Raw genomic sequence first — 72089 nt, 5'->3', positions numbered from 1 at the left:
TCCAGGCTCAGATCACTCCACTCTACTAGGCCCAAAACACTCACTCCAGGCTCAGATCACTCCCCTCCACCAGGCCCAAAACACTCACTCCAGGCTCAGGTCACTCCCCTCTACCAGGCCCAAAACACTCCAGGCTCAGATCACTCCTCTCCACCAGGCCCAAAACACTCACTCCAGGCTCAGGTCACTCCCCTCTACTAGGCCCAAAACACTCACTCCAGGCTCAGGTCACTCCCCTCTACCAGGCCCAAAACACTCACTCCAGGCTCAGATCACTCCCCTCTACCAGGCCCAAAACACTCCAGGCTCAGATCACTCCCCTCTACCAGGCCCAAAACACTCACTCCGGGCTCAGATCACTCCCCTCCACCAGGCCCAAAACACTCCAGGCTCAGATCACTCCCCTCTACCAGGCCCAAAACACTCACTCCGGGCTCAGATCACTCCCCTCCACCAGGCCCAAAACACTCACTCCGGGCTCAGATCACTCCCCTCCACCAGGCCCAAAACACTCAAGGCTCAGATCACTCCCCTCTACCAGGCCCAAAACACTCACTCCGGGCTCAGGTCACTCCCCTCTACCAGGCCCAAAACACTCACTCCAGGCTCAGATCACTCCACTCTACCAGGCCCAAAACACTCACTCCAGGCTCAGATCACTCCCCTCTACCAGGCCCAAAACACTCACCCCAGTCTCAGATCACTCCCCTCTACCAGGCCCAAAACACTCACTCCAGGCTCAGGTCACTCCCCTCTACCAGGCCCAAAACACTCACTCCAGGCTCAGATCACTCCACTCTACCAGGCCCAAAACACTCACTCCAGGCTCAGATCACTCCACTCTACCAGGCCCAAAACACTCACTCCAGGCTCAGATCACTCCACTCTACCAGGCCCAAAACACTCACTCCAGGCTCAGGTCACTCCCCTCTACTAGGCCCAAAACACTCACTCCAGGCTCAGGTCACTCCCCTCTACCAGGCCCAAAACACTCACTCCAGGCTCAGATCACTCCACTCTACCAGGCCCAAAACACTCACTCCAGGCTCAGGTCACTCCCCTCTACTAGGCCCAAAACACTCACTCCAGGCTCAGATCACTCCCCTCTACCAGGCCCAAAACACTCACTCCAGGCTCAGATCACTCCCCTCTACCAGGCCCCAAACACTCACTCCAGGCTCAGATCACTCCACTCTACTAGGCCCAAAACACTCACTCCAGGCTCAGATCACTCCACTCTACCAGGCCCCAAACACTCACTCCAGGCTCAGGTCACTCCCCTCTACCAGGCCCAAAACACTCCAGGCTCAGATCACTCCCCTCTACCAGGCCCAAAACACTCACTCCGGGCTCAGATCACTCCCCTCCACCAGGCCCAAAACACTCCAGGCTCAGATCACTCCCCTCTACCAGGCCCAAAACACTCACTCCGGGCTCAGATCACTCCCCTCTACCAGGCCCAAAACACTCACTCCGGGCTCAGATCACTCCCCTCCACCAGGCCCAAAACACTCAAGGCTCAGATCACTCCACTCTACCAGGCCCAAAACACTCAAGGCTCAGATCACTCCCCTCTACCAGGCCCAAAACACTCACTCCGGGCTCAGATCACTCCCCTCTACCTGGCCCAAAACACTCACTCCGGGCTCAGATCACTCCCCTCCACCAGGCCCAAAACACTCAAGGCTCAGATCACTCCCCTCTACCTGGCCCAAAACACTCACTCCGGGCTCAGATCTCTCCCCTCTAACAGGCCCAAAACACTCACTCCGGGCTCAGATCACTCCCCTCTACCAGGCCCAAAACACTCACTCCGGGCTCAGATCACTCCCCTCTACCAGGCCCAAAACACTTACTCCAGGCTCAGATCACTCCCCTATACCAGGCCCAAAACACCCACTCCAGGCTCAGATCACTCCCCTCTACCAGGCCCAAAACACTCACTCACGGCTCAGATCACTCCACTCTACCAGGCCCAAAACACCCACTCCAGGCTCAGATCACTCCCCTCTACCAGGCCTAAAACACTCACTCCAGGCTCAGATCACTCCCCTATACCAGGCCCAAAACACCCACTCCAGGCTCAGATCACTCCCCTCTACCAGGCCCAAAACACTCACTCCAGGCTCAGATCACTCCCCTATACCAGGCCCAAAACACCCACTCCAGGCTCAGATCACTCCCCTCTACCAGGCCCAAAACACTCACTCACGGCTCAGATCACTCCCCTATACCAGGCCCAAAACACCCACTCCAGGCTCAGATCACTCCCGGTTTGGCTCAAATCAACCCTCTACATTCTCACAGCATTCTACTTCTACTGTTCTGTATTGACATACAGTTCTGAAGCTTTAAGATGTTCATGTGACCTTCTTCTCACCTGAAAAGGCAGTAGGTGTACATCGACGTACATTATTATTGTAGACAGTCGGCAGTTGTGTGTAATGATCTGTAGAATGAACTTGTGACATCGCGCTTTACAAATCTGAAAGCATGTTTAATTTTACCCTAAAAAGTGTCAGAGGTCTCAAACACATACGTTAAAAGTCACTTTAGTTCCACTTTTTTTTTTGCTAATAATAATAATCATATCTTGTTTATGTCAAACATCGAGGCATGAAAAAATAAGATGCATCTATACAATTGTGTATACCCATTTCAAATACAGTAAACTATGTTTATAACGAACACGCTTATAACGAACTGACGGATATAACGAACTTATTTTTAATCCCGACCATTTGTTGTATATATGCTGTATGTATGCACATAACGAACTACGGTTATAACGAACTAAAATTAGTGGTCCCTTTGAGTTCGTTATAACCGTAGTTTACTGTAATAATATTTCTCCTGGAACTTCTTTTCCATGATATGTTGTTTGATTTGGATTTCATAATAACTAGAAATCAGAGGATATTTTAATTAAAAAATGCATGTGTAAAATCAACACAGGTTTGTCGTGTTAACCTGGTACTGTCTGAAGTTTCCATGTTCTGCTATTTTCCGTTTCACTAAAGGTATGCGTACATGTAAAAGCTATATTTTGAACTGTTTGAATGGCATTCCTGAAGTTATCTGTGTGTTCTTACTATAAACTTACCTGGCTTCATGAAATTATCTGTTTACTCCTTATTATCGTGTACCTGTTGTTGTTATTTTTAATCTGCTGCGGATCACAACATGCCATGTATATACACCTCTCATTACTTCAGGGGCGGTCGGGTAGCCTAGTGGTTAAAGCGTTCGCTCGTTACGCCGAAGACCCGGGTTCGATTCCCGACATGGGTACAATGTGTGAAGCCCATTTCTGGTGTCCCCCGCCACGATATTGCTGGAATATTGCTAAAAGCGGCGTAAAACCATACTCACTCACTCACTCACTCATTACTTCATGGACGGGGCAGGCCCAGTCGTCTAAGGCGCTACAATTCGCTGTACAAAGTTACGTCCCTTGGGCACGCCAGAAACCTATGATTTCGCTTGCAAGATTGAGATGTATCTCACTCGAACTCTTTATGGAGACGGGAAGATATATGGGGATTTTAAAAGAACACAGAATCTATCAGTTTTGGGGATTTAAACACTGTAGAAAATGAATTTTATTTGTTATTTACATGATCGTTGGATGCTGAACTCGGAAAACAGTTCAATTATTAAATTACATCCGTTATCTTAGTTTACAAACGTTTACAGATGTCATGTAACAGTGTAGGTAACAAGAAGAAACTTTCAATGTACATGTTGCATGCTTTGACCTTAAGAAGTCTCTACTGTGTTACCTTATTATTATTGTCTATACTTCATAACTATATAACACATACTATGGCCTGGCAGTGTTATGGATAAACACTTCTGGACGTTGGACAAATCGTCTTATAACGGATGTTGCCGTATGATACGACAAGTGTGCAAAATTCCAACAAATAGAAACACGTTTGTTTGTTTGTTTGTTTGTTTGTTTGTTTGTTTGTTGTTAAGGTTTGTAATTAATAGAGTCTAGACAAAACATTCCAGTGATTGACTTCATGAGCATCGATCCAAGCAATTGGGATACGATGACATGCATCAACCAAATCGCCCAGCCTGACAACCCGATCCCGTTAGTCGCCTCACACGACAAGCATAGTCGCCTTTTACGGTAAACCGGATTTTCACGGGTCTAGGAACGCGTCAATGTATTTCAGCAAAAAAGTAATTTTGAAGCAATGCTTTTCACATTAGTATTTCATATATAGCACGACAAAAAAGTCTAATGATACTCAGTGTATATTATGTTTTAATGAAAAAGCAATAGCCATAATTAATACAATCAACAATGGACATTTGAAATAGCACAGGGTGTGGGCTTTTGAGGGTGGTGTGTTCTGAGACTAGGTGTGTGTGTGTGTGTGTGTGTGTGTGTGTGTGTGTGTGTGTGTGTGTGTGTGTGTGTTTTTTGGGTGATCTAGGGGAGACTTGGCCTAAATCACTCCAGAGAGATTTAAGCCGGGGTTTGAGTTGACCCTTCTACACCGCCAGTTTATATTGGAAGTTGCGTTGGACAAAATTGACCAAAAACCCCAGAAAATTACAGTAAGGTAAGACACATTGCCACTGGAAGCACGTCATATCGACTGCCAAGCAATACCGCCATCATACAATTACCCTACGTCTCTTTAAACTCGTTTCAACTGAGATACTTATTGACATACCGAGAGGAACTAAAAAATCATGTAAGACTCTATTTTGTCTGATGCTGCAAACATAAAATAAATACGTCAATATTAGACGTTTTTTTAGAAATAGAACTCATTTCATTGATGTCAAAGGTGTGTTATATCGTTTTATTCAAGGTGGGAGAAGATCTAACCAGCTGCAAGGCCGTATTATCCACAAATATTCAGAAGCAAGGACATTTGAATAAAGGTTTACCGCAAAGCCGATCGCCAGCAAAATTCGTCAAACAACCTTCAACTATCAGACGTTGGTTGGGCGTTGTCCGTCACCTCCCGCATGTTCCTTGTATGGACCAGCATACCTCCAAAGGTGTCAAGGTCGCTCTTTACGTCATAGCGGGGGTGAATCATTGCAGAGAACGATGAAACTACGTCTGTGTCAACATACGGCGTAAACACGGCGTACATCCAACATGGCTGCACTGCGAGGAATGCCACACACAGCCAAATTTAGCTCACTTGCTTTTTCTTCTTGGGTTGTGTACATTGCTGGTACTGACAATTCACCTGGGAGTGCGCTGTGTCTTCCATTCATGGCCCAGAACAAGCATTCGTGCTTAAGCCTATCAGGAAGAGAATTACAGTGGCGCTTGTCCGCGGATCGAATCCGGTTTAAGTTCAGAATTAGCTGGCCTCTCTTTCTCCGAAAACTGCGAAAGACGTTCAAAGGATTTCCTTTCTTTTTCAGAATCATGTCGTTCGTATGAGTGTAATGCGGCTGGAATGTCTCTTCCTGTCTCGTTTGGTAATGTTTGTTTGCTACCCACTGGCCCTGTTTTCTTCTACAGGCATTTGTTTGTTTGTTTGTTGTTTACCGCCGCACTCAGCAATAGTCCAGCTACATGACGGCGGGCTGTAAATAATCGTGTCTGGACCAGACAATCCAACCATTTACATCATGAGCATCGTTCACGCAATTGGGATCGATGACATGCATCAACCAAGTCAGCGAGCCTGACCACCCGATCCCGTTAGTCGCCTTTTACGACAAGCATAGTCGCCTTTTGCGGCAAGCATGGGTTGCTGAAGACCTATTCTACCCCGGATCTTTATGGGTCTACATGCATTAAACTAATGAACAAGTCTCAAAGTACAATGTTTCTGCTTGACTGTCTGTTAGTCTGTCTGAATGAGGAGGTGTCTTTATATTGTTGGGCAAAAGAAAGAATCAATTTGAAAACTGGATTTGACCTAAATGTTACAAACGTTATCAAAACGTTACTAGGCTGAAATTATAAACACTGCAAACATAAGATCAAAAACACAACTGTGATACCCTTATCAAATACATCACCATCAAATAACTATTTCTTGTTGTTTCATTTCAAGCCACCACAAAACAGAGCTGTATACTTTCTTTCACCCGGCTGTCGGAGCAGGATGTATATAACCTAACCAATGCCAGGCAAACAAGGGGTTGATAGCAAAAGTTATGATCCACCTTGTCGTTTTATAACACAATTACCCCATTATTACACAAAACAATAACAAACCACCCGTTCCTCGGAGCCACTCCTGCGCCCTGTCAGTGAGTATCTCCGGTATTTCTTTTCAAAAGGTACATGTGTATCCTATCGAACTCAATGTATCGTTCAATACAGCCCCCCCCCCAAGATATTTGTTTCAGATTCAGATGCAAAACCAGATATTTTTTAATGAAGTCTATGAGCCTAAAACATTTTTTATAACACATAGCAACAATGTATTTTTATGTCAGACATTTCAATACTTATTTTTTAAAGTTTTTTTATTGTTTGGACAATTTATTTATTTTCGACGAAATCCCAAGCCACCATCAGAAAATGATTTGTCGTTTATGGAATAACACGACAGTTACTGACAAAAAAACTTCTTAAAAATACGTTTCATTAGCCATATTTCAAAGTCGATTTGGCAGGATATTCAAAACTCAAATTAGGTCATGCTGCTTTGTTGAAATAAACCGTCCTTCGTTTCCTTGAAAACAGGGAGAAAAAATGCTATAACGAGGCACGAGCTAAAAGCTCTTTCTGCAAATCTGAAGAGACTGTTTGACTTCCGCATTGCCCAGGGTCAATCAATATTTAACCATTGGTGTTCCGCACTTAAACCACGTTCAAAACAAAACAAATTGCATGCACAGGGATTACCATCACCGAGGCCGTTTATTCTCCGTTGAAAAAGTCCTCGTGCAGTTTCATAGATCGTGGGATTGTTGAAGGTGACAGAGGATGTACGGTGTCACTGAGGGCAGCATTAACAGGGAGTTACATGTGATGGCCTGGGGTGATGTTAACTCTCCATGTTCAAAGGTTCAGGACAATAAGTAAAAAATGAAAGCAAATTTTATCTGCACTTACATTAAAAGCTTGACGTTCTCATTAATAACAGTGGGACACGGGTGGCCCAGTCGTCTAAGGCGCCGCGGTTCGCTGTGCAGAGTTGCGTCCCTTGGGCAGGCCAGAAACCTATGATTGTGGGTTCGAATCCCGGTTCGCCCCGATTATGTTTCTAGGTTTGTCAGCACCATACCCGTGCTCTTGGGTTTCACCGAAGAGGTATACGTCTGAGACCTGCATCACTTCGGGATTTGCTCCCTCATTAAGCTGACACGCCGTGATATAAATGGAATAATGTTAAAAGCGGTGTTAAACCCAACTCACTCACTCATTGATAACATCTATATAAAATGTGGGGGTGATACTTTTAGGCATCCCCATGGGCACCAATCTGTCACCTTCTGCGATTGGAGGTGATGGGAGGGGATGACAAGTGATGTAGAGGATGGCGGGGATGAGAGGGGATGACAAGTGATGAAATGGATGGCAGGTGATGTAGAAGACGGCAGGTGATGAGAGGGAATGACACGTGATTATGAGGATTGGGCAGGGATGAGAGGGGATGACAAGTGATGAAATGGATGGCAGGTGATGTAGAAGACGGCAGGTGATGAGAGGGAATGACACGTGATTATGAGGATTGGGCAGGGATGAGAGGGGATGACAAGTGATGAAATGGATGGCAGGTGATGTAGAAGACGGCAGGTGATGAGAGGGAATGACACGTCATGTAGAGGATGAGAGGGGATGACAAGTGATGAAATGGATGGCAGGTGATGTAGAGGATGACAGGGCTGACAAGTGATGTAGAGGACGGCAGGTGATGAGAAGGAATGACAATCGATGTAGAGGATGGCAGAGGCTGTACAGCAACTTCTTTATTTTCTTTTGTACATCCTTATTTATTTTTTACTGTAAGAATTTTCTTAGTCTGCCTAAAGTTCTTAATGATCGGCATTTAAAGTTTCCCCTTCAGATTTGTTTTTCTCTCCCGTCAATTTCTCTTACTTCACCAACACTCCAATTCCATTATAAACCTTAAGAAGTGAAGCTTATTGTCTCTTCGTTTCCCCAAGCAACAAGTTTTATCAGTAGCGGTCGCAACAAATATCAGTTTATTTATTTTCTCAAGGGAGGGAAACAAGCGTGTGTCGTGAGGTCGGGTAACATCAAAAGTGTAACTTCGGAATGGAAAAAATCTCGGAAAATGTGGAACCGGACCGGAATGTACCATGCAAAAGAAATAACACACTGGGTTGGGTGCTAACCTGAATATCTTCCTATTGAGGTGAAAATCGTGACTCTTCGCTCCCTCGTGATCTTAATATACCTCATGCTTGGAGATGTTTCATAAGATACACACACCTTAATGGCTGTTGCACGTTTTATACACGATTTGGTTGCACAAATCCGTGCTCCATAAAGAGTTGTGAAGAGGACACATGTACTGCTGCTGCAGATAGTTTATTCATGATGTAAAGGATCATTGTTCGTGCATCTGTGATCCATTTTGCAAAAATAATTATAGCTTAAGCTGTATAAGCTTGACTCGTATTCTCGTGACTGTTATATAATCAAAGCCATACTGAAAATAGATGTCGTCCACATTAGCATTACATTATTATGATTATGATGATGATGATGATTATCATCATCATCATCATCATCATCATCATCATCATTATTATTATTATTATTATTATTATTATTATTATTATTATTAATGTTGTTGTTATTGTTGTTGCTGCGCTGTTATTATCATCATCGTCGTCATGAGATTAAATTAAATAAATGCAGCAAAGGGGGTCTGGATTATTATTATTATTATTATCATCATCATCATCATCGTCGTCGTCGTCGTTGTTGTTGTTGTTGCTGTTGCACAACAATATTATTATTGGTACTGTTGTAACTGTTGCAACTGTTGATTATTTACAGACTGCCGTCATAAAGCTGGAATATTGCTGCGTGCGGCGTATAACAACAAACAAACATTGACACGTCGTTAAATCACACTCCATAACTTCGATGTATATCGTGTACGGCTATTCAACTCTCTGATGAGGGCAGACTATTCAATTAACGCCATTGAATTTCGATGGCACCAAGTTGCAGAGTGAGTGAGTATGTTTTTACGCCGCTTTTAGCACTGTTCCAACAATATCACAGCGGGGGACACAAGAAATGGGATTCACGTGTGGGGAATCGAACCCGGGCCTTCGGCGCGACGAGCGAGCGCTTTTACCAGTAGACTCTCCCAACTGGCCCACCAAGTAGAAAAACAGTAGCGGTAGAAAGTATAGCACAATTGTCGTTGTCGCAGCAGAAGTGGTTCACTAACGTCTATTTAGCGTTCATCTAACTGTCGAATCCCCCACCCCCGTGGGGATACCGTTAGAAAAGGCCCCTGCAACCTATGCTTGTTGTACGAGGCGACTAAATTGATCGAGGGGTCGGGTATGGTGACGTGACCGACGTCGTGGGATGGTGCTCATGACATCAACCACTAGTTCGTATTACCCAGACTCCTTAATGATTGACCGACCGCCGACATGTAGCTGAAACATTGACCTGAAACAACCATACTTCGTTGGCGTTAAACACCTTTAGAAATTGTGTTTCACGTCAGTGTTGTCTACTCAGAAACTCCGGTTAAGCATTAACATGCCCGCTCACACAAAATCAAGTCAACAATCGATTAAGAAACGGAGGCCAGAAAAACTGAAGTCTATAAATATCCAAAAGAATGACCTATAAATAAAATATATACATTCAAATCATCCTATGTTAGATTGGTTCCAATCCCGGTTCGCCCCGATTATGTTTCTAGGTTTGTCAGCACCATACCCGTGCTCGTGGGTTTCACCAAAGTGGTAAACGTCTGAGACCTGCATCACTTCGGGCTTTCCTCCCACATTAAGCTGACACGCCGTGATATAACTGGAATACTGTTAAAAGCGGCGTTAAACCCAAATAACTCACTCAAATGTTAGAGTAACTTTCAAGCTTTTCAAAACCCAGACAGTATGACATATTTTTGTTATAAATACTTAAATTTATACAATCATTTTTCTGCTGTCAACCGAAACCAATTTATTTTATAATGTTCCTATATCAAAGTCCAGTTATTATGTACAGATTTTGCATGACCCCATTGACCCGGATGAAACGTGTACTTAGTGCACCATCGAAGTAGATGATCAACCCCATCACGTGATGTATGTATATATATGTCGCAACAATATGTGCGCATGCAAATTGGAGGCGAGACCTTGGTTGACGCCCTTGAACGAAATTCTAAATATATTCCGACGGAAAATGTATACAAATAAGGCCACGGCCGCTAACCAATGGGAGAGCGAGCACTGTTGAATACGTCTCCCTTCGGTATTATCTGGGTGTGCCATAAGGAATTTCCTGATTTGCGTCACCAACGCACACGCGCCATCTGCGTTGCTATGGCGACCGTTGCCAAAACAATGACGTTCATCACAGGGACCATGGTGACCACGTCTGCCAGGAGCACGTAAATCGCATGAGGTTGGATGGACGAAAAAAAACCTTATGAGTCAGAGTTAGGCAAGGTGAATGACTGGAATAAAACGACGGGACCTCGGTAGACGTGTTGTGTGAATCTAAAATTAGCCAATAGTCAAGACATGCATGACAAGAATGTACCGTCCACTTGGCCTGTATGGGCGGCAAAAACGATTGAAAGTGGTTCGTGGGAACGGTGTTGTAATTGTTACTCGGAAGTTAGGGAAGTTGGGAAAGATTGTAAACTGTTTAACTTTGACATGATATTGGGATATGCTGTCCACATCTTGAAGGTGTGTGTTGAACGATCGGCTATCAGTCCATCGTGTTTGTTTGTTTGTTTGTTTGTTGTTTAACGCCACACACAGCAATAGTCCAGCTATATGACGGCAGTCTGTAAATAATCGAGTCTGGACCAGACAATCCAGTGATTGACATCATGAGCATCGATCTACGCTATTGGGATACGATGACATGCATCAACCAAGTCAGCGAGCCTGACAACCATGAAACAGGCCGTGTGTACTTTGGTGTTTTTTTAATTTCAATTGTTTATCGTTTGAGTTAGATTTTATAAGTAATAGTTTAATCTAATATCGTAATAGGAAGGAAAAGACAAGGGGTCACAGCGGCCAATTGAACTAACGCGACGCCATTTGTCAGGCAGAGTTAGACCTAGACCAGAGTCTCCTAGACCTACAGGATCCGAAAATCTTAAGTTCGAATCCACCAATCGCCCCGTTTGGGATATCCTGCCGGTGGTAATTATTCCTTAAGCGTCTATAAGATCTGCATCACTTCGGGCTTTCCTTCCACAGTCAGTATGGGTTTGAGCCTCTTTTATCAATATTCCAGCGATATCACTTCGAGGGACACCACTAATTGGCTTTACACACTGTACCCATGTAGGGAATCGAACCCGGCCCTTAGGCGTGACTAGTTAACGCTTTAGCTACTAGACTACCACAACCCTACTTTACAGAACACCCGTGAAGATCCGAGATAGGTCTTCAGCAACCCATGCTTGCAGTAAAAGGCGACTATGCTTGTCGTAAGGGGCGACTAACGGGATCGGGTGGTCAGACTCGCTGACTTGGATGTGCATGTCATCGTTTCCAAATTGCGTGGATCGATGCTTATGAAGTCAATCACTGGATTGTCTGGTCCAGACTATTATTTACAGACCGCCGTCATATAGCTGGAATATTTTTCTGAGTCCGGCGTTAAACAAACAAACAACCAAATTTTACAGAAAAGAAGAACACATGTAACCCTGAGCCTTTTCTGAAGGGCGAGTGAATATTGTTTGTATAGGAAGAGCGTGTGAGACGTATTAAACTACTTCCAGCACTATTCAACATAATCTGTCCTGAAATCCTCAAGGAGTACAAGAAAGGCAGTCTGGTGGTTAATGCGCTCGCTCGTCACGCCGAAGACCAAAGTTCGATTCCCAGCATGGGAACAATGTGTGAAGCCAATTTCTAGTGTCCCCGCCGTGATATTGCTGGCATATTGCTTAACACGGCATTAAACCAGCTCACTAACTCCAGGAGAACAAGTATTGAGTACACTGAAACCTTTTGAATCCGGACACCGTTAATCCGAAAACCCTGTCTTTTGACGATTAAGGCTGGAAACTATTATTTAAAATCAAGGTAATTGGTACATGTCATTGTGTGGTATTTTCACCTTTTCCTAGTTTACTTTGGGCCATTGATAAATTTGCGTTTGGTTTTGTTAAATTCCGTGAAAAATCATTAACGAAGAACCCTAAGCATAGTTTCCTTCGCATTTTCTCTAAAACTTTTTTTCCATCCCCTTTGTTTAAGGTTAGTTTGTTTGACAGAAACTTTCTTTGTAACATCTTCACGGCTGTGTCTAGTTAGAGGAAGCTTATCAAAGTGAAAGTCCAATCTTCATAAAACAGCTTCCGGTATCTTAAAATAACGACCTCAAAGAGAACAGAAATTCCCTTCAATTTCTCACCTAAATCTTCTGACGAGATCTCGTCGTTGTTCTCGTGACTTGTGGCGCCCGAAATAGGACGGCCATTTTTAAACTTCCTGAGCAGCCAGCGTTAAGACTCTCAATTCCTTTGAGGACAAATGTAAAGCCGACGTCATTGGAACGAAGGTCGCAGTCAACGCTTGCGTATTTCACTATCACCTTTGGGCGAGCTCGGTCGATACTGCTACTAATCTATGTTAAAAATACGCAGCTTTCCGTCAGTGGATCAATACCATGTCCTTCACGTTATAAATGTCATTCCTTGCCGCGGGTCTTATCGTGGCAGAATCATGAGCTTCAAACGATAGACGTAGCTTTGACAGAATGCCCAATCCTTCGGTCGAAATTGGATTTAATCACGAATATTTATAGCAAGTTGTGGGAGGGTTGGTCGATGCAACCGCTAATGGATTCATTTTAAACGACAGTTTAACTAAGGTATAATGGTTTATGAATAGATGGTTTGATTAAATAGATTGTCCAAGTTGTCCATGAAATAATTATTGTTGTAAAGATTTCAGGACACAGAGTAAGTATATATTTTAGGCTCGAGGTAGACGTGTAATATTACTGTGTCAAGTCTCCGGTGACTTTTAATCTTAACGCCTTATATAAGCATCTTATTTAATGCAGTTGAACTTTAACCCGTTTCTTCGCCTCATTATTATATTTCTAGTGTTCTTTAAGTGAGTGAGTGAGTGAGTGAGTGAGTTGGGTTTGACGCCGCTTTTAACAGTATTCCAGTTATATCACGGCGTGTCAGATTAATGTGGGAGGAACGCCCGAAGTGAAGCAGGTCTCAGACGTTTACCTCTTCGGTGAAACCCACGAGCACGGGTATGGTGCTGACAAACCTAGAAACATAATCGGGGTGAACCGGGATTCGAACCCACAATCATAGGTTTCTGGCGTGTCCAGGGGACGCAATTCTGCACAGGGAATCGCGGCGCCTTATACGACTGGGCCACCCGTGCCCCCTGTTCTTTAAGAGCGAGAGAGTCAATCAACATATTAACTTAATTTCGGATTTCAAAATAAGATATTTTTAATTAACTCTTTGAATTATTAATCAGCTCCTGCATAAGTTTACATGGACCAGTGTTTGGTACAGCGTCCACCTTGACCTGACCTTCACGAAGTAGTCCAAGGTCAAGATAATTAAATATATATTAAAATATGAAAACTGCCGTGGAATAAAAGAGGTGGCGCTGAAACCGAATCACTGTTTATAAAGCGTTGCTGGGATGGTATCACGCTTTAGGAAGAAATTTGCATCTTTGGCGGACCTATAATTTGATATTCTAGGGGAGCAGGGATGTCTTGGGGGAATCCAGACGAAACTGGAAACAAATATTTGTCCTCGGGTTTCTACAAATAAACAACTGTGTTATGATGTTATGAAACAAAATTAAGTTTATTCGGCTTCTTTGTGATGACGCAATGACCTATCTCTTGCCGAAGACCTATTCTAACCCGGATCTTGACACACACACTAACACAGTTATTGCACCACGAGAATAATAAATATCCTAGTTTTATGTAGATCTGTCAAGAGTATTATCAGTAACACTGCTTTTATAAAATTCATCATATTCTCAAACTAGATTTGCATACAGATTTGTGATACATTATGTAACCTGTTCCTTTACTGTGCCCTCTCTCTCTCTCTCCCCCCCCCCCCCTCTCTCTCTCTCTCTCTCTCTCTCTCTCGGTCCCCTCTCTCTCTATCTACCTCTGTGCGCCAAAATATGCCTTAATCTTTCTATCTTACTGACGCCGACGTCTGTCCAGGTAAAGTTCGAGAAATATTATTTCCGTCCTCCGACACGATGACGTCATATCCTGCAGCCTAAGTCCCATATTGTCGAGATAAATAGACTGTTTTTCAACCCCATTTCTTACTCGACGGATAATACAAACATAAAATATGCCACCTGTACAAACAAATACTCGTATATGACGTCACAACTGTTTCCGAAATAACACAATTATACATATACATGTTTATTTCAGTACACGAACGCCAGTAACTCGGGAAACATTTGACGTCATATCTGACGTCTTCATGTCAATATTTTTCACATAACTCCCGATTAAACATTAGCATGCAATCGTGATATAAACAATATGTCAATCTATTCACAAAAACACATAAAGTATCGTTTGCTCGTATATTCTCTCGCGGTTAAAACGTAAAGTATTTGTCAAGGTCAACGCTGTCCAGACATGTCCACCGCGGACAATGCAACGCTTTAAACGACACCCTGACGTGTCATTCAAACGCAGAAACATACGTACAAGACCTTGAGTCGAAAACCGTGGAAAACAAATAATGCCAATTTAACGAAACATGATCTTGCTGGTCGACCATATCAACCGCGGCCTTGACCTTACTGGAAATAACTATACGGAGATAAAGCTAGCTTCTGTGTGAAGGTGTTGGGTTTCGTATTCAAGGTTACGGTAAGACTATCGCCCTTCGAATCTTCTGCCTATCCAATCAAGGCCAATCACAATCTCAAGGATAGAAATGCTATTCAATAACCTGGGCGTTCATATTTGTGGGGAACAATGGTTTCAACGAATACCGATTTGACAGAACGTCACATCACAATCGGTCAATATTGATGTGGTATGAAGTTTGTGAAGATACGTCACCATAGATACGTTATTGTCAATCTCTGAAGTGATGATAATTCGTCTTCTAATGTGGAGAAAATAAACTTAGATTATACAACATTAACTGACAAACCCGTATTGCGAATATATGCATGATACAATATTGTTGGATGTTATGAAATGTGTAAAAGAAATAAATTTTTATTAATGTTTTAAACTTTTATGAAATTTATCAAAATGAAATATTTATGATGCAACATAATCGGAAGTAATTAAACTTGTAAAAGAAATACATTTTTATTTATGTTTTAATTATTTTATCAATTTTTTCAAACAAACTTCAAACGATATAAACGGATAAATGCAGGGGGCTGAATAAACAATGCAACATACATACGATGATGATGTATAGTATTAATACTACGTATAGTATTACGGATGTATAGTATTAATATCTATAGTCCCACAGTCCCTGAACCATAGTATTGTCCTTCCACCCAGCCCTTTCTGTAATGCACGACCCTAAATGAAGAATGTCTAGATTTTCCTCGGGTTCTGAATGTCCCATCTCGCTGTGGCTTCTGTTCAATAAAAATGACATTTGTTTCCATCGGAATTATATATTTTCAGAGAGTAAGGTGAGGTGAGGTGAAATTGGGTTTAACGTCGCGTCCAAGATTATTTCACTTATATAGCGACGTGCATGCACGTGTGTTTGTGTGTGTGTGTGTGTGTGTGTGTGTGTGTGTGGCTGCTTGTACTAGTCCGGACTGATGCCGATTTATAGTGCCAGCTCACTGAGATACCATGCCGAAGTTTAACATGAATACCCACTCAGACACAGTATACTGACTCCGAGCCGACCAGTCCTTGTATTTGTCCCTTAATGCCGAGCGCCAGACAGGGTAACAACAAGTACCACCGTTTAACGTCTTTTGGTATGACGAGGCCGGGGATCGAACCTCGGACCTTCCGCTCCCCGGGCGGACGCTCTACCACTAGACCACGGAGGCGGTCTCAGTGAGTACGTGTTAGTCCAAGGTACACAGAACAGCCATACCACGGAACCCCGTGCATCAGGGAACGCCATCTGGCGCTACTTGTCAACAAAAACACCGGTGGATGTATTTCACAGTGGCCTTGTCACACGCCGACATAGACCCGCCCATGGTTCAGGGTCAGTGCTTAATATCAATTTAAAGGAGATGGAACACACTGATCATGACGTGGTATGTCAATGCTGATGCGCAGATATGCATACTCTAAGGCTCGTGTGAATACAATGCATGTACATGTATTCGTAAAAAGGTTTCAAATATTACCTGAACAATGTGATTACAAATTTCGGTATGTTGATGTGAGATTTTCGTTCGAAAAGAACTTGTGACATGTACGCAAAATGTTTGAGTCATAACGCAAACAAAACGTTAATTAAATGCATTGTACAGTAAACTACGGTTATAACGAACCCGCTTATAACGAACTGACGGACATAACGAACTTACATTTGTGGTCCCCACTATTTGCTGTAGTTATGCTGTATATATGCTTATAACGAACTACGGTTATAACGAACTAAAATTAGTAGTCCCTTTGAGTTCGTTATAACCGTACTTTACTGTATATTAACTCCCAGAACACCATTGGCAGTCGGGAAACCGAGTCTCCTTTTAAAATAGACATGAAATTACATACATGTATTGTGTACGTCTGTACCAAATGTGTCTCAACGTGTCCCTTTGGTGTTTGAGTTACTGATGCTCAACACGGTTCTATGACAAGAAACATCAACTTAAAAACCTCGAGTATCGATATCTGATCGACTCGTGGTCGTTCGCAGATCAAACGATCACGCTAGTTTCTTTGAACGTTCTTGTTAAATGGCTTTTTCATATTCTCTCAGAGGTTTAAAATGTCAAAGATTCGGCGTTCTAGCGTGTCCAGTCAAGACCTCTGGTAATTATTAACGCTGTATAGATATATCGACAGCTAGGCCTGGCTACATTACCCAAGGACGATCAGTATGGTTCAAATCGACTTCCATTCACACCCAAGGCCAATTAGACACTGTATTTAATTATAAAGACAAGGTCTCGCCACCGACCTTGACCTATTGGTAATGTATCCCCGACCGCCATATTCCAATCAATGAGTTTTGTTCTTGTTGATATTTGTGATAGGTGAGTTGGAGAGCAGCACGGTGTGGGTTAAAAGGCGTAGGCGTAGTGAGTATACATGTGCATGGTTAATGACTGGGCTGGTTACGGGTGGGCGGGGGAGGGGGGCGGGGGGGTGGGCGTTTGTTTAGGACAACCAGTGAACAATTGCTGTTTTTGTTATACCTGAGGCAATATTTATAATCTTATCTAGTGTTACTTGAACACATTATATTTTTCAAACAATTCCACAACATACAACCCACCAACACCCCCACCCACCCTCCCACCTCCACCCCAACACACACACGCGCGCGCGCGCACATACACACACACACACACACGAACAAACACAACCATTCCCCCACCACTTCCCCCCCCCCACCCCAACACACATTAACACACATGCGCGCACACACACACGCACGCACGCACGCACGCACACATACACACACGCACGCACGCACGCACGCACGCACGCACACACACACACGAACAAACAACCATTCCACCAACTACCCCACCGACTCCGTCCAATATCCTTACTTAGTATGATGGGCGCCAATTGTGCCCCCCTTCTTGATGATCAGTTTCTTTATGCATATAAATCGGATTTTCTGCTCGGATTGGCAAAATAAAAACAATGCAATTTGGCAAAGAGGTTTAACTTAAGGCTTCCTTGTCAAAGCTTTACCCACGTGAAGTAGACACAAAGGAGACCGGTGAAACTGCCTCATCATTTTCATGTTTAGATCTATGCATAAGAATTCAGAATGACAAAAAATATCCTCAAGACTAAATGACAAGAGGAATGACTTCAACTGTCCAAAACCCAGCCTTTCCTTTATGTGGAACAATATTCCAGCAGCTCGAGCCACTGGTGTCCAAATTTCACAGTTTTGAATGTTCAACTGAGCATGTGCTATTCACTTCAAAGAGCGCCATCAACTCTTGCTCGAAAGTCGTATGATTAGGGTTACAACATCCAAGGCCTTAGTAAATATAAATATATAAGGTCAACGCCAGAAAGCACCAGTCTCGATTATCCATTGGGTTAAAATTATATGAATGGATCACTGAAAGAGAGTGATAACACCTGGTGTCCGGGAAATAGGAAACGATGTCCTGTCCTGACGGTAACAATAAAAAAAACTTTCAAAATGTTTTATCGTAGACATGTGGTGGATTTTTCCAATATTGACGCATCAGTGACAAAAATACCTTATTTTGCTTTTACCATATACTTCCGTGCTTTTTCAGGTAAACACTTGACTTGCCTTTGCATGTGTTTGTGACGGGTGCCACCGGCGGTGCAGGATATGCTCACCTTTTTGTGAACACTTGGTATCCTCACTATGTGATAGTGGTTTATATACACATGATCATGATACAGTCGGAATCGTCAATGGACGCTGCTTTTAGCTGAGCTCTCTTATGAATATTGAACCGGTTTGGTCGCTTTTAGTTATTATTTTGACGGGTCCCTCCAGTGGGACAGGATACACTCACCTTTTCGCGAACACCTGGTGTCATATCTATTTGATAGTGGACCCGTGAAGACCCGGGGTAGAATAGGTCTTCAGCATCCCATGCTTGTCGTAAAAGGCGACTAACGGGATCGAGTGGTCTGGCTCGCTGTCTTGGTTGATGCATGTCATCGTATCCCAATTGCGTGGATCGATGTTCCAGACTCGATTATTTACAGACCGCCGTCATATAGCTGGAATATTGCTGAGTGCGGCGTTAAACAACAAACAAACTATCTGATAGTGATTCAAATGATAGAGTTCGAAGCATACAGTGGATTCTGACAGCAGATATGTCTAGTGAATATGGAAAGGGTTTCATAGTCACTTTTAAACTTTTAATGTAGCATGGCCCATGGCAGGCAACACATGGGAACTGAAGTAATTCGTAAACACATGTTGGAATCATACAATGGAGATTTTTTTTGTGGTTTTGGAAATTGTTTTGTCGCAACAGTGCGGACGTGTTTGAGTCATCGTTGTAGCAAGAAACAACCAACATTCTTCAATAAAACGTTGGAGTTAGATTTACAACAACAGTAACAGCTTTAGTGCCTGCAATTTATTGAACCGATATTGATTATTCCCCATCACGTAAATGTCCCACATAAAGGCTAACTGTATACAGCAGCACTATAATCCGGGTACACCTTGAGTCCTTGCAGTTCAAACTACGCCCCGAGAATACATCCTGTTTATGTGTCTAACCTATTCACATCTACCACCATAACCACACCTGTGTAGCGATCACGTTTCTGTCGCCACGGTAGTCGCCACTCCTTACCAACACCTTGTTAGGCCAGGGAATGAAGTGTTACGCGGCCTTCTGATTTGACGTCATTCCGTGGCAACGTTGCAGTAAAGTCAACAAAATCATTAATGTCCTTCGAGACGGGTAGTCATTCGAAACGCCCAATTGTCAAGGTCATATATATGCGCAGCTGAGCACACTGCACGTAGATCGTGTCATATAGCCTACACAAGATTTTATTGCGCAAACGTCCCATGTAGAAACAGTGACGATATGTTATAAACTATATAAACAGATACATAAATATTCGTTTAATCTCATTACGAATATATTATAAATAATTATAAAAAAAATTATGTTACGAAAAACGTATTCATGTTATAAGGAATTAACAAATCGATATGTCTGTTCCCTTACCATTTAACCATCACGCACAAACAATAAAAAAATTGACTATCCTGTTAAAAACTTTAAGATAACTGTGTCATGTTTGAATCTCCACCATGCAATGCAAAGCATATATTTATATATATAGAGAGGGGTTCCTAGTCGTACATGGTGGAAATTAGTGCATTAATAAATTACCTCCTCTGGGTATGTTCCACGAAACTTCAAAGAGGATAACGAATATAAACTTGGCGATAAATGTGTTAATGTCGTCCCGTTAAATCCAATCTGACCTTTGTTCCTTTGTCCTCTCTCGGGCGAGGTCGACAGATGATAAGGGTGTAAAGCCATGTGGCTACCGCCTACCAGATGTTGGGGAAGGGGGTAAGACACCACAGCTGCATCTATGGTGATGTCAACGTGTCACCTGCGCAGATGCCACTTAGTACAAAGGGTTGGTTGAGAGTGCTCATCATTTGACGATGGTTTGATTCGGTTAAAATATAAGTCAATGTTTGACTTTATTAATTCAAAACTTATTTTTATTACTGTTGCGTTGGGGGTGTTTTTTATTTCGCAAATGCGATAATTATGAGTGATATGCTTGCGTGTTTATGAAATAGAGTATAAATTGAATAGAGATGTCTAATTGATGAAAGCTAGTAGATACACAGACGACAGAATACATGTGCTATACTAATGATGATGATGACGACGACGGTGATGATGATGATGATGATGATGACGACGACGACGACGATGATGATGATGATGACGACGACAACGACGGTGATGATGATAATGATGACGACGACGACGACGATGATGATGATAATGATGACGACAACGACGGTGACGATGATGTTGACGACGACGACGACGATGATGATGATGACGACGACGACGACGACGACGATGATGATGCTGATGCTGATGATGATGATGACGGCGATTGCATTGACGGTGGTGGAGGTGATGTGGTGATAGCCATTGCGATGTTGATAAAATAAACAGTACACAACGACTGATATAGGCACAGAAAATTGGACGAAAACGGAATAATACAGAGACGTATATGAAGCGTCTCAAGTGAGTTAAAAATAAATCAAATGAAAAACAAGTGGCACTCTGCGCATGTACAATCACGCTCAGGGCGTAATTTCTTGTAAAGCAAGTTGAAAGAAATGGCGTATCCAGTTCCCCAGGTTCTGTGCACTCGCGGTCATTAACCCGGTAAAGTTTCCGAGTAAGGTAACCTTGGATGACACGCTTCAGTGACCCCGCAATGACACGAGCACAAGACTTGATGTCACACTTATCGGGCACATGCCCAAACAAGGCTCCCCCAGATAGGTGAGACACCTGTCTCTGTTTATAGAGGAGTTTCTTCTTGTTATCCCCCCTGCTGCGTTAGGGAAGTATAAGAATAATAGTTTTAATAAATGCGAATAGCTAATTTGCATACACGTGCACATTCCGAACAATGGTGTCGAAAATATCCCAAACAGACAATCGTTTTGTACTCTCCGTGGTTCTAAAGCCATTATTTAAATCGCTAAATACAATCACATCTAAAAATACCATTAAATCCACCAGAGCCCTTTGCAAAGATTATATCTAATTTCATTCACAAAATGTTCAGGCAAAGAAAATCTGCATCTCCCCCCTAACAATATAATCATAGCAATATGTGTATTCTGTTTTGTATGTCAATGATTTAATTAGTCATGTTCATGTTTTGTACCCTGCCCCCTGTGGGTGTTTTGTACAATAAATATTCTTCTTCTTCTTCTTCTTCTTCTTCTTCTTCTTCTTCTTCTTCTTCATCACAATTGTTTAACATAGTGCTACCTACATAGTAGATCACATATCGACAGCAAAATTTTGTTTTTTTTCTTGTTTCTTGTTTAACGCAGCACTAAGCAATATTGCACCTACTTGACTGCGGTCGATAAATAATAGAAGTCTGGACCAGACAATCCAGTGATTGACATCATGAGTATCGATCTACGCAATTGGGATACGATAACATGCATCAACCAAGTCAGCGAGCCTGATCACCCGATCCCGTTAGTCGCGTCTTCAGGGTTGCTGAAGACCTATTCTCTACCCGGATCTTCACAGTGGCGACAGCAAAATAGACCCACTTATAGACCCAACTATACATTCTAATCTATTAGATTTCCCCGGGAGTTCGAACTAAATATAGACGTGACAGTTAAATTTGAAATGCCAATATCCGAAGGGCATTCGTGCTCCTGAGAAGCGACGGCCGGTGTTCACACAAAATAACTATCAAGATAAACTTTGATCTTGGTAAGCTGAAATGGGTTTGAACGCCACGTTCACGATTATTGCACGTTATAAGCGATGTGCATGTCCGCGTGTGTGGCTGCTTGTACAAGTCCGGGCTAACGCCGGTTTTATAGCGCAAGCTAAACCATCACCGTCATTATTGAGGAAGGTATATATACCGTTTAGCATATATACATGCAAATATATTCCGTGAACAGCCTTGGACGCATCAGTTTCATTTAATCAGCTGTTTTGTCAGCTGTCGTATTTATGAAATATATCTGGGGGATTATATGAAGAGTTCAGGGCCCTACATTGGGCGCGCAGTATGCTAGGATGAAGGACTCTCTATTCTGTTCTATTGTCTGTTTGTTAATAGACGCCAATCATTTGGGAATAAGGATTCCAGTTTTTATTATAGCTATTTAACAGACATAGGTTGGGTTATAGTAGACTATAGGGCAACCGGAACAGAATGGCCAAATAGCATGTATTTGTTGCATTGGGTGTGTGCCGCCCGCTCCCATCAATAGTCCTGCCTTCAGGGCATGGACCCAGAGGGATGGAGGGATGGGGGGATGGAGGGATGGGGGGATGGAGGGTGAAAAGGGGTTTAGCGTCGCGTGTACAGGTCTCAGACGTTTACCACTTTGGTTAAACCCACGAGCACGGGTATGGTGCTGACAAACCTAGAAACATAATCGGGGCGAACCGGGATTCGAACCCACTATCTCAGGTTTCTGGAACGTCTAGGGGACGCAACTCTGCACAACGACTGAGCCACCTATGGCCCCGCGGAAATGCGTTTAACGCCCAGGACAGTATTTGTTTTCAACGTTCTTTGTTGATCCAACGTTGCGTCTATAGGTTACATTGCTTGCACGGTAAAAATGAGGCAATCCCACCCTAACAAAACTCACCAACGGCAAGCCGTTTTGACATTCATTGGATAATTATCGAATTATTGGTGAATTTTAATGATATCAGTATGTAGTCAATGATATCAATAATGTTTTCTCGGTACCATTAATTCTACCATGTCATAAACAGAATTACTGATATCAATAACTATACGGTGATATTATTTAAAGAATTCATGATAACATTTAATGAATTTATGAAGTGATATATTTTTACCACACTTACAATGAATAATAGAATTGGGAATTCAGACAGACAGTTTATTCAGTAATTTAGGCATCAGGGCACATAGTAGAATGCAGATTGGATATTAACATTCAATTGTGAATTCAAACATTATCGTTACCAGTAAAGGAGCTAGCCATATTAGAATTTTAAATTCGGACAAAATGAAATCTATTCATAATTTCACTAAACAAATTACTGAAATCATGTAAAATATATCAAAGTGAAAATGTTTTTTTATAAACTTGCCCTTTGCGTTGTCAGTTATTCAGACTAGTTATGCTGCGCTTCCCATTCGCCAAATGACCTAGACATACCTTCAACCCAGGAGGGGATGCTTGGAAGGTCATCCAGTACGATGGAGGCAACACACCTCTAGCCAAACAGGAAGGACAACTTGAATTGACTGCATGAACGCTCACCATTGCCCTGACCGGTGGCACGCGCTGTAGCAAGTGATGGATTACATGACAAAGTCATCTTATTCCTGAAATCTACGTCTAGACCAGCCTTATCAATTTGCATAGGATGTGTAAAATTATATTTGTTTAAGGTTGTCGTATCTTAAAATAAACTACGTGTTTGTTTGTATTTTGGTCTAGGAGACAGAATGATATTCGTGGCATCCAGCCATTAGGGGATGTCCTTGGCGAACTTGAACCCTCTACAAGTGTAAGGTAAGGGTAGAATTGGTCTTCAGGATCCTATTCTTGTAGGTAAGAGGCGACTAACGGGATCGGGTGGTCAGGCTCGCTGACTTGGTTGATGCATGTCATCTTATTCCAATTGTGTAGATCGATGCTCATGATGTCAGTCATTGGATTGTCTGGTCCAGACTCATTATTTACCGCCCGCCGTCATATAGCTGGAATAAACAACAAACAAGCAAACAACAAGTGTAAATCCACCACCTTTTAAATTTTAATTCGGATCAGTTTCAAATATGGATTAACATAATGAATGACGAATGCCTCTTTGACGTAAACACTTTGCATTTAAATAAGACAAAGGAGTTGTTAATTGGAAGGCGAAACTAGTGTTTTTACACTTATGACTTACACATGTGACTGGTCGTGTGTCCATAGGGGTGAGTGCAGATATGTCTGAATACAAATTCATTCTTGACTGAGCATGCTGAGAACAGATGGTCTTGAACAAATCCACACCCCACACCCCGGCGTACACATGCACCAAGACATGTCACACAGGAAACACCGCAACAGTAAAACACAACACGAAGGGCAGATACACCACACCACACCACACAACAACAGAAAAACACCACACCACACCACACCACACCACACCACACCACACAACACAACACGTACTCCGCACTTACCACACCCGACCACACCACAACACAACGCACCACAGCACACGTCACCACATCACAATACTACGCACCACACCACACCACACCACACGTACTCCGCACCACACCACACCACACCACACCACACCACACAACAACACAACACAACACAACACACGTCACCACATCACATTACTACGCACCACACCACACCACACCACACCACACGTACTCCGCACCACACCACACCACACCACACCACACCACACCACACCACACCACACCACACAACTACACAACACAACACAACACACCACAACACACGTCACCACATCACATTACTACGCACCACACCACAACGCACCACACCGCACCACACCACACCACAACACACTACTACGCACCACACCACATCACAAAACACCACTACGCACCACACCACACTACAACACACCACTACGCACCACACCACACCACAATACACCACTACGCACCACACCACACCACTCCACACCACAACACACCACAACACAACACACTACTACGCACCACAACACACTACTACGCACCGCCCCGCAACGCAGCACACCACACCAGTACGCCCCGCCCGCAACACACCACACCACACCACACCACACCACTACGCACCACACCACACCACAACACAACACACTACTACGCACCACACCACACCACATCACACCGACCGCACCGCAACGCAACGCACCGTACCGCAACGCACCTCAACGCAACGCACCGCAACGCACCACACCACAACACTACGCTCCGCCCCGCAACGCACCACACCACACCACTACGCCCCGCCCCGCAACGCACCACTCCCCAACGAAAAGTAAAGCAACGCAATGCAACACAGCAGTACAGAACTACACCACATCCCGCTATACGGAACACACCATCACACAACACACCGTACAATCATCAATAAACTGTAAATCAGCCATGAAACTGGTGACTATATCCAATATCAGATACTGATGTACTAAAAAAGTTAATTGACATCACCGACACATGCGATTCCGCGTGTTACAAAAGCAACTCCCTCTTAAGGTCCAATTTCCCGTCAAATGTTCAAAACACGCAACGTTCTGAACAAGTGTTTTATCGTACCATAACTGGTTCGTTTTCTATAACAACGCAGAATAACCCCCCATTACTTCCCTAGAAATATGTTACCAGTAGACGCTCCTGGTTCAATCCCAGGGTTTCGTCTCAAGTGATATTCTCCAATCCCTGTAATGAAATATACATATTTATCGCAACCTCCTTAATATTACCCAAACCGCACCAAATGACCTTAATAGCAGTAAGTACTACCGTGGCATGGGTCGCTCGCGAGGTTTATCTTAAAAGTAAAGTTATAATGACCCATCAAGGAATTCCTCTACCGCTACAAAATGCTTTCAAGCAGTCATTGATATCCTATTCAGTAAAAACGTACCTTGTCACGCTGGAGAATGGGCGAGAAAGAAATCAGTCGTTCTGCGTATATGCTGAGTCATCATACGTGTTTGTGCCTGGTCATTCATGAATATCAGCACAGGCATGGCGTAGTCAACGACGCACAAAAAACAAGTGCTTACCCTTTTCACGAACACCTGGTGTCATCACTGATTTTCGGGATTCATTCAATATTTTCCCAACTATTACCTTTGACGCCCAATGGAATCTGTTTCGTCGGATAATCGTGACTGGTTATTCTCTGTCGTTGACTTTTTATATTTACCTGTTGGAATCTTCACAAAAATGAAATTAGATAAAACAATTTACATGTGCTATAGTCTGTTCTTTACAGGTTGACCTGGCTACCAGAGAGAGCGAGAGAGAGAGAGAGAGAGAGAGAGAGAGAGAGAGAGAGAGAGAGAGAGAGAGAGAGCACAGTAAATGAACAGGTTACATAATATATCACACATTTGTATGCAAATCTAGTTTGAGAATATGATGAATTTTATAAAAGCAGTGTTACAGATAATACTCTTGACAGATGTACACTAAATGTGCACTAAAGTCTGTAAGAAGAGAGAGAAAGTCCTTGCCATTAATTTCCTTAACTGAACCCAGACATTTTGTAATTGAAAACCTCAAGCAAGCTGCTCGCTGTCGCTTTCGCACTCTTGTCCGAAAATCAGTTCTACGTGAAAGATCTTTTCAGGGTCACTGTCCGCGTTGTTAGACAGGTCCACGTTGTTAGACATGAACACACGGGTTTTAGCATTATCGATTTGTGACGTCACGCGTTGTATAACACTATTACTTAACAGCTGATGGCGTCTTCAGAATTGTGAGTGAGTGAGTATGATTCTACGCCGCTTTTAGCAATATTTCAGCAATATCACGGTGGGGGACACCAGAAATGGACTTCATACATTAAACCAATGTGGGGAATCGAACCCGGGTCTTTGGTGTGACGAGCGAACGCTTTAACCACTAGGCTACACGACCGCCTCAGAATTGTGAGTATGGTATGCTTGGGCATAATTTAATTTGTATATTGAACGTTACGTATACAGTTATACTGGCAGTGCATCTCCAGTATTTCCTTCAGATTTTGTTTGTTTGTTTATTTGTTGTTTAACGCCGCACTAAGCAATATTCAAGCTATATGATGGCGGTCTGTAAATAATCGTGTCTGGACCCTCCAATCCAGTGATTGACATAATAAGCATCGATCCACGCGATGGGAATACAATGCCATGCATCAACCAAGTCAGCCAGCCTGACCACCCGATCCCGTTAGTCGCCTCTTACGACAAGCATAGTCGCCTTTTACGACAAGCATGGGTTGCTGAAGACCTATTCTACCCCGAATCTTCACGGGTCGTATTTCCTTCAGATATATAGTCAGTATAATGTGGCTGGAATCGGTATGATGTGAGTGGAGTATCCATGTTAACCAATAACATGGTATTTCAGGGTACAAGCCCTATTAAACCCACATATGTCCGGACAAATACAAGCAGACACGCGCATCAAGTCAATATATTGGTGACAATTATCTTCACCATGATGTTATTGGGTGGAAAGAAAATAATCACTGAATACAAGCGCTTTTATCTCGTTTTTTTAACTTGTTTTTTGTGTGTTTTTATTCCACATGGACTCTTGTTTAATATGTATTCTTTCAATCGGCGAACATCTGAAATCAATAAAAAGCAACGTGTTCCAATGCTTACATCATTGATAAATACACCTATTTAGTAACAACGGATATTGACAGTTTTTATGTACACAAATCAAACTGACCAATCAGCGAGCAGCACAATTGCGTACGTGATTTCTGACTTCCTCATTCGAACAAATCTGGTGTTGAAATGAGTTCCTTGTATATACAAACAGCTGTCAAGCGGTCAATCAGCTTCAAGGCCACAAGTACCATCAACCAATCACGATTCAGCATACATTGGATAACTGCGTGACCTTGAAGGCTAATCATTGATTATGCAACAGGTTGAATATTGCTTGGCCAGTGTCGGGCTTGTCCGCTTTATTTGTCTCTGTTATATAACTTGTCTCAATAACAGAGCAAGCCACGTTCCGTCGTCTGCATGGTATATAGCTGGATATAAACTGTACAGAGAGTAGGATATGGTCGGACGTTTAGGCGAAACCCCGCGACGAATTTGATTTTGTTACAGGGAAATAATAGGTGAATTATACTCCCGTTGTTTAGTGTATTCCACTGCTAAACTTCTTGTTTATTGATTTTTATTCGCATGTCCTTGTCACTTCTTGGTATTGCGGTTCAAGGAAACCGCCTCTGGGTGAGTGAGTGGGTTGGTTTAACGCCGCTTTTAACAGTATTCAAACATCCTGGCATGTCAGCTTGGTGTGGGAGGAAAGCCCGAAGTGATGCAGGTCTCAGATGTTTACCACTTCGGTGAAACCCATGAGGACGGGTATGGTGCTGACAAACCTAGAAACATAATCGGGGCGAACTGGGATTCGAACCAACAATCTTGGTTTCTGGTGTACCCAAGGGACGCAACTCTGCACAGCGAACCGCTGCGCCTTACACGACTGGACCAGCGGTGCAGAGTTGCGTCCCTTGGGCACGCCAGAAACCTATGATTCTGGGTTCCAATCCCGGTTCGCCCCGATTATGTTTCTAGGTTTGTCAGCACCATACCAGTGCTCGAGGGTTTCACCGAAGTGGTAAACGTCTGAGACCTGCGTCACTTAGGGCTTTCCTCCCACATTAAGCTGACACGCCGTGATATAACTGGAATACTGTTAAAAGCGGCGTTAAACCCAACTCACTAACTAACCAACAGAGTTGGTTGGTTGGTTGGTTGATTTGTTGTTTAACGCAGCACTCAGCAATATTCCAGCTATATGACGGTGTTCTGTAAATTATCAAGCCTGGACCAGACAATCCAGTGATTGATATCATGAGCATCGATCTACTCAATTTCGATACAATGACATGCATCAACCAAGTCAGCGAGCCTGACCACCCGATCCCGTTAGTCGCCTCTTACGATACGTATAGTCGCCTTTCACGGCAAGCACGGAAGACCTATTCTACCCCGGATCTTCACGGGTCAGACTGAGTTGGAAACAGATGCTAGTTTGTGTTGCATATTCAAACATTTGTTTTTCTGGACTGTTAAAAAAATGTATCTTATTTTCATTGTGTCTCCAATGGTCGTAGGTTCGAATCCAAGATTCATCTCAATTCCGATGTTTGGTCTCTTTGCACCGTACCAATGCTCGTTGGTTTCAACAAGGTGGTGGAACGGTAGTAGTAGGTAGCCTAGCGGATAAAGCGTTCGCTCGTCACGCCGCAGATTCGGGTTCGAATCCTCACATTGGTACCATGTGTGAAGCCCATTTCTGATATCCCCCGCTGTGATGTTGCTGAAATATTGCTAAACGCCGCGTGAAACTATACTCTATCACTTATAAAAGTGGTCATGATTAAGACTTACATCAATTCGGCTTTAATCGCAGATTAGGCTCGCGATTCAGCTTGTGTTCAAATCGGCGTTAGATCCAACTCACTCACTCTCCGATAATCCCTGGTTTGAATCCCCCGATCACGAACTATTCTGTCAGCACCATATACGACCCATGCTTTGTGGTAAATATCTATGATCTGCGTCACTTGTTGCTTTAATTCTTACCCTGGTGTTACCATTGATTTTCTTTCATCCCTTAATATGATTTTCACAATTTTGCCTTTTACGCCAAAGGAAACTGTTTCGAGACTTATTTTTCTCTGATGTGGACGTTTTATATTTACCATATTAAGTTGACAATTTCTGATATAACGGAAACGTTGTTTTAAGCGGATGTTACGCAACTCCCTCACTCACTCACTCACTCACCCGTGAAGATCCGGGGTAAAATAGGTCTTCAGAAACCATTGCTTGCCGTAAAAGGTGACTATGCTTGTCGTAAGAGGCGACTAACGGGATCGGGTGGTCAGACTCGCTGACTTGGTTGATGCAAAACAAAGCAAAACGCAATGTATCAATTGAGAGAGAGAGAGACAGACAGAGCGAGAGAGACAGACATATAGACATAGAGTGAGACAGACAGAGAGAGTGACAGACGACAGACAGAGAGAGACAGAGAGAGCCAGAGAGAGACAGACATACAGACATAGAGTGAGACAGACAGAGAGACACAGAGAGAGACAGAGAGAGACAGAGAGAGAGACAGACATACAGACATAGAGTGAGACAGACAGAGAGAGTGACAGACGACAGACAGAGAGACACAGAGAGAGACAGACATACAGACATAGAGTGAGACAGACACAGAGAGAGTGACAGACGACAGACAGAGAGACACAGACAGAGACAGACATACAGACACAGAGTGAGACAGACACAGAGAGAGTGACAGACGACAGACAGAGAGACACAGAGAGAGACAGACATACAGACATAGAGTGAGACAGACACAGAGAGAGTGACAGACGGCAGACAGAGAGACAAGAGAGAGCGAGAGAGACAGACAAAGTTTGGGACGCTAAAGGAACTAATTACATACATGTTTCACAGATTTGTATTTAAAACTAGTTTGAGAATATGATGAATGTTATATTAACGGGTAATTGATAATACTCATGTCAATTCTACATAAAACTGGGGGTATATATTATTCATGTGATGCAGTTGCTGTGTCAGTGTGTGTCTGTCGCCGCAGGTCCCCAATAACATGACTAATATAATACATACATCCTCCTTGAAGATCCGTGTTAGAATAGGTCTTCGGCAATCCATGCTTGTCGTAAGAGGCGACTAACGGGATCGGATGGTTGATGACTTGATTGATACATGTCACCGTATCCCAATTGCGTTAATTGGTGCTCATGATGTCAAACACTGGATTGTCTAGTACAGGCTCGATTATTTACAGACCGCCGTCACATAGCTGGAATATTGCTTAGTGCGGCGTGAAAACAACAAACAAGGCCGATACTAACACGGAATTTATTGTCCCTAGTCAATGATGGTATAATCTTAAGTTGTGTGACGCCATGATATAACAATAACGAGACCAGTGAACGCAAAGAACTTTCGACAAGTTGGATAACTTACTGTCGAGAAGTTCAAGAAGGAAGTTCGTCTGAGAAATTATTTACAACAACAATCTCGTTGAAGGTCGCGGAAGTGGTGTGGCCATGTTCTTGTAAACAAAGTGCCAGGTTAAGTAGGGAAGGGGTTGGGGGGGGGGGGGGGGGGGGTCTCTGTCCAAGGTCAGACGCGATACCTGACCTCGGTCAGCTGAAATCACCGGGGACCAATCGAAGCGTTAAGTAATGGAGATGCACACAAGCCGTTCCACGCACGCGTTCCCTTGTCCAGCTTAACAATTGAGGTGAATGCAATTATAATTAGACGACGCTCAAAGTCTTTGTGACGTCAACACCAATCTGTCCGACCTTTGACACCAGTGGCACGTGGACGAACAATAAAAGGTCGTGACCTCTTTTTTCGTCTGTCAAAATGGCATGTGCCTACCTGTTTGGTTTGCCACGATGGCCATAAATAACCATTAACATGAATGTTCTGACGACTTGATGATATTTTTTCCGGTTAATGTGATCAACGATGAAAAAAGGAAGGGGTGTGAGGTACAAAACTCACTGGATAGGTCTTTCTTGTATTTTGTCGTGGCCAAGGGAAAAGAGCGTCATCCCGAAAGATTGTTCCTGTCCGCTCAGCTTTAGGGGATAAAACAATATCACTATAAAACCGGCAATATAGCCCATAGTAGCACAAGCAGAAACACACGCACGCACGCACGCACACACACCTGCATGTGCGTCGTTGCATAAGTGCAATAATCTTGAACGCGACGTTAAGCCCCATTTCACCTCTCATCACCGTTTTTTTCAGCTAAATGACGACAAAAACCCAAGTCCTTAGTAGATGACAATCAACTCCACATATTCTCGTCATTAATTATACCCAACTTTCATCGTATCTACTGCTACTGGTTAGCGTTATAGCTCAAGCGTTCGCTCGTCATGGCAAAGACCCAGGTTCCATTTCTTATAGGTCTTCTTTCTGAATAGGTCTTCAGGAACCCATGCTTGTCTGAAGGGGCGACTAACGGGATCGGGTGGTCAGGCTCGCTGACTTGGTTGATGCATGTCATCGTATCCCAATGCGTGGGTCGATGCTCATGGTGTCAATCACTGGATTGTCTGGTCCAGACTCGATTATTTACAGAACACCGTCATATGGCTGGGATATTGCTGAGTGCGGCGTTACACAACAAACAAACACTTAATATTGCTGGTCTCCTCAAAAACCATTTTTACCCCTCCGCCTGAATTTCCTCGGTGCGATGGGGTAGCCAAGTGGATAAAGCGTTCGCTCGTCACGCCTAAAGCCCGGATTCGATTCCACACAGGTGTGAAGCCAATTGCTGTTGCCCTCAGCCGGGATATACCAGAATGTATTGCTAAAGGCGGCGTAAAACACTACTCACTCAATCACTCCATTTCATGTTATAACTCATATATTGCTCCTACTTTCAATTTGATTCCATAATTTGACTCTGGCCAGAAATAGATCATAGAACCACATCAGCGTGAGGTTGCAATGGCCGATGGTAGTGACATAACTCTTTGCTCTTGCATTCATCCTCTGGTTCGCCTGACCTTGCTTCAATTATTTCAGGGAGTCTAAATGAGACAGACATATTCTCACTTTTCTCATCAACGAATTACTGACTCGATAACTTTACAATTCTGCACTGGTGTTCTTATTAACGGGGGCACGCGTGGCCCAGTCGTCTAAGCCGCCGTAATTCGTTGAACGTGGGTTCGAATCCTGGTCGGCCTCGATCACCATCGAAAAAACAATTCTTGTTTGTTTCATTTTTGGCCACCACCAAAAATGGGTGTATACTTTCTTTTGTCCGTCAGTTTAGTTTCGGCAACCACACATTGGTGATGTGAAATGAGGTTTAACGTGGTGCTCAATACTATAGCGACGTCTGTGTGTGCGTGTTCGTGTGCGTGCGTGCGGGCGTGCGTGCGTACGTGTGGCTATGTGACTAATACCGGTTGTATAGTGCTAGCCTACTGAGACGCCATGCCGCAGTTTAATATGAATACCCCACAGTATACTGACCCCGAGCCGTCCTTGTTTCACCCCCTTGCTGTCGAATCCCAGGCAGGGTAACAACAAGTTCCATCTTTTAACGTATTCTGGTATGACACGTATGATCGAACCACTGACCTCCGCTCTCCGGACAGACACTTCATCCGCTTGACCAAGGAGGCGATCACAACACATAGACACATCGGAGAGGATTTAAATAATGCCGCTCTATTTTGAGTGCAATGTCCGGATCGTCATCATCACTGTGACATCCGCGAGATTCAAGTGCAAGTGCTGTGGTGTCCTTGTTGTGTTTGTTTGTTTCGCTTGGCTGTATCCTTTATGCACTGATACAGTCACTCTTGTGTTCGCGCGACGCAGTTAGCATCTCTCTTCATTCATGACGAGCTTCTGATCAATACCCCCGCTGTTGTAGGTCATTAAGTTATTGACAGATAAGCCAGGAAATGCGCACTAAATATCGCGCCCTTAGAATCTTGTTTCCGCCAGTGTAACCGTAGTTTCAATGTTATTATGTAAAATTAAATTAGGTCTGACAATATGATTTAATTTTTTTGTTTGTTTGTTTTTAAAAACCCCAATCAGCAATATACCAGCTATATGATGGCGGTCTGTACATAATCGGGTCTTGACCAGACAATCCAGTGATTGACATCATGAGCATCGAACTACACAATTGACATGCATCAACCAAGACAGCGAGCCTGACCACACGATCCCGTTAGTCGCCTCTTACGACAAGCATAGTCGCCTTTTACGGCAAGCATGGGTTGCTGAAGACTTATTCTCACGGGTGAGTCTCCGCTATGAGTGGGTGAGAGAGTTGCGTTACATCTGCTTTGAACAACGTTACCGTTATATCAGGAATGGTCAACTTAATATGATTAATATCAAACGTCCACGTCAGAGACTAACCAGTCTTGGTTATCTGCCGAATCAGTCTCCATTGGCGTGAAAGGCAAAATCGTGGTGAAAATTAAATGAAGGGATGTATGAAAATCAGTGATAACATATCAACCAAGCCATTGGGTCAATATTGGAAGCCCATTCTTACTGTCAACCCGTGACATATTCCTAAAACCGATGTGGAACCAAATTATCAAGTGGTCGATGTTATCACGGTTTAAACTTTTGTAAGGGGATCAGTATGTCCCTATGAAAGGGCATATTGTGTTGAATATGTACATGAATGTCACTTGTCCAGGTTTAAAATAACAATTGCATGAGGACGTTGCTACCCCGAAAGATAAAATATGTCAAATATGTATTAGTGTGAAATGTAAACGAGTAAACGTTTGGTTTGAGTTGCGTGGAATTACATTAACATGTCTATTTTCTTGGAACACTGCCAAGACATGAGTATTATCAATATAACCGCTTTTATATAAGTCATCATATTCTCAAACTAGTGTTGAATATGAATGTGTGAAACGTGTAAGTAACTACGAAAGAGAATTTATTTACTTCTTTATTATGAGGAACACAACGTTTCGGAGTTCATACTTTCTCCTTCATCAGATGAAGAGCGGTGAACTCGCTCTCTCTCCCTTTCTTTCTCTCACTCCCTCTCTGTCTCTCTCACTCTGTCTGTCTGTCTCTCTCTCGCTCTCTCTCACTCTCTTTCTCTCACTCCCTCTGTCTCTCTCACTCTGTCTGTCTCTCTGTGTGTCTCTCTCTGTGTCTGTCTCTGTGTGTGTCTCTGTCTGTATCTCTTTCTCTCACTCCCTCTCTGTCTCTCTCTCACTATGTATGTCTGCCTCTCTCTCACTATGTATGTCTGCCTCTCTCTCACTATGTATGTCTGCCTCTCTCTCACTCTGTCTGTCTCTCTCTGTCTGTCTCTCTCTGGCTCTCTCTCTCTGGCTCTCTCTCTGTGTGTCTCTGTCTGTCTGTCTCTCCCTCCCTCCCTCTCTCTCTCTCTATCCCCCCCCCCCCCCCCCTCTCTCTCTCTCTAAATAACCTAGTTTAAACTTTCTTGCCTTCGAGGTTTCTCTGATACCTTTTTCATTTGTCCGTGATCGTGTCAGGTGACACGTATCTCGGGTCATTCAAACTACGAATTCGTAATCAATGTATAATGCATGGAATGTTTGGGTTGTGGACACCCATACGCTCTGTCTGTCTGTCTCTCTCTCACTCTGGCTGTCTCTCTCTCGCTCTCTCTGTCTCTCTCTGTGTCTCTCTGTGTGTTGCTGTCTGTATGTCTGTCTCTCTCTGGCTCTCTCTCTGTGTCTCTCTCTGTCTCTCTGTGTGTCTCTGTCTGTATGTCTGTCTCTCTCTCACTCTCTCTGGCTCTCTCTGTCTCTCTCTCACTCTCTCTGGCTCTCTATGTCTCTCTCTCACTATGTATGTCTGTCTCTCTCTCACTCTCTCTGGCTCTCTCTGGCTCTCTCTCTCTGTCTCTCTGTGTGTCTCTGTCTGTATGTCTGTCTGTCTCTGTCTCTCTCTCTGTCTGTATGTCTGTCTGTCTCTGTCTCTCTCTCTGTCTCTCTGTGTGTCTCTGTCTGTATGTCTGTCTGTCTCTGTCTCTCTCTCTGTCTGTCTCTCTCTCTGTCTGTCCCTCTCTCTCTCTCGCTCTCTGTCTGTGTGTCTGTCTCTCTCTGGCTCTCTCTCTGTGTCTCTCTCTGTCTCTCTGTGTGTCTCTGTCTGTATGTCTGTCTCTCTCTCACTCTCTCTGTCTCTCTCTCACTATGTATGTCTGTCTCTCTCTCACTCTCTCTGGCTCTCTCTGTGTGTCTCTCTGTGTGTCTCTGTCTGTATGTCTGTCTGTCTCTGTCTCTCTCTCTGTCTGTATGTCTGTCTGTCTCTGTCTCTCTCTCTGTCTCTCTGTGTGTCTCTGTCTGTATGTCTGTCTGTCTCTGTCTCTCTCTCTGTCTGTCTCTCTCTCTGTCTGTCCCTCTCTCTCTCTCGCTCTCTGTCTGTGTGTCTGTCTCTCTCTGGCTCTCTCTCTGTGTCTCTCTGTGGCTCTCTGTGTGTCTCTGTCTGTATGTCTGTCTCTCTCGCACTCTCTCTCTCTCTGTCTGTCTCTCTCTCTTGCTCTCTGTCTGTCTGTCTCCCCTCTCTCTCTCTCTCTCTCTCTCTCTCTCTCTCTCTCTCTCTCTCCCTCTCCTATTGATTACATAATGATAGGTCTGTGTTAAGCACCCGATGACGTCTGGAGGACCGTTTGGTTGTCGGGTGTCACACGTGCTGACATCAAACGTCTCTACATATTCGTCATCACATAACACTACCCGTTATAGCTTCAATTATCTGGTAACCCAGCCTACACCAAACACCAGCCACTCCCACCAACACTCCCACCCCGTCACGCCCCCGCCTACACCCGAGTGCCTTAGTTCAGTTTAAATATACAATGTATTATTTCAAAAGAGGCCTCACACACAAAAAGGGGCGTTACCATAATGTTTCAACCCTTATTAATTTGAGTCATACAAATAATTACTTCTAGAATACATCACTTTCACCATGTCATTATTATCAATATTAAAGATAGCAGATAATATGTCATTGCAATTCAGACAATAAACGATGTATTACCGTGTAAGTATAAATTGTAAATAAGAATAGAACTAAAAACTGATTTGATTAGGCCAATCCTTTTGACGTATTCAAAACATGTTCAAATCAGATCAACAATAAAGTGATAAGGCGATTTTATTAGAACATATCTATTAATATCATCGATAAAATATTTTCTTTTATTTGAAGAGTGTATTTCACAATATGATAATATAATGTGCTCAGCTGCCGTTGGCGAAAGAGGTACATAAATTCAAAGAATGTCATTTAAATATATCGACAAACTTTATCGCCCGTCTCTCACAGTGACGCCCCAGCTACACAAACTTTCCACTCGCCTCGTGACCTTACTATATGCAGTATGTCATAACATTGCGCGAAGAACTACTTTTAGACGTCATAGGCCATGTGTCGGAAGAAAGTTTCTAATTATAAGCTCTGCTGAACATACGTGTGTGTCTGAACCCCGGTGAAATCGTTCACCTAGACGGGGAATTAAGTGTTGCTTGATGCGTCACGGCCTTGAAAAACATCTTCTGCAAAGTTCATCGCACGTGCTCCAATGAAACCAGACTGTCATGCATATTTTATAATTTAATCTGTGACCGTGACGTTTTAATTGGTCGATGACAGTGTCGGAGTATTTCATAAGGATTTACTTTAAATGGTACAAAGATATAATTTTTTGTTTATTTGATATAGAATAAACTACGTTTATATTGAACACGCTTGTAACGAACTGACGGATATAACGAACTTTTTTTGTCCTGACCATTTGCTGTATATATGCTCAGCTGTATATGCTTATAACGAACTACGGTTAAAACGAACTAATATTAGTGGTCCCTTTGAGTTCGCATTAACCGTACTTTACTGCTGTCCATGAATCTTTGAGTATTTCGACAGTTAATTATCCAGTTTGTCGAAAGTTATTTGCGTATACTGGTGTCGTTCTTGTTATGTCAAGGCGTCGCGCAGCTTAAGATCTTATCACCATTAGCCAGGGACAGTTAGTTACATCTTAGTATCTGCTATATTTGTCTGTTTGTTGTTTAACGCTACAATATTCCAGCTACTATGACGGCGGTCTGTGAACAATCAAATCTTGACCAGACAATGCAGTGATTGACATCATGAGCATCGATTAACGCAATTGGGATACGGTGACATGCATCAACCAAGTCATCGACCACCCGATCCCGTTAGTCGCCTCTTACGAAAAGCATGGCTTGCCGAAGACCTATTCTAACACGGATCTTCAAGGAGGATGTATGTATTATATTAGTCATGTTATTGGGGACCTGCGGCGACAGACACACACTAACACAGCAATTGCATCACGTGAATAATATACACCCCCAGTTTTATGTAGAATTGACATGAGTATTATCAATTACCCGTTAATGTAACATTCATCATATTCTCAAACTAGTTTTAAATACAAATCTGTGAAACATGTATGTAACCTGTTCCTTTAGCGTCCCAAACACCACATACACTCTCTCTCTGTGTCTCTCTCTGTCTGTATGTCTGTCTCTCTCTCGCTCTGTCTCTCGCTCTCTGTCTGTCTGACTGTCTCCCCCCCCCCCCCCCTCTCTCTCTCTAAATAACCTAGTTTTAACTTTCTTGCCTTCGAGGTTTCTCTGATAACTTTTTCATTTGTCCCTGATCGTGTCAGGTGACACGTATCTCGGGTCATTCAAACTATGACTTCGTAGTCAATGTATAATGCATGGAATGTTTGTGTTGTAGACACCCACACGCTTTAAACACGGAAGTCCGGCTCAAACTGGGCCGTTCATATCGTATAGACACTGTGTATTTCACAGAATTATTGAATTATGACGTGTAGGTAATGCACCAGCTTCCTATATATATAATCTAACATTCCATCACTTTGAGAATTGGTAAATGGATTTAGATTACAAGAAGTTGGTTTTCGATGTCATTCGTTTGTCAATGCAGTCATTGAATTGTTCTTCGTTGTACAGTTGACACTATCTGTTCACCCAGCAGTGTAAGGGTACCCGGTAGAATTGGATGGTGATGTGACTGTTAACCTTCTTGCGGCTCACAGGCATGTAGGGTTGCATACTCCCCAGGGAGCTGAGAATGAAAATAGAGTGTACTCTGATCCATTGGCTGGGATAATAATGTAGGTCTTTAAACATGATTTAGGATGTGGATTTGACGCATTATAAATATTCACATTATAATCATTATATTGTCTTGAAACAAGGTTTCAGAAATCCAACTTAAAGTCCCCGTACTCCCAAGGAGAGTTTATCTATCTATTTGTGTATTTTTGTTGTTGTTTAATCTAAAACACCGCTAAATATTCCAGCTATTTGGCAGCGACCGGTAAATAATCAAATCTGGGCCAGACAAACCAGTGATTGATATTATGAGCAACGCCCCAGGCCGTCGGGTACGATTATACGCTATCAACTGTCACTGAGCTTGACTACCATATTCCTTTAAAGCGCCTCTTGCGACCAGCACAGGTTGCCGGGCCTATTTTAATCCCCACAAAAATCCTTCAATGTAAAGTGAAGGGGTTGCCGTGGTGTACTCTAACGCTTAGTCTCTGAAAATACAATAACTTTGATAGAAACAAGCACTAAATTTAAATTGATAAAAGAGATCCAGTGACATGGTAGATGTAGATCCTATGGAAAATTTAGTCTTGTTTCATCTAGGGCGACAGCATTACAGTCAGGGCTGGTCGGAAGTGATGATAATATGCTTCAGGGTTCGACTCGTGCGTGAAACCCACTTTTATAACCCCTGTTGAAGTGTTGCTAATATAAGAGTATATATTTTCTTACAGGGTTCTCGAGAAGATGCAAGATGCATGTACATGCACCAGGTTGAACAAACAACTTTTGAAAGTTGGTAAAACTTTTCTTATTTTATGTTGTCCATAAAAAGACTGATCTAAGAATACGAAATAAACACGTCTATATTAAGGGTGTGCACCGTTACTATGAACCCGACACATTATTTTGTACACATTATTTTAGATGTCCCTTAAATAAACTATATAACAACTTTAAGACAAAGCCCTATCCCAGTTAAGGACTAACATTAGCGCTTGCCTCTTGTATCATGTGGTGACTGTAACTATTTCGACACTCGACAGATAGTTCCAAACACAAAACGGGTAAATCTACTAATAGCATTCAAATCTAGTAACCTTTCGAAATGGTAAAGCCGAAAAGCCCAACCTTATTAAATTCAACTAATACACATTATATTTCCATCACTGAGCACACTCAAATAAACACCTATCCCGACTCAGAAATCAAAAATACATTTCTAAAGACCATCCCTTTCCAATACCACGTGACCAGAGTCTGTATCAGGAGCTTTCATAATGCCAAAATGGTACATTGAATCTGCATCGCGTTATATATAGTTTTATTCACCCGGGCGCTCTTTTTAAAGAAGTCTTTATAACAGCATCCGAAATAGAAGCATCTGAGGTTGTACAGAGCTGAGCGTTTGCAGTAGTTAATTACAATGTACGCCGGGCCCGTTCACACAGACTCTTAGTCAAGTCCAGGAAAAATTCCATAAAGATCTGATGACGTCATCGACATAAAATGTCAGATTAAGCCCGGGAAAATGAGTCAGTTGCGTTGAAACCTCTATCTGTATTGATTAATGCATGTACAGGGAGGTTCGTTCGTCGTAAGCCGTGCCACAGTGCAGTGATGACGCAAGCAGTTTGATTGGATTTTACAACGCGTAGATTTTTTCTTGTCATGGCACAATCGCTTTGTAACTAGTCTTATGCTGAGGAGTTTTGGTTTTATAGATAATCGAAGGATATTTTTTTTGCGAAATAATTTATTTATATGTGGTTTCTAGTATCAAAGATGAATTTACGTGTTATTTCAATGTACGCGCTGTATCAAATACATCACCGAAGAATGTAATGGGACCTGTTTGAGATGAGATGTGTCATCACCGGTCCAATAAAAATTGAGTTTTTTCCGCCAAGTTCGGTCAGGTATTCGAGTTATCGCTGCTTTGACAGATATTCCATGAAAATGTTAAACTTCAAGTCCAGAGAAAACCCAGTCTCGATTATCCGCTGTAATAGTGCTATTTGGTGTAACAGGCAAAATAGTGGAGTTCGGGAAAAGGGTTGCCCTACAGTTAGCAATTTGCATACGAAAGCGTTCAATCATGGCTTGCCATTGATGAAAAGAAACCAACACATCACGTGACACATCACGTGAGACTGTGAAATCCACAAGCACGTGCATGGGGCTGACAGATGACAGATCATAATCTAGGTGACCCTTAAATTTGATCAGCGGAACTTTGCCACGACTAAGGACGTGGGGCGTAAAACCATACTCACTCACTCACTCATTCATGACTAAGGACGCAACGATGCACAGGGGACTGCGGTGCCTTAGGTCACGGACTCACCTGTGTCCCTAATATTCAATTCATTTATGTTCTGGAGTGTTCCGAGAATAACACAGGAAAGGGAGCACGGGTGGCCCAGTCGTCTAAGGCGCCGCGATTCGCTGTGGAGAGTTGCGTCCCGTGGGCATGCCAGAAACCTCTGATTGTGGGTTCGAATCCCAGTTCGCCCCGATAATGTTTCTAGGTTTGTCAGCACCATACCCGTGCTCGTGGGTTTCACCGAAGTGGTAAACGTCTGAGACCTGCATCACTTCGGGCTTTCCTCCCACATTAAGCTGACACGCCGCGATATGACTGGAATACTGTTAAAAGCGGCGTTAAACCCAACTCACTCACTCACTCACTCACTCAACACAGAAAATAGTCTTCTCGTTAAAACCGTGTGGGAACTGAACCAGGGTCTTCAGCGCGCGGAGTGAACACCGAAACCACTTGACTACCATCTGCCTTAATCTTGAACTACGTGTAAATACGTGTGCGTTCTTGTATACGTGCAGTTCAGAGCGTATTACTATTACATCTGTCATAAATGAAAAACGATTTCAAAGGAATCTAGACAATCAGAAAACGGCATTGTTTCCGCGACAACTGCCTCATTACCTTATCAAGGTCGGCGTACGTTTATAAGGCCTAAGCCCTAGATCGCTAGAGTCTCTTTGGGCGATACACTGGGGACTCGAGACTAACATCTCGTCTCATATTTTACAGAAAAAACAGTTGTTAATTCATAGTTATAAAATATAATAAAAAGGAGCCCAGAGACTGATTTCATTTTCTGATACTGCAGTAATCAAGACTTGCCAAACATTATACACTTGCATGGGCTGTATTGGATATATTTGTTTAAGGGTCTGTATGACAGACTATGGGGATTCCGGAAGCTACAGTGAGTGAGTGAGTGAGTGAGTGAGTGAGTGAGTGAGCGAGCGAGCGAGTATGGCTTAGCAATATTCCAGCAATATCACGGCGGGGGACACCAGAAATCGGCTTTACACATTGTACCCATGCCGGGAATCGAACCTGGGACGAGAGAACGCTTTAACCACTAGGCTACCCGACCGCAACCCGTACCGGTTTCTCATACCGATTCAAGTTAAGAGTCGAACCGTGTGTGGTTATCCTCGGCCATCAAACAGCCCTGTTTTCAAGTTGATCTATGTCTGTCTTGGCTGATATTTTTAGAGCCATGTTATGAATATATATGAATAGATTATTAAAGAATCATACCCAAGGTCGAAAATAAACAAAACAGGCGCGCTACTTCGAGAATGTCGCGGAATATTCACAGCCGGTGCTTGTTATGCAAAAATAGCAGCTACAAGATAAATGGTCACACTCATTGACAGTATCCTTTTATATAGTTTTTAGTAAACTACGTTTATAACGAACACGCTTATAACGAACTGACGGATGTAACGAACTGTTTTTTTGTCCCGTCCATTTGCCGTAATTATGCTGTATATGTATATGCTTATAACGAACTACGGTTATTACGAACTAAATTGAGTGGTCCCTTTAAATTCGTTATAACCGTAGTTTACTGTACTGACACTGGGTGTGACTATATATCTTGTAAGCTGCTATGTTTTGCGTTACAAGCCCCTGTGGTATTCACGACGTGGCTTATATGTCATAACAAATATTTTGTATCTGATCCAAGTAGGATTCCTAAGAAATGACAATACAGACTAGAATGAAGACCACAAACAATATTTTTACATGGTCTATGTAACCATGACAAATGCATTCCTGCTGACATTTGTGTGAAAAAACAACAGACCCCACCCCTAGAACAATCCATATAAAACATATTTCCCCAACCTTGATTATCTTTGGGTTTTTTTATGGTGACCAATAACACCTTTCTGGTGAGTTTAAACACAAGTTTGGCCTGTTATCAGAAATGTCCGGGTCCAATGCAATTTCTACTGGACTACAAGTGTTAAACCGCATATGCCTGCTCATATCCGCACTATCCGTGCCTGTTTAACGTCGCATTTGTCAATATTCCAGATATTCAACTGACTGAAAATAGTCGTGTCTGGACCAAACACACCAGAGATTAATAATGTGCTCAACGATCAACACCCTCGTGTTACGATGACACGGAATCGACCAAATCACCGACCTTGTTCACTTTGTACTTTAAAGTGTGCAGTGTAGACCTGATATGCATCATGAACTAGACTTAGTCTTGTTGAGGATGTATTAATGGGTGCTACTGCTCAACTTCTAAGCCAATCATATACAAAGTTCATGTCCTTAGGATTGCAGTACATCCTTTTACTACCCTCAAGACCAGGATTCGTGAAAATGGGTTAACATTCCAGCAAAACCTGCGTCATATATCCAGATGCTAACCGGATTTCGATTGTCTAGCCAGGTCCTGGGTAGCTGAATCTAATATCCCTTTCTTTTCCATGGCCTAATTCACCAAACGGTGTCATTGGAAACAAGGTATTCGTCATCTAGATGAACAATCTCAAAACAAACACATTTTGTCTCTTCAAAAATAATTTATTTTTTAATAAATTAAGTCTACATTCACAACTAAAGTAAATACATGTATATGCTGAACTACCGAGTCAAACATACCATCATAGCAGTCAGCAGTCATCACATTCACGCATCTTACATTAAATCATACGGACCAAGAGCGCAACCTTGCCCAATTCCTATAGGTAAAATACAATACACTGACCCTCATGTATGGTTGGCAAAATTATGAAATAGTTGAAATTGTTGACTGGCTTCCACAAAGGAGTAGCTCTTAACAAGGATCCTTAAACTTTCAAACTCGTTGGAACTGTCACATCTTATTATGCAAAATATGAATTTCGAGTATGAAAATATAACTATTAAGTTTTGTTACAAGATACGCTTTAACATCAGACACACACAGGGCATACGTCACACTGCATAAGAAAAATGTATGCATAAAATCATGAAATGAGTGCATATGATTTGGGATCGTGGGGGTGATGCGCGCGCAGCACAGTGAGCATGACGTCACCATCGTTCCTGCGGTGAGATGGATTAGGGGGAAATAAACGTTTCATGTGTCATGTGATACATAAGCTGGTCTTGAACGAACAGCCTCACACAAGGGAGACTACTAATAAAAAATGACGAGGAAGTGTCAGCGTTTAGCAGTACAGCACTTGACTTGTTCGGCCAGATCAATCGCCACATTCACTCATTCACATAATAAACTTATTACTAATCTAGAGCTCTAACATTGGATATAAATAAATTACACACATCGTCTTGCTACATTCTCTCCCATAAAGAATGAAATTGACATGCCTCACTTCGTTTCACAAAGTTTCACCACTCGCACTCAACGATCTTTCAGTCAAATATATGGCAAGTTGATGCGAATGGCGAATCCAATACATTTTTCATCCAGTGAGATACTCGCAGTTCTCAGCTGTCAACCAGTTATAAATAGCTCATGTACATAGTATCAGAGATGCAAATGAAATTGCACGTGGTCCTAAAATGCTGCATTTGAGTGAAAAATAATAAATTATGAAATGGATGGACAGTTTGCTTTCGAAGCAGTCTCTCACGTGACCAAATATCACGTGACAGGGAATGTACTCATAATATGAAGTATAAATTACGATGACATCATCACTTTTGAGTTCACAGCGTTTATCTCCCTTTAGATGGTCTGCAGCATCTCTTTCAATAAAACTTCCATGTCCATTTTTTGCGTAATGTGACGGCAAAAAAGATTTTCAATCATTTTGCTATTCTGTCCATAGAGGGATGGCAGACACAACAAGAGACGAGAGTAGTGCATGACGTCATCAGGTCGCGTGACTCGCACGTGCTGCTGCAGCATCTGTTGAACTGTCAGATTCAACTGGTCCACAACGTCAGATCGGTCAAGTCCAATATATCCTGGAAATTAAAGGAGATGGTCAGAAATGTTTTGAATTTCAAAACAAATTCACACGTATTATTATCGAGAAATGAGAACAGATACATTATTATGAATTCCAGTCCTATTTCTCCCCAATATCTCTCCCCTGATACACGTTAACGACTGACATTGAACTACAAAACTGACAAAACTATTAGCAACGTAGATGCGCCTCCTGTTCATCGGGACCGTTTGCATCTAGCCGATAGATGCCCATCCGACAATCAATGCTATCTCGTGTGTGAAACGCGGTTCATTCATAATTCATCCGTGACCTAGTAAACGTGACTATAGTACTCCGATACTAACTCTCCTCGTAAAACCCGTCCTTACAGAGTCTGGCTAATAATAAGTTCTATCAGTCACGTTCCCACGGAGGTCTCCGTGAGGGATGTTCAGTTTGGGTTCGAAGATGTGAATCATCTATATTTTAACGAGTGCAATACCAAAAAGACGAATGAAACTTAGCGAGGAACGGTGATATAGCCCTTTCGTTGGATTGAATTTTGAAGCTGCCAGGATATTTACTCTTGCTAGACGTTCGAGCAAAGCTTTGGAGCAGCGCGTGTAGGTCAACACCCCTGTGCCGAGTTGCCAAAAATAGCCGGCCGCAGAGAACCAGTCAACACACATCCAGGCAAGCAAACTTCCTTTGTTTACTCGGAAGTGAAGACTGCGGAGATGGCAATCTAGGTCATGAGCTTAATGCCTTTAAAGACGGAAATACTGAGGTTTTTATTCGACATAATAGGCTTATTAATCTCACTGAGTGAAAATTCCTGCGAACAGGATTTGCTTTTCCGGGAGATTTACTGCTGATAGTCTCTTTATTGAGCGCGTTGTCCTTAAAATACTGCGCGGGTATTAATGAGTTCGGGCTTGACTATCCAATCCATAACCCAGGCCAAAAATACATTTAAGATCCCAACAAGTGACTATTGATCACCTAGCGACCACCGTAGCTCAAATGTGCTGCGATCCGCTCTCCTTTCCCCTTGATCGATCAGCCCCACCATCAGCAGACGGCGAGGCTTGCGCCTGACCGAGATACACCGAATCGTAACCCACTTCCCGCTTCGGAGAGGTCACCTCGCGCGTGACCTTTGCACGAGCTGCGGTCATCTGAGTCCGCGGCAAGACCTGGCCAATGAACCCTACCGCCTTTGTCCGTCCCAACTGACCACAGCGGAAACCTCAGCTAATGCGGTCAACGGTCAACAGCTTTGGCCTTTCACCTAACTAGGCTAAGGGTTGCTTTGTCCAAAGCGCGTGGACATCTGTCGTTAAGTACTTCAGGAAAACCCCTTCCCACCCTCGTTTTCTATGTCTGTTCACATGGAATTTACTTAAGCGATACTAATTTATGAAAATGTTCTTAAACTTACAAGGAAATGGTAACTTGTGATTAGATCACTTGCATAATGTAATCCTGTGCGTTTATATCATACTGTTACTAGGAAGGAACAGACGTTCCTCAAATAAACTTTCCTCTCTGAAACACTTCAAGGAAATTAAACAGATGGAATAACCAGGCGTTAACCTACCTGCATTAAACAGCACAAGCATTCTGAGGAAAGCGTATTCCTTTCCTTCAACTGTCATGTGTTGGCACTTCCGGATGAAGGTTTGAATTCCTTCAACAGCTTTCATGGTGGGTTCATCCGATGCCGGACTGTCGGCGAGGTCAACGTCGTTCATGTTGATGATGGGAGTGACGGCAAACTGGAAGTTGCTCTCAGCCATGTACAAAAGAAGCAGACGACTCCAGGAATTAAGAATGAGTGTAACTTTGTCATTGTGGGAGAGGTTGAGAAATTCGGGAATAGATTTGGCAAAGTTGACAACTTTGAGGAGCCAGTCAGACACCCTAGAACACACGGGAAACATGTTTTTCTTTGCTAGTGTGACTCTTGTGGACCCTGATACAGGCTGACGAGAATAATAGTCACATGGGGATTCACAGTTCCTGGAGACTGGTTCGTGGGAAGATTTGCCAACACTCAACAAGTTCCTCAGCAGAGAAAACTCACCCTGTGAACTGCTTTGAGAATCATCAGACGAATAGTCCGTGTGAGGGATGGGACTCCTCTTACAGGATAGATCCATGGGCTCCGTCTGGAGCTGTCCTTCGCTCATTACGTTAGCTGAGGAGCACCTTTGGCTTGTGAGATGAGAATAAGCAGCTGGCACCTCCCCCATGAGAACAGACTGAAGTGTCCTCCCCTGGGTGGGGACAGGGGGACTGTAGGACTTCGCGGGCTGCTCGGGGGTCGGGGTTCTTGAAGGAGACGCATCGTAAGAGTAGCAAGTGTATATGTCTTTGGGAGACACGTACAATCTCTGCATGTGCCCCTGGTGATGAATCATCGACGTCTGGTGGGGGTACAGTGGCTCCGGTTGGTATAAAACCTCCATGGTTTTAAAATCAGATCTGAAAATAAACAAAAAATTAATACCAATGTATAATTCAAATCAAGTTATAAAAAAAAAATGTCAAATTTTAAAACGTTAAAAAAATTAAACATTTAAATAAAATCAAAATGAGGAATAAAAAATAATTGCTAACACCAGTTGCAATGTTATACCTATAAGCACAAGTATCCACGAATCTCCTATTCACCGAAGTCAGTATGCTGTATCTCTATAGTGAGGCAGAGCGCGCTCGCAATGTAGGTCCGCTCTGGAGAAAGGAATGCTTCAACTGTTTGTTGTTGTTGATAGAGGCGGTTATATATAGCGGCAGCGGACGACCTCTCTCGCACTGACTGACTGGCCGAAAGCGCACGAGCCTCGAGAGTACACATTACGTCACGACTGTGTGAATCGACTGGCAACCTCTATCAACAACGACATTCGTGTGTGCATGTTTCCGACTCGCCCTAACGCTTAACGACATTCGCCTGCTCTTTTGTTAACTTGTTGCTGGACAGGAATAATTAATGGAAATGTACTTTTCGAGTGTGTGATAATGAAACCATTAAACAGTTCTGAAATTTGTTTGAATACATTTTTACATATTTTAATACTTTTCACATGTCCCTGATAACTACACATCTGAATTTGAATATATTTTTTTAAGTACATACTTTTAAAGGTCACATAAAGATATAATATTCAAACAAACAAAAAAATATAAATTTAGAAATTTTTGAAATTTTGAATATTGGACTCTAATTATTTTAAAAAGAAAGATGAAAAACTCATATTGTAACTTTGGCTGACAAGGATGACTTAAAAAATTAAGATAGATTCAATTTCAACTTTATTTCTTAAGAAGACAAAATGTACGATATGAAAGTGAAAATTCACTCGAAAAAACCCACAAAAGAATAAACTAGAAACGGAGAAGAAATTACAAGAATCGCACAAAGACCGGGTGTGGCACGTACATGTAAATACAAAGTTGAGTCATATATCCATAACTAGGACAAAGAATCAACGAAAATATATCAAATCAAATTTCAGAAAAATATTAAAAAAATAATTCCAATAAAATCAAATTCAACATACCAATAGAAATATGGTCCGGTAGATCCGTGTCCCAAAGTCCAAGAGTGGTAACACAGTGATAAGCTTATTGCCAGCGCGTCCACACACCGTGCTCAGCCGACGACAGACAAAGCTCTTGTGAGTCCCCCCGTCGCTGTACTCAGAAAGGCGTGCGTAGAAATATGTATGCAAAGTACAATCGCCCTCCTCGCTGTTACGTATAATGATTCGACCTTGACTTTTTTACTTCCTTCAAGCGGGTCAGTTCTGCCCTGTGTCGCTACGAAATCGCCGTTACCAGCAAACAAGAAGACAGGAGATTGTATTCCTTACCAACGATTCAGATTCTGTGAAGAAATTCACTTCATGTGGTCTGGTTTTATTAAATGCGTCAGTGTTTTTACCCCGAAATATGGGTCAATGAAATTGTCAGCCATTGGGAAAGCATAGAGTAAGGGCGGAGCTTGCTATATATAGCTCGTGACGTCAGTGGCCTTGGATTGTCAAACAAACACACGTGTGGAAATGACCCATTTACCATCTCGCCTGAGAGAAATTTCTGACTAGATGTTGGTCATTTTCGAGGAATATCCACATTTTGTTACTTTAATACACTGATAATGTCACCACAATTTTAAAGCAAGTTACTATGAAGTATGTGATATAAAGTGTCTGTATGACCCAGTAAAATATCAATAGACACATTCCAGTAGGTTTAAATATAGGCACAGCTTCCTGATCGAACAAAGGAAGCTGTGTGTTACACTTACTTCTTTAATATTAAATGATGGTGGTGTTTTGTATTAATTTATCTGAAAAAATATGCCCTTTGTGGTAAACTCGAACAATGACCTATCGGGGCCACACAGAACACAAACTCCCAGTCAATGACCTCTATGGCTGTATGCCGCTCGACGGGAACCAGTTAGGGCGACACCTGGCGAGTCTGGCGAAGCCACAGTCAAAGGGAGAAAACTCTTCCGAGAGTGAATTTGTTCTAAATCATACTAAACAAAGGATTATTTACTATTGGATGTTAATGTATGTTTTTTTGTCAGTAAAACGAAATAAACATACATAATGTTATTTCTAACAGTTTTATCATAAGATCGTTTAAAAGGATGAATACATATTTGCAAATGCGCCATTGAAATGGCACTGTCTGACGTGAATGACACAGGCGAGGGCCAAGGTTTCAAGAGTTACTTCCCTTTATTTCATATATTTATACATCACGACAGTACGTACCACCCTGCTTATAAAATTTAAAATGTTACCAGAGATACAATCGATAATACAATCGCGTCTTATTTACATATATTTTGATTATAGGTGGCTATGGTGGTGCTGGGGACTTATTTCGTCGGAATTGGTGCGGACAACATCAATTTGGGTGAATGCCTGACTATTTCTGAGTCCGTATACAGTAACGTGTACCCAACGTATGAAAAATTTCAATATCATAAATAAAAAACGGTGAGGGCGTTTGTGTAACATACCGAGACGATGCATAGATCTGTATACAGAAGAAAATTCCTGTTCACAATTGGATCACTGATAACTATATTTTGTAATCATTATATTGACAATAATCAACAATAGGTGTGTTTATTTGTCATTTGACTAATATTTCAACTTGACATATTCTAAAGTCAAGCCAGTGTCAGACTTACACTAGACGACGAAAAAGGTTTTGCAAGGAAATACCACCGGAGTTATAACCATCCCAACACCGACCGATGATGTGGGTTTTATGATACAAGGGAGGTAACCAGTGACGGACTACTCTAAGCCGTATTTTCTAAATTGAGAAATATGAAGAATTGTTCGTGTATACATTTCCCTGTATATGACATCTTCAAGTCTCCAATTATAACAGTAATCAAGAACCACATGATAACTTGTTTATAGGAATGTTCGCCCTCTTTGGGATGTGGTAGGGTGAGGAATATCTTTTTTTTCTTGGGATTTTATGGTATGTGGCAAATAACGTTTTACCTTGCTGATGAAAACCCTAAACCCTCGCAAAAATGGCTTCAGGTGAATTATATAAGGTCAGGATTTTCTCTCTCTTTTTCTTTGTCCCAAATATTCAGGTTTGTTGGTGGAAATATTCCAAAAGAAAATTCCTTCAAAATGTAGGTACGAAAGAAAGAAAGGGAAAAGTGGGAGCGGGTGTTTTCAAGAAAAAATTCCTACAGGTTTTAGTTATTTTAAATGATTTATTTACATTGATAGCGACAGTAAAAAGGTTTGTTTCAACATTGTACTTTATTCTGGTCGGCGGAATCATTAATTTGATGTATTTATAATGGTTCAATTTTGGGAGTCGGCGGATTCGGAAACTAATGGGTTTTTAAAAAAAACAAAAACAACCTGGCCTCAGAGACAAGTATTGATTTCTTTAAATGTTTAGGAACAGAAAGAATAATGAGGTAAATGATAATGAGATTGTTGTTTTTAAATAACCAACTCAAAAACATGTACATACAATCGGCCTCCCGAAAAAATAACATAGTTGACTTTTTGTATTTAGTGATGAGATGATGAATAACCTGAAAAATAAGATCGATATTCCTCTTGAGTTAAATAACACTTTATTCCAGTCTGACACTATCTTTTTCTGAGTAAGATCGTGAAGATCAGTAAAAAAATGCAAAATAAGAATAACCTGTTTCTCATCTTGTCAAATACTATGTTTATTTCATCTCGCGACGTTACAAAGTTGACTTTTTTGTTGTCTTCCCACTCATTATAGTATCAGCATTGTCATATCACGCGATTTGGTATACATGGTATTTGGTAAGAAACTACAGATATCCTATTTCGTAACTGTCAGCTATTAACGTTTGAGACATTAGCGAAGTGACGTCATCCATTGATCATGACGTCACTTTGGGGCGGATAATTCGTAATTCCCCAGAATGTTAGCTAATCCATTATTCTATAACACTGAAAAACCGTGATTTTTGTAACTACATGTATTACTTTTTCGATATTGAAATAAACTGACGGCCAAAAGAAACGTTACCAACGATATTTCTAGGATAAAATATGACCAACACAATTTGAAGCAGCAATAACAATTGTATTGTAGAAATTCATCATTCAGAACAGTAAAATGCGAATTTACTAATTCAACAACAAAGTCCTTGACCTCCAACAGGGACATTTCTTGACAAGGGGTCATTCGTCCAGTATTCGATCAACAACATTGGTTACAACTTTAAGGTGACGACGGCCCAGACCGTTCAATACGGGATATGACCTCCATGAGCGGCAATGCATCCTCGAATGCGGCGTCGAACTGAGTAGACAAGCGTCCTCACATCGATTGCAGGTATCCGATTCCATTCCTCACGGAGGGCAACGATCAACGCTTGTCTCGTGAAGGGAGGATGTTGACGTTTCCGAAGACGACGCCCCAGCTTGTCCCAGAGATGTTCTATGGGTGACAGATCTGGTGATCGAGCTGGCCACGGCAGGACAGTCACGTTGTTGGCGTTGATGAAGTCTCTAGTAATACGGGCTTTATGGGGTGTGGCGTTATCTTGTTGGAACACCGTCCGTTGTTGACGCTGGATGAAAGGAAGAACAGCTGGCCGTAAGATATTGTCAATGAAGCGTTGTGCTGTCAGATTGCCTTCGATGCTGACAAGTTCCGTCTTCTCGTCCCCGCAAATGCCGCCCCAGACCATCACATTTCCGCCCCCGTAAGGTTCCACCTCCTGGACACACCACGTCGTCGATAAACTCGCGTCCGCCCATCAGGTTTGAAGAGTTGGAACCTGCTCTCGTCACTAAACAGCACTCGCCGCCATTCCCTTTGTTGCCATCGCTGAGTTTGCCTGCACCACGTCAATCTGGCACGTCGATGTTGACGGGTCAAGGTCATGCCCTTGAAAGGGCGATAAACCCGAAGACCATAACGTCGTAGTCGTCTGGTCACTGTTTGTCTGCTGACCGGAGGTCCTAAGCTGTTGGCAGCTGATGACGTCACAGTAAGAAATCTGTTCCTCAGACGAAGTACCCGTAAAAAGCGGTCATCCTGCGGGGTCGTGACCTTTGGTCTGCCACTCCGCGGTTCGTCTGCGGTTCTGCCAGTCTGTCGGAGACGTGCGACCAGTCTGGTAATGGTCATCTTGGAGCAGTTCATGTTAATGGCAACCTCTCTCTGTGTCGCTCCAAACTGCAGCATTCCTATGGCTCTCTCATTCTGGACAGCGGTCAGTCTTGGCATGTTCGTTAGTGTCAATAATCGCAACCAATGATAGGGAACAGATCCGTGCGTAATTTATACCCGGAAATTGCACGATAATTTGGGAAAGAATGTTTTAAAAAATTGCTGGAAAACAATATCTCCCAAAATCCACAAAGCACGTGCAAAGAACGACAGAGAACATGAAGGCTGTATTCGTGAGATGTGTTCTTTACTGTTTTTGAACAGGTTGGCATCTTTGTTTCAAAGTGGCAAATCAGTTAATGTTGGTAACGTTTCTTTTGGCCTATTATGGCAAGCATGGGTTGCTGAAGCATTTCAGTGACGGTGGGCAAAATGTAAAATAATATGGTTCAGGGACTGTGAGACAGGCTAGTTGACTCTCAACAATTGTGAAAACAAGTTTAAATTAATGACCACCCGATCCCGTTAGTACCCATGTGGGGAATCGAACCCGGGTCTTCGGCGTGATGAGCGAACGCTTTAACCACTAGGCTGCCCCACCAGCCGTCGGTATACAACAAACTAACCTATTTTAACCCGGAATCGCAACGCGATGACTTACCTAAGACTTAACTATATGGATATAGGAAGGAAAAGATAATTATTTGGGATATCTTCGTTAAAACCATTAACCGGAACTTCATGCGAAGGAGTTCGGATGATCACTTATTTCGAATCTTTACACAGTACGAATATATGTAAATATGTATTTAATATTTTGTCATGACTACGCGAGTCTCCATGATGGCTCGTTCCGGAATAACAAAACAGTGGTAAAGCATAAAGAGTGAGTGAGAATAGTTTTACGCCGCTTTTAGGAATATTCCAGCAATATCACAATGGGGGACACCCAACATGGACTTCACACATTGTACACATGCGCAGGGAATCGAACCTTCCGCGTGACGAGCGAACGCTTTAACCACTAAGCTATCCCACCACCCAAATAAAGCAAGAAACAAGTGTTGCTGGAAAAACGGAGCAAATCTAAATTAATTTAATATCGTTTCAAAGAAGTATTTCCGTTTTTCGTGAACCTGTTTCGTAATAAAACCGAACTGAACCTAGTTATAACAGTGCGTCAGCTTGATGTGTTGATGTGTATAGGTTAGTCCGAAATTATGCAGGTTGTAGACAATACCACTTTTGTGAAACCAACGAGCACCCACACACGCACGCACGCACGCACGCACGCACGCACACATACACACCAATATACATGCACGTCGCTATGAAGCACAATCGTCTTCAACGCGAACGTAAACCCCATTTCACCTCACCTCTAGGGACCGCCTCCGTGGTCTAATGGTAGAGCGTCCACCCGGAGAGTGGAAGGTCCGGGGTTCGATCCCCAGCCGCGTCATACCAAAAGACGTTAAAAGATGGTACTTGTTGCTACCCTGTCTGGCGCTTGGAATAAGGGGCTAAAACAAGGACTGGTCTGTTCGGAGTCAGTATACTGTGTCTGAGTGGGGTATTCATGTTAAACTGCGGCATGGTATCTCAGTGTGCTAGCACTATAAATCGCCACCAGTCCGGACTAGTACAAGCAGCCACACACACACACACACATACACGTGCATGCACGTCGCTATATAAGTGCAATAATCTTGGACGCGACGTTAAACCCCATTTCACCTCACCTTGGCCTGCGACCAATTACTTGTTTCTGTTTCCAACTTGGGATCAAAATGACAAATTCAAGACGATTCCAACTGAAGTACACCCGAACGAGAGTCTGCTCTACCTAGTGAGAGAAATAACACCATTCAACACACTATTACTGAGGGACCAATGTACGCTATTAGTACAATACTCTTGTTATTTAGTTAACAAACGGCCACGTTGTGAGCCAGGAAGTATATAACGTCTCCAATTACCGTCTACTGTCTACTCACGCGCCAAGACAGTGGACAATTGTTGAGATTAAATTGGCAATGGAGGAACTATACTCTTTCTGGAAATGAATAATGGAAGCAATTAATCTGATATCCCTACAACAAGACGACCCCAGTCTTCTGTTTCCTAATAAGGAAATCTATTTATACGTGTATACCCACATCCCCGACTTTAATGATGATTGCCTAGAGACGGATGCAAATTACATGGAACTTCAAAGACAATTTTGTTTATGCTATTATTTACATTTTAAATTTCACAAATTAAATATGAATTTTTAAATAGAATATTTTTAACTTTCTTCCATATAGATAAGTTATATAATGAAGATCCATATGTTACAGTCCATTTTTTATTGGATTATTTATTTCGATTTTATTCATTTAAGCTCCAGCTTTTAAAAAAACTGTTCGCAATTTTGTTTATCCTTAAACCAAGTCATAGCAAGTCCTATCGACATCAGTAAACATATACGTGTGTTTTCTCTCGATATAAACATGTAAACAAGAAAGCAAACACTTGATAAGTGGACTTGATCAAAACATTACAAACGTTATCAAACGTCCAAAACACAACTATGATACCCTTATCAAACACATCATCATCGAATAACCATTTCTTGTTTGTTTCATTTTTAGCCACCATCAAACATGGGTATATACTTTCTTTTGCCCGGCAGTGTATATACAAAACCATAGGGTCGTTGGTCGACAGGAATATTAAATTGCAAAATCATATTTAATGTATGTTGGTAGAAATTAAATAAGGTATACGGAATGAATGAGACGTTATTCTTGGGGTTTTCTTTGTGAACCAACGGCGTGATTTGACGCTCCTTATTAACCACTGGTTTGGATTACGCTGTGTCGGGCTATGTTTTATTTGTCTGCATTAAGTCCTGTCAAAAGAATCGCGGTGTGGAGGTGTGGTGAAACGGTTGCTAACGTCTCTCAAGATTATTGCACTTATATAGCGACGTGTGTGTGTGTGTGTGTGTGTGTGTGTGTGTGTGTGTGTGTGTGTGGCTGCTTGTACTATTCCGGACTTATGCCGATTTTATAGTGCTAGTCCACTGAGATACCACAATTTAACAGGAATACCTCACTCAGACACATTATACTGACTCCAAACCGACATGTCCTTGTTTTAGCCCCTTAATGTCGAGCGCCAGGCAGGTTAGCAACAAACACCAAGCGTCATCTTTCCAACATTTTTTGGTATGATGCGGCCAGGGATCGAACCCCCGACCATCCGCTCTCCTGGCAGAAGCTCTATTACATTATATAATACTGTCATTTGAACCAAAGGACCTCCTTGTTCAGTAGATACAGTAACCCGTACAGAATTCAAATCGATCACGTAGCGATGCATTCCTAGAAGATGATGGCTGTCTCAGCTGATGCCGCAGTCTGTCTGTAACTGATCGCATCCTAGCTGCAGGGGAAAAAGAAGCATACATATGAAAATTAGATTTGATGAAAAACAAAAACAAAAAAAACAAACAATCAAACAAACATTGGTGTCTAGTTTCGTTTGCTCGACAGTTAAGAAATTGAACCATGTGCGAGTGAGTATTGTTTTACGCCGCGTTTAGCGATATTCCAGCAATATCACGGCGGAGGACACCAGAAATGGGTTTCACACATTGTACCCATTACGGGGATCGAATTCGGTCTGTGTGACAAGCGAACTTGGCTACATAACGCCCCGATTGAACTATGAATCCACATGCCCACGTACATTTATGTTTTTCAGTCACTGAAACGGTTGGGAAGCATAGTGGTTAAAGCGTTCGCTCGTCACGCTGAAGTTCCGGGTTCAATTCCCCAAATGGATACATTGTGTGAAGCTCATTTCTGGTGTCCCCTGTTTGACGTTGCTGGAAATTTGCTGAAAGCGGCGTAAAACCATACCAAATCACTCACTCTTCAGTCACCGTGGTCTCATGATGTCAATCACTGGGTTGTCTGGTCCAGACTCAATTATTTACAGACCGCCGTCATATAACTTGGTAAAAAGGGCATGTTCGGTTGTACTTGAAAAGTTGAAAAGTTGGGGGGGGGGGGGGGGGGGGGGGTGCCCATAGGTATGCCTACCTCTTGCCTACTAAATGCCTTATCCCACAATGAGGATTGCATTATCAGTTTAGATTAGATGTCATTTGTGTTTATTTGTCACCTGGGTACAATGTGTGAAGCCCATTTGTGGTGTCCCCCGCCGTGATATTGCTGGAATATTGCTAAAAGCGGCGTAAAACCATACTCACTCACTCACTGACTCATTTGTCACCATTTGTCCTGGGCTCTGTTCCAAAAGCGACCGCAGCACTAAGACGATCTTAACTCCCATACTTTAACTTAGGCTTACGATAGTCGTAGCGCTAAAATCACTTTGTGGAACGGGCCCCTGAAACTCTAAAGGTAGGTATGTAACTGTTTCTATGGTTACTACGTATAGTGACGTCAAGGAGTGGAGTGGAGTTCCTTAAGTTGGCGTTGGATAAATCAATCGTCTTATATGGGTACCTCTATCCTCTTATACGTACAGATTGAAAACTTAGTAGTTTAAACTTGTTTTCACAATTGTTGAGAGTCAACTAGCCTGTCTCACAGTTCCGGAACCATATTATTTTCCATTCTGCCCAACCCTTACTGAATTGCTTCGGCAACCCATGCTTGCCGTAAAAGGCGACCATGCTTGTAAGAGGCGACTACCGAGATTGGGTGGTCAGGCTCGCTGACTTAGTTGATACCCGTCAACGTATCCCATTTGCGTAGATCGATGCTCATGATGTCAATCACTTAGAGGTAGTTGCCTAGTGGTAGTGTGTCTTGGAGGGTCCTTGTGTCCTCGAGGTACTTGCGTCTTGGAGGTTTTTGTATCTTGGAGGCACTTGTGTCTTGGAGGTACTTGTGCCATGGAGGTACCTGTGTCATGGAGGTACTTGTATCTTAGAGGCACTGGTGTCTTGGAGGGTCCTTGTTTCTTGAAGGTAGTTGTGTCTTGGGGGTACTTGTGTCTTGGGGGGTACTTGTGTCTTGAGGGGTACTTGTATCTTGGAGGTACTTGTGTCTTGGGGGGTACTTGTATCTTGGAGGTACTTGTGTCATGGAGGTACTTGTATTTTTGGGGCACTGGTGTCTTGGAGGTACCTTTGTCTTAAAGGTACGTGTGCCTTGGATATACTTGTGTGTTGAGGGGACTTGTGTCTTGGAGGTACTTGTGTCTTGGAGGTACTTGTGTCTTGGAGGTACTTGTGTCATGGAGGTACTTGTGTCTTGGAGGTACTTGTGTCTTGGAGGTACTTGTGTCTTGGAGGTACTTGTGTCATGGAGGTACTTGTATCTTAGAGGCACTGGTGTCTTGGAGGGTCCTTGTTTCTTGAAGGTTCTTGTGTCTTGGGGGTACTTGTGTCTTGGGGGGTACTTGTGTCTTTGGGGGTACTTGTATCTTGGAGGTACTTGTGTCATGGAGGTACTTGTATTTTTGGGGCACTGGTGTCTTGGAGGTACTTTTGTCTTAAAGGTACGTGTGCCTTGGATATACTTGTGTGTTGAGGGGACTTGTGTCTTGGAGGTACTTGTGTCTTGGAGGTTCTTGTGTGTTGAGGGGACTTGTGTCTTGGAGGTACTTGTGTCTTGGAGGTACTTGTGTCTTGGAGGTACTTGTGCCATGGAGGTACTTGTATCTTGGAGGTATTTGTGTCTTGGAGGTACTTGTGCCTTGGAGGTACTTGTGTCATGGAGGTACTTGTATCTTAGAGGCACTGGTGTCTTGGAGGGTCCTTGTTTCTTGAAGGTTCTTGTGTCTTGGGGGTACTTGTGCCTTGGGGGGTACTTGTATCTTGGAGGTACTTGTGTCATGGAGGTACTTGTGTCATGGAGGTACTGGTGTCTTGGAGGTACTTGTGTCTTGAAGGTTCTTGTGTCTTGGAGGTACTTGTGTCTTGAAGGTACTTGTGTCATAGAGGTACTTGTGTCTTAGAGGTACGTGTGCATTGCAGGTACTTGTGTCTTGGAGGTACTTGTTTCTTAGAGGGACTTGTGTCTTGGAGGTACGTGTGCATTGGAGGTACTTGTGTTTTGGAGGCACTTGTGTCTCATTTCAATTTCTTTTCTAATATTTACCCTGTGTGACAAATGCGACAGAAATCGGCGGCGGATTCATTGTGTCTCCAAATCAAGTTCTGGATTTGTGTGGAACAAATATCACGCCGTTGTCCTGTCTCAAAGAAATGTTTTGACGTATCAACAGTTTCGATTTGTATGGAATTAATATTAACAGCTGAAGAATATGTCCAATCCTTCCTAGTTTGAACTACATGTTTGAAATACAAAAATGTACCCAAACGTACTCTAACGTATCATGTTGATTGTGGCTCCAGTGACAGATTCAAGATTTCAAATTTCACTGTGTGATTTACATCTTATTTCAATCATGCAGAATCTGTTTATCTACCTACATTCGTCATTGCCCTATTTAAGATCGAGCACCTGTCGGAAATAACAGTAGTTCAATGTCATAACGGTCGCCCGACAATTCTAATGATTTTCTATACATGGTGCTTGATGCACTGTCACAAAACAGCGCCCTGAACAAGATTTTATCAAGAAAATTTCCAATATCGATTATTGCTGGCACGTGTCTGACTTTTTAGCCGCCTAGCATTTCACTGTGCCCACGTTGTTTCAGAGAATATCAAGGTCAAGGTTAGCACGGCACATGCGACTTTGAGAGACACGTTTGTGTCACCTCGGGGGTTATTGTGTTTAATGATATACAGATAGATGTTGCACTTTCTTGAAACAAAATACACAAGTGGGCCCAAACCCTTCTCTTTTACAGTGAGTCTCAATATCATGTTTCGTTCGGGGTGAAGTATAAGAGTGCGGAGGGAGACGAGTGGGTATTTGCTGCAGATTCTTGTTACTATGAGCATGCCTCCAAGATCGGCCAGAACACATACCCTTTCAATCGAATGCTCAATCTATTTGCCGTGTTACAGAATTCATGCTCATAAGTATGCGAATACGTAATGCTTTACTGCTTCTGTAAAAGTGGAAATTATGTTCATAGAGATATGTATATGGTCTCTGATTTAAGTAAGCTTGTGCCATAAGCTTTTGACTCATGGAAACAAAACCATACATACTTACATACAGAACATCTTTTCATAAAAGACCCGTGGAGATTCCGGGTCAACTAGGTCTTCAGCAACCCATGCTTGTCGTAACAGGCGTCTTTGCTTGTTGTAAGAGGCGACTAACGGGATCGGGTGGTCAGGCTCGCTGAATTGGTTGATGCAATTTGGTTGTATCCATTTGCGTGGATCGATGCTTATGATGTCAATCACTGGATGGACAAAGTCTAGATTAGATTATTTACAGACCGCCGTCATACAGCTGGAATATAGCAGAGTGCGGCGTTAAACAACAAACAAACAAACAACTTAGAGTAATGGTTTAAGTATGTATTTTATAGACGTTTGACAAAGCTATATTTTTAGACGTTGAATTTCATGATTTCGGTAAAAAATACTTCTTGAAGGAAAGTGTGACTCCTCGGAGGATGGTTACTATTTTTGATGGTTAAGCTTTCATCATCAGAAAATATATTTCGCCCCCAATAAGGATCATTCTATTTTCATTCGGCAGTTATTTTTATATCAATCTGAAAAAAGCCAAACTATATCAGGTTATTTTTTTATTAGAAACGATCTCTATTGTTGGCACAGACACGTGCAGAGTAGCGCCCTGTGGGCGGGTTGTGTTTCTCACTGGGAGGAACCGACCGTTTCATATTCTGGGAGATTGAGCAATACTTACAGAACATTTAGAAACATAATATTTTTTCAATCAGTTCTCAAATACTTATCCAGAGAAAATTGAAAACAAGAGCCAGATAATTTTTATGGGGCTATTATTTTCATGAACAACATCTGGCATCTCCAGTGAACAATTTATATCATTTTTAAGGTTGAAGACAATTGTTCTTATAGCATTTTCGGGATTATTGTTCCCTTATATGCTGGGATGCTGTGAAACCTAACTCACTCACCTGTCTCTATCTCATGCATGTACACATCACATCATACCCTCCCTCCCTCAACCCATAGACGCCAAACCTCATCTCCTTCCTCCCTCAACCCATAGACGCCAAACGCCAAACCTCATCTCCTTCCTCCACCCATACACAACTTTACTCGCCCCCTCCCTCCACCCATACACACCATTACTCGCCCCCTCCCTCCACCCATACATACCATAACTCGACCCCTCCCTCCACCCATACACAACAAAACTTGCCCCCCCCCCCCCCCCCCAACCCATACACACCATTACTCGCCCCCTCCCTCCACCCATACACATCATAACTCACCCCCTCCCTCCACCCATACACACCATAACTCACCTCCTCCCTCAACCCATACGAACCATAAGTCACCCCCTCCCTCCACCCATACACACCAAAACTTGCCCCCCCCCCCCCAACCCATACACACCATTACTCGCCCCCTCCCTCAACCCATACACATCATAACTCACCCCCTCCCTCCACCCATACACACCATAACTCACCTCCTCCCTCAACCCATACACACCATAACTCACCTCCTCCCTCAACCCATACACACCATATGTCACCCCCTCCCTCCACCCATACACACCAAAACTTGCCCCCCCCCCCCCCAACCCATACACACCATTACTCGCCCCCTCCCTCCACCCATACACACCATAACTCACCTCCTCCCTCAACCCATACACACCATAAGTCACCCCCTCCCTCCATCCATACACACCATAACTCACCTACACACACACATACACACACACACCATCCACCTACCTCTACACACACATACACACACCATCCACCTACCTCTACACACACATACACACACCATCCACCTACCTCTACACACACACACCATCCACCTACCTCTACACACACACACCATCCACCTACCTCTACACACACACACCATCCACCTACCTCTACACACACATACACACACCATCCACCTACCTCTACACACACACACCATCCACCTACCTCCACACACACATACACACACCATCCACCTACCTCTACACACACACCACCCTTCTACCTCTACACACACACCATCCACCTACCTCTACACACACATACACACACCATCCACCTACCTCTACACAGACACCATCCTTTTACCTCTACACCCACACCATCCTTCTACCTCTACACACACATCATCCGCCTACCTCTACACAGACACCATCCTTCTACCTCTACACACACACCATCCTTCTACCTCTACACACACACCACCCTTCTACCTCTACACACACACCATCCACCTACCTCTACACACACATACACACACCATCCACCTACCTCTACACACAAACCATCCACCTACCTCTACACACACATACACACACCATCCACCTACCTCTACACAGACACCATCCTTCTACCTCTACACCCACACCATCCTTCTACCTCTACACACACATCATCCGCCTACCTCTACACACACATACACACACCATCCACCTACCTCTACACACACACGATCCTTCTACCTCTACACACACAACATCTACCTACCTCTACACACACACATCATCCACCTCCCTCTACACACACATACACACACACCATCAACCCCTACCTCTACACACACACCATCCACCTACCTCTACACACACACCATCCTTCTACCTCTACACACACATCATCCGCCTACCTCTACACACACATACACACACCATCCACCTACCTCTACACACACACGATCCTTCTACCTCTACACACACACGATCCTTCTACCTCTACACACACAACATCTACCTACCTATACACACACACATCATCCACCTCCCTCTACACACACACCATCCTTCTACCTCTACACACACACCATCTACCTACCTCTACACACACACATCATCCACCTAGTTCTACACACACATACACACACCATCCACCAAGCTCTACACACACATCATCCACCTCCCTCTACACACACACACACACACCATCCTTCTACCTCTACACACACACCATCTACCTACCTCTACACACACACATCATCCACCTAGTTCTACACACACATACACACACCATCCACCTACCTCTACACACACATCATCCACCTACCTCCACACACACACACACACCAACCACCTACCTCTACACACACACCACCCACCTACCTCTACACACACACCATCCACCTACCTCTACACACACACCATCCACCTACCTCTACACACACATACACACACCATCCACCTACCTCTACACACACATCATACACCTACCTCTACACACACACCATCCACCTATCTCTACACACACACACCATCCACCTACCTCTACAGACACCATCCACCTACCTCTACACACACACCAACCACCTACCTCTTAACAAACACATCATCTACCTACCTCTACACACACATACACACACCATCCACCTACCTCTACACACACATCATCCACCTACCTCTACACACACACCATCCACCTATCTCTACACACACACACCATCCACCTACCTCTACACTATGGACTATTGCTGAGGGCGACCTCAAACAAAAAAGACGAACAGGAAATCCAAATCATACATACTTACATACAGAACATCTTTTCATACAAGACCCGTGAAGATCCGGGTAGAGAATTGGTCTTCAGCAACCAATGCTTGCCGTAAGAGGCGACTATGATTGTTGTACGAGGCATGGTTGATGCATGTCATCGTGTCTCAATTACGTGGATGTCATAGTGTCATGGTGTCCTCATGGTGTCAATCACTGGATTGTCTGGTCCAGACTCGATTATTTACAGACCTCCGTCATATAGCTGGAAAATTGCTGAGTGAGGCGATAAACAACAAACAGACCAACAAACAAACAAACGTTTCACACAAACATGAACAGATAATGAAGAGTATTCACGGTATTTTTCAAAAGAATACTAAATGGGTGAATATTCCTTATGCAATGACTACCCTTGTGTTGTAATTAAATTTGGGACTGAAAAGACAACAACCATCCATCAATTAACCATGTGACAGAGCGAAACTTCATTCGCCACGTGCCTGTCTCGTGGGGCAGACGAAACACCATCGGGGTCCTGATTTGGGCGGGAAATAAACAGGCTGCCGCACAGACGATGGAATGTCAGGCGACCCTGGTAATTAGGTCAGTGGGGCGGTGGTATGACGGAACATCTGGCGCGGAACGGGCAATATCGTTACACGACCGCGACTCGCCTTCGAAAGTTCACCCTTCAATCGCCCGATGTTGTCTGCCTTGGTTTCTGAAGAATGCGCATTCCTCCCTTAATGCAGTGATCAGATTGTCGGCATATGTGTCTGGAGCGGACCGCCCCAATAGCGCAGTTGTATCAAGGCGGGTGTAAAAACCAAGCCTATTTGGATTGCAGACATGTTTAATTATTATTCTGTATTTGAATAACTGCTGTCAACTTTACTAAGGGAGCAACCATTTTGATTGGGGAGGGGAATTTTGATTTGGAATTATTTTTAAAAATGTTCGGCTCATTTATTTTTTCCCCAAATAAACAGGTGATCAATTTTTTTTTACTAAAATATAAAAAAAATAATTTGTATTCTTTGGACATTTTAATATTGAAAAGGATACATTAATTTGCGAGGCATATGTAATATCTTTTCAGTAAATAGGGGCTTATTAAGGTTGCTCCCTAAATGGATAAAATTGCCTTGATGTAAGAAAAGAATAGAACAGTCTACAATACTTAGTTTGATGTTTTTTGTTGTCATTATGTTAGAGAGACAGCTATCCATATTTTGTTGTTGGAAAACAGCAGTCACTATTTATGGAAAGGCGGATCGGGGATTTTAAACAAGAGTGCAAACTTCTCAAGTCATGACGTTAACAATATACATAGCAGGGCTGACAAATAAGGTGTCCGCACCCCACAAACCACCCACACATCCTTTCTGGATCCGACGGGGCGGTCGGGTAGCATTGTGGGTAAGCGTTCGCTCGTCACGCCGAAGACCCGGGTTCGATTCCCAACATGGGTACAATGTGTGAAGCCCATTTCTGGTGTCCCCCGCCGTGATAATTCTGGAATATTGCTAAAAGTGGCGTAAAACCATACCCACTCACTCACTCTGGATCCGACAGTGATAAAAAGAAAGAACTTCAAAATATTAGCAGGAAAATAAACACTTCTATTCCAGCAATATGATGGCGGTCTGCAAATAGCCGAATCTGGACAAGACAATGTAGTGATTGATATCACAAGCTTCAATTCTAATTGAAATAGTAAGCACGTGATTTACTTTGAACTAAAACCGATTGTTCACACAATGGATCAAAAGTGAGGAATTTCACCAAATTACGTGGGCAGATTTAATGTTCCGCCATTTCGTTAAACTGAAGACATTTACGTCTCTTCCACGACTTTACACGCGATTGCATCAAACATCAGCGACCTTTTCGCTTATGTGGAGTAACATTCTTACAATACACATCTGGGGCCGGATGGCAATATGCCCCAATAATGGCTAGCATATGGTAGATTCCAAAACAAGTATCAGTCCAAAGTAGTACCGCGTAACCCCTGCGTGGTATATAATGTCAGCGCGACTGTTAGTGACAATGACCTGGTGATAGACATGGGTGCGTTCAAACTTCGTGTGTATCCATTTCACCTTGAAGACATACGTTTGTTCCACGTTTCCTATTGACGTAAATGAAATTAAGTAATTTTAGGTGAGTCATACTTGCGATAGTGTTACACCATGTGGTATTTTGCGGTTTATTAAGTGCGATTTAGCATACCCACCAGGATGCTTGGGGTTTGTGTGTTTGTTTGTTTGTTTGTTTGTTGTTTAACGGTGACAGTCCAGTCATTGACATCATGAGCATCAATCTCCGCAGGAGGGATACGATGACTTAGCGTACCTGACCACCCGGTCCCGTTAGTTGCCTCTTACGACAAGCATGGGTTGCTGAAGAACAGACCCGTAAAGATCCAGGGTAGAACAGGTCTTCAGCAACCCATGCTTGCCGTAAAAGGCGACTATGCTTATCGTTAAAGGCGACTAACGGGATCGGGTGGTCAGGTTGATGCATGTCATCGAATCCCAACTGCATGGATCGATGCTCATGATGTCAACCACTGGATTGTCTGGTCCAGACTCGATTATGTACAGACCGCCGTCATATAGCTGGGCTATTGCTGAGTGTTGCGTTAAACAACAAACAAATAAACAAACAAACAAATTCTGACGAACAATTAAGCCAGATGTTCACAGGGGTTGGTAATGATGCCGACGTTAATTTTAACTCACTCACTCACAGGGGTTCGAGGTGGGGATCACTTATTGTTCAAATTTTAACAGTATTTGTGAGAGAGGCTAAGAAGGGGCTTAATAGAAATGGATAAATATTTGGATAGTGACGTAAATGAGGAGGGCCATGTATACTCTATCTACAACCCCCCCCCCCCCCCCCCCCCCCCCCCCAAATTCCCCGTAAATATATGAGTCATATCCGCCATAGTTATCATGTTAACGGGAAGGAAACATTTTAATGATTATCAGCGAGATGTTATCTGGCCAATGGTGTGAGTCCTGCCTCATGATTGAGAAAATACCCATTCGTATTCATACATTCTAATAATAAAGTACAGGTCATATTTCATATTTATCAAGATTAATGTAATATTTTCGTTTAATTCACAATGAGTCAAGGAACAACTTGGACACTTTGGATGTAGACGTGATCCGGTATAGACTTGCTAAACAAATGCGCACGCACGCACGCACAGATACCGCGTCTTATACTAATGCCCATTTTTGTGTTCCACGCGCGGGTGAGTGAACAGTATTTCACTTACTTTATACGTGGGACCGCCTAGCACCGTGGTCTAGTGGTGGAGCGTCCGCCCGGAGCGCGGAATGTCTGGGGTTCGATCCCGGGCCGCGTCATACCAAAAGACTTTAAAAAGATGGTACTTGTTGTTACTCTGCCTGGTGCTCGGCATTAAGGGGCTAAAACAAGGACTTGTCGGCTCGGAGTCAGTATACTGTGTCTGAGTGGGGTATTCCTGTTAAACTGCGGCAAGGTATCTCAGTGGGCTCGCACTATGAATCGGCATCAGTCCGGACTAGTGAAAGCAGCCACACACACACACGTGCAAGCATGTCACTATATAAGTTAAATAATCTTGGACGCGACGTTAAACCCCATTTCACCACACCACACCTCACCTCACCTCACCTCACCACACCCCACCTCACCACTTCATCTAGGAGTGGTGCACAGAGTAATGGGTATGTAGACTTGCTCCAAGGCTGTATTCTAAAGAAAAGTCCATGGATGTGTGGTAGGTCTATCCTCCTTATAGGCAAGTCTAGATATATGGACAGTTCTGAGGTGCACAGTCTCTTGGAGGGACAACTTGTTCGTATTATTGACATAATCTAGAACTTATGATTTAAACAATTAATTATTGCCTTAGAGACTTGTGCAAGTCTAATGGGCATGTCGCGGTTACCACTTCCCCGAAAGCCAAGAACACGGGACAAGTGCTTGCAAACCTAAACTAGGAGCTGGGTCTGGGCGAGTCTGGGATTCGAACCCACGATGGTAGGTTTCTGACACGCCAAAGGCGCCTTGGGCCACGAGCCAATAACAGTTCAGAAACTATGGAAGGGTATTTTGGACGAGAAGGGTAAAACAGTTCTCGAACGTCCATTAACCCACTTCTGCAGCACAATGAGGGGCAATCGCCTCGCATGTCTCAGCACGCTACCCAGACTTGCAGGGAAGTTACACTATAAACACCGGTGTCCTTGCACGACATTACTGTTAATTGGGTGAGTAGCTATAGTCAAGGTCACGGGCGACATCTTGCTGAAATCATTGCAGGTTATGAATAATGGTATTTTGTAGGTCAATACACGGTAGCTAACCCTGACCTACAAACGCCGTAACGTGGGAGTGTGTGTGTGTGTGTGTGTGTGTCTCTCTGTGTGTGTCTGTGTGTGTGTGTGCGTGCGTGCGTGCGTGCGTGCGTGCGTGCGTGTGTCTGTGTGTCTGTGTGTGTGCGTGCGTGCGTGCGTGCGTGCGTGTGTGTGTGTCTGTGTGTGCGTGCGTCTGTGTGTGTGCGTGCGTGCGTGCGTGCGTGCGCGTGTGTGTGTCTGTGTGTGCGTGTGTGTGTGTCTGTGTGTGCGTGTGTGTGTGTGTGTGTGCGTGTGTGTGTGTGTGTGTGCGTGCGTGTGTGTGTGTGCGTGCGTGCGTGCGTGTGTGTGTGTGTGTGTGTGTGTGTGTGTGTGTGTGTGTGTGTGTGTGTGTGTGTGTGTCTGTGTGTGTGTGTGTGTGTGTCTGTGTGTGTGTGTGTGTGTGTGTTAGGGGAGGGGAGGAGGGAAGGGGTGGACGGAGCCAGATATATAAGCCCACGTCTACGTTCCCCAGATCTAGCTCTCCTGGGGGATATTGGGCGGAATGTACAGGAAAACACCCACGAACACATGTCCATTCCTCCCTTATGTTCACGGCGTCTGCGCGAGTTACATTAACCGTTAGACTAACAGTTAGTCTCTGAAATGAACATATTTTACAGAAAAGAAACAGGTCTTAATATCGTTATAAAATATAATAAAAAGGAGCCCAGAGATTTTCTTAATTTTCCTGATACTGCGGTAATCTAGACTTGCCAAACATTATAGACTTGCATGGGCTGTATTGGATATATTTGTTTCAGGGTCTGTATGACAGACTAATAAACAGTGTGCGCGTGGGCATGTGCCGGCTTTACGCTTGCTTTGTTAGCATAACCATGTGCGTTTGTCTTTAGGTGTGTCGTTTCTTCACGTTTCCACCAAGACCAGTGTATGTCTGCCTTTAGCCTGTGTCTATTTGTATATTTAATATTTTACATCTTAAGAACGATAATTTCAAGATAAACGATGAAGGACTAAGTTCGAGCAAATACATGGCTGAAATGTAAGTCATCTTTGGGGACTGACCCTCGCCCACGTCCCGCTGCGTCGGATATGTGAGTGATCATATATTAGGCAAATGTCCAGCTTCATCCCAGAAGGGGGCGGTCGGGTAGCCTTGTGGTTAAAGCGTTCGCTCGTCACGCCGAAGACCCGGGTTCGATTCCCGACATGGGTACAATGTGTTGAAGCCCATTTCTGGTGTTCCCCGCCGTGATATTGCTGGAACATTGCTAAAAGCGGCGTAAAACCATACTCACTCACTCACTTACGACGGGCCTCGCACATTGACGGCTCTCGATCACGGGTCACGACCCAGACTAGTGAACGCTTCAACCACTGACCTACCCAACCGAACCATATATATGCGGTTGTGTCCTGGTCGTATAAGGCGCCCAATTCGCTGTGCAGAGTTGCGTCCCTTAGGCGTGCCCGAAACCTGTGATCGTTGGTTCGAATCCCAGATTTGCCCTAATTATGTTTCTGGGTTTATCTGTAATCTTGTTTCACCAAAGAGATAAATGTCTTAGATTTGCATCACCTCCCTAACCAAGAAGACACGGCCTGATGTGATGTAAATAGCGTTCAAAGCAACGTTAAACGCAACTCAAACGCAGATTTATTTGAAGTTGTATATCTGATAGCAAATTATTTCTATGTTACCTGGTTTGTTATTTTAAAAAAAATAATCTAAATGTTTCTGTGATGGTAAGGCTTTCAAAATAATGACTTTTTGAGGAAAGAGAATTAAATGGGGAGTGCCTTACATCTGAACATTTACTCCAAGCGTGAAATAGTGTTCTTCATCTTCAAGGATGAGACGTTCTTCCAAAGATGTTTTTGTTTGTTTGTTTCTTTGTTGTTTTATGCCACACTCACTCAGCAATATTCCAGCTATATGACGGCGGTCAGTAAATAATCGAATCTGACCTAGACAATCCAGTGATTGACATCATGAACATCTTCAAAGCAATTGGGATACGATGACATGCATCAATCAAGTCAGCGAGCCTGACCACCCAATCCCGTTACTGGCCTTTAACGACATGCATAGTCGCCTTTTACGGCAAGCATGGGTTGCTGAAGACCTATTCTACCCCGGATCTTCACGGGTCTCCAAAGATGTAGATGGTCATGTTCTTCTACCCATTTGTGACGGCTATTTAGAAGTTCTCAGTTTATCTAATGGTGTCAGTTAGTTGTTAACGCCGCACTCATCAATATCTAATACTGACACGCGTGGCAACAGTAACTGCAGCATGTTTTAGCCCACTAAATAACACTACTGACTGTGACACCACGCCTCGAGGACGTCAGTCAGGATAACACAGATCTTCCGATAACAGTATCTTATGTAGGGGAAAAAAACGTGAGTTCTGATTACAGATATAGTACTTCATGAATAACCAGATACCAAATTAATCACGACGTGCGAAAAAAATTGATCAATTCATTTCAAGTATGTTATTTCATCCTTATTTATGCAAATGAAAACTGCTGCGAAGTATGATTATGAATAATGTATTAATACTTCTGGTACGTGTTATACTATTTCACAGCAGGACTTAATTATGTTTGAGTAATTGAGTTCTGTTTCACGTCGCTTAGTACCTTATTTCCCGGTCCGCCATCGTTAAAACACGTAGTGGTGCTTGTCGTGTTTTTTCCGTTACGGCAAGCGTTAAATTACAAGCCCAGGTGTGGTCCATGATATAAATTATCATTATATCAATAAAAAATGACAATAAAAAGTTTGAAACATATTTTTTTTTCATTTAAAAAATATCATATCCGTGAAAACACAGTTTCTTTTGATAAGTATTTTGTCTTTTCATTGACCACAGGGTTTAGTTAATGTGAATGTCATGTATTGTTTTATACAATATCCCAGCCATAACGGCGGGAAACAACATCGATCTCGGAGCTGCTTGACAATATATTTATTTGCTCTTGACATGCTGTGTGTTAAAAAAACTGTGTAATGGTTAAAAAATATTGTTGAGCCCTTCCTATAAGAGAAGGGGGCGGTCTGGTAGCCTTGTGGTTAAAGCGTTCGCTCGTCACGCCGAAGACCCGGGTTCGATTCCCGACATAGGTACAATGTGTGAAGCCCATTTCTGGTGTCCCCCGCGTGATATTGCTGGAATATTGCTAAAAGCGGTGTAAAACCATACTCACTCACTCACTCACTCCTATAAGAGAAAAAAATTCCATGACTTATTTTGAAGCACTGACTGAAAAATATTATGCCTCAATTACAACTCCGAGCCTCTTTAATAACACCCCACGCCGTATCACGAGTTAATCGTGCACGTATGTACCCGGATGTCCTATATATAGGATATGTAATCCATCGGAATATATGACCGTGTCCTGTGAGTCATGTGTACCAACAGCTGTACAGTAGAGCCTTGACCCGGCCTTGACCCGACCTTGACAGATGACAATTGGATTTCCTAGAAATACTTTCAATGGTCCTACTCCCCTATCGACCAAGTACAAAGTCCAGTCTCGAGCAATGTATAAGATATGGCCTAAAACAGGTGCGTTCAGAATGCACGTTGCCTTGGACTTTGGTCACTTGCGCAGGTTAAGAAAAACTCTGGTTTATCAAACCACGTCAGGTTCCAAAGTCTGTTTGCTATTTTATTTCGTTCAACTAAAAAACAGTGACATAATCAGTTATAAATTGTAGGTAAGGCCTCAGGTGGAATGGTTTTAGTTAACGTGTTGATACGTGTGAGCTTCGACAGTTGTGTTGAGAGTGATATGAGTTTATATTTATATATAATATAATGAATCATATCGTGTATATAATTTATTAAACTTTTCATGAATAGTTTCACTTTTGGTTTTCCTTCCTTGATTATCAGACCGCCTCCGTGGTTTAGTTGGTAGAGCGCCTGCCCAGAGACTGGGAGGGCGGGGGTTCGCGTAACATCAAAAGATGGTACTTGTTGGTACCCTGCCTGGCACTCGGCATTAAGAGAATAAAACACTATCCGGTTCGGAGTCAGTGTACTGTGTGCGGGGTATCCAATCACTCAAGCATGTGTAATATTTCAGCTATGTATGAGTGAGTGAGTGAGTATGGTTTTACGCCGCTTTTAGCAATATTCCAGCAATATCACGGCGGGGGACCCCAGAAATTGGCTTAACACATTGTACCCATGTCGAGCATCGAACCCGGGTTTTCGGCATGACGAGCG

The 72089-nt window shown here is 43.0% G+C and overlaps 2 protein-coding genes across 3 annotated transcripts; both read right to left on the bottom strand.

Moving 5' to 3' along the window:
* Positions 1-43842: 43842 nt before the first annotated feature.
* LOC124152253 (nuclear receptor subfamily 0 group B member 2-like) lies at positions 43843-49110 on the bottom strand. Of its 2 annotated transcripts, none has more exons than XM_046525120.2 (3): positions 48788-49110; positions 46822-47708; positions 43843-45255 (listed from the first exon to the last, which is right to left on the bottom strand). In XM_046525120.2, exons 2-3 carry the CDS (start codon positions 47690-47692, stop codon positions 45014-45016), a joined length of 1113 nt encoding a protein of 370 aa, XP_046381076.1. In that variant the 5' UTR covers positions 47693-47708; positions 48788-49110; the 3' UTR covers positions 43843-45013. The 2 variants fall into 2 exon arrangements, with proteins under 2 accessions (XP_046381076.1, XP_046381077.1); XM_046525121.2 differs by lacking the exon at positions 48788-49110 and adding an exon at positions 47863-48020.
* Positions 49111-57838: 8728 nt separating this feature from the next.
* On the bottom strand, positions 57839-58852 carry LOC125378719 (proline-rich extensin-like protein EPR1). Its single transcript, XM_048394662.1, has one exon. It carries the CDS (start codon positions 58850-58852, stop codon positions 57839-57841), a length of 1014 nt encoding a protein of 337 aa, XP_048250619.1.
* Positions 58853-72089: the final 13237 nt, after the last annotated feature.

Source organism: Haliotis rufescens, unplaced genomic scaffold (assembly GCF_023055435.1).
Source record: "Haliotis rufescens isolate VD_foot unplaced genomic scaffold, xgHalRufe1.0.p SCAF_13, whole genome shotgun sequence".
Classification (NCBI taxonomy): domain Eukaryota; kingdom Metazoa; phylum Mollusca; class Gastropoda; order Lepetellida; family Haliotidae; genus Haliotis; species Haliotis rufescens.
This window is presented reverse-complemented; position numbering and strand designations above follow the sequence as displayed.

What these genes read in the sequence shown, in the direction of transcription:
- LOC124152253 (XM_046525120.2), bottom strand. Translation starts at nt 47,692, where the DNA reads ATGGAGGTTTTATACCAACCGGAGCCACTGTACCCCCACCAGACGTCG. An exon ending in GCTTGTGCTGTTTAATGCAG is followed by an intron (nt 45,256 to 46,821) that starts GTAGGTTAACGC and finishes TTTAATTTCCAG; the next exon opens with GATATATTGGACTTGACCGA.
- LOC125378719 (XM_048394662.1), bottom strand. Translation starts at nt 58,852, where the DNA reads ATGACACAAGTACCTTCAAGACACAAGTACCTCCAAGACACAAGAACC.